Source organism: Ursus americanus, chromosome 26, assembly GCF_024610735.1.
Source record: "Ursus americanus isolate L20-20 chromosome 26, mUrsAme1.1.p, whole genome shotgun sequence".
Classification (NCBI taxonomy): domain Eukaryota; kingdom Metazoa; phylum Chordata; class Mammalia; order Carnivora; family Ursidae; genus Ursus; species Ursus americanus.
In genome coordinates, this window is record NC_142152.1 from 26,916,704 (window position 1) to 26,988,792 (window position 72,089).

Sequence of the window (72,089 nt, forward strand, 5' to 3'; positions counted from 1 at the left end):
ACCAAGGGAAAGGATCTGACGGCATCATGGTTCTTCTGTCTGCTGGATAAACATTATAACCAAGGCTTATCCAGTCCCCCCTTCCTCTAGACTGGCCCAGTGGGCAATGGTGAGTAGGGAGGAAGAACCCCAGGAGATAGAGTTTCGGCCAAGCTGGACCAGTGTTTGAGGCAGTGGCTCTCTCCAGGGGTCAGAGAAGGGAAATTCAAGGACTAGAGCTTTGGAGGGCTTCCATCCATCATCAGGCACAGCCTGGGCAAGAACCGCAGAGGAAACTATGAAACTAAAAGTTATTTTTCTACACTGTCAAAAATAAAAGACAGATTTTATGTAAGCTGGCTTCCACAAAAGAACAAGTTTTGATTTTTTCAAGGAGAGAATTACCTTTCTATTCTCTCTACTATAAAAGTATTTATATGAAGAGATGTTCAAAAAATGCTTTTACAATGTAGGGAAAAAGTAACATAGAAGTATATCATGCAGCTAATAATAATTATTATTATTTATATATTCTAAGACTTCTATGATACCTGTGTTGTCAGCTTTTTAACCCTGGTAATATCTTTACCTTTTCTAAATAAATATTTACTTCCATACCAGACTTTATAGCAATAATTTTGTATTTTTTTTAGAGGGCCCCACAAAACCCATATCTATTCCTGTGCATTGCTTTCACCTTATTCCAGGTGTCCACCGATCTGTAACGTGGATTAACTCAGGAACCTCCAGGCCTCCCTGATTTGCCCTGGCCCCTTTCCACTTAATTCACAAAAGAGCAATCAGAGTGATCATTTTAAACTTAATCCAGACCATGCTCTCCTTCTGCTTGAAACCTGCCAATCCGTTCCTGCCTCACTCGGAGTCAGGGCCAAAGTCCTTACACTGGCCTAACCCCTAGCCCACTTTAACTCTTTGACCTTATCAGCTCTATCTCTGTCTCTTACTCAGCTCCAGTCAGATTGCTCTCTTCCCTGCTCTGGGAGTGTGACAGGCAGGTTCCATGAGATCTTTTTCCTGGAGGATGCTTACCCTAAGATATGCATACAGCCTTTCTCCTGACCTCCTTAGACTGCTTGTAAACAGCAGTGAGAACTCCCTCATCATCCTGTTTAGAACTGACTCCTCACCCCCGACAGGGACATCTTCTTCTCTGCTTTGTTTTTCTATACTTTATCATGTTCTAAGATACTATAATGTCAGCTTGCTTGTTTGTTCATTGCTTTTCTCCCTTCATTGCTCCATAAAGGCAGGGATTTTTATCTGGTATATTCACTTACTGTTTTCTTTTCCAATATATAACCAATGCCTGGCACATAGTTGGCCCTCGATAAATGTTTTATGCATTCATAAATGAATAAATGATTGAGTGAATAATTTATGCTTCCTGCATTCTTGCAGCTCAAAGTTTAGAGACAAAAATATCAGTCCTCAATTATTGTTTTGGTCCTAAGGATAATAAAAAGTTCTTAAAGATTTGTGACTGGTTAAGTAACATCATGAGATCTTTGTTTATGGAAGGTGGTTATTGAAACATTTATGGAAGATGGCATGTTTGGGGTAAGACTAGAGTCAAGAAGACCAATTATTTAGGAGTAATGTGGAAATTGTCTGCCATAAGATAATAGAAAAAGTATTACAGTGTTTGGCATATTAATCCTGAAACTTTCATGGATGATTTTCTAGGGTGTTTTTTATTCTTTTGTTTGTTTTTTATCCAAATATTTGACCTTGTGTAGGCAAATCCCATATTAAAATTGAATGACCAAAGGGTATCCAATGATACCGAAAGAATTCAAGTCTAGCATTGGTGGAGCAACATGGGAAATACCACCTTAGCATTCCTCATAAAAGCACATCCATCCACCTATAAAACAGCAGAGCGTCCTATTGTAGCGGGTAGGAAAGAGTGGCGGTAGGAACAGGAGATGTTTCTTCATTCTTGATTCCCAATGTTTGTGGGCATCTCCTCCTCATAAACTGAAGATGGCAAATTGTTCTTCACAGATCAAAACACACAGGAGAGGCTGGAGAAAAGAAAAAAAAAAAAAGCAGGTGGAAAGGGAGGAGGAGGGGGTAAAAAGAAATGGAAGGGAAGCAAGCTGACACCTGTTTTCCAGCACAATGATCATTAAAGTTATCACATGTTATGCCAGAAGCTTTATTTTAAATACCCTGTCTGCTACCTTCTGGGTTAAGTAAATAGTTTTGAATATGCATTTCATTCAAATTGCTTTCCATCACAGTCAGTGACTGCAGTTAAAATGATTGAGTAGCTTTGAGTCCTTCCAGAAAACAACAAAGTATAGGGAATGCTATCCCCCCATCTTGTTCATTCAGGAACATTTCCTTGTTTCTTAATATAAAGTATATGTATTTAATACCTCCCATTAGTATGGCCACCCATTAGTATTCTAATAATACTAAAAACAACAACAATGATTACAGAAGGAAGTGAAGAAAAAATTAGGGTAGGCAATAATTTAAAGGATTAATACTGGCCCTAAGAGAATTTCTGACTGTGAGGCTAGGGTTTAGTCTTCAAATGGAAATTTCTGAATATATAAGCCATATTTACATCAACTTAGTTTCTTATAAACATAAAGTTTAGTGTGTTGTGCTGACTCAACTATCTCTGGAAATATGTAACAGTTCTAATAATTACAAGGTCCATCTATGATATAGCAGGTATTATTTTGAAATTAGCCTTTATTGATTGGTAGCTACTCATATGCTTCAGTGTTATTACAACTATTATATGAATGTAGTAATTGTTGCTGAGCACAACAGTTAAATTCTATTTTCTCTTGATATTTATATGTTTGTTGAAATGAACATATTGATGATCTGGAAACGTTAAGTTCTTACTATGTGAACACTTGTATTTCTAAACTAAATATAATCAGTAACTATAGAATTTATTACAGGCTCTTAGCGTAACTGCTTATTTTTGGGATATCGATAAGTATACATTTAATTTAAATTGTGTATTCTCAGATGAAAATGAGCAACGCTGTAAGAATATATTACCATGATATTAAGAGCCAGAATCAGCTCCATTGCTATTTCTTACTAACTATACAAATTTACTTAATTGACTTGATACCAGTGTCCTCACATACAAAATAGGAATAACGTTTTTGTAATTACATAAGTAGTTGTTATCTGACCACCCCTTTCCCACTAAAGGAAACAATAAAATCTGGACATAATACCAAAAACAGCTATACTGGACAGTGATCAGCTGCAGACAGACTCTGATGGAAGGGAAAATATATAAACAGGATTCTCAATCCTGTGATTTTAACCTGGGGCTAAGGATAATTATCATGGTATTAGCAGAATGCATGCTGCTGGTGGTAGAACAGCTGTAATATTTTGACCTAGGAAATCAGAAAAATGAAGCTACCAGGGATCTATGGCTACTGAAGAGAGCAGGGAGTCCCTAGAAGGGACAGAACCAGAGAGATGATCCCATATTCTATCATGGAGCCCTGGACTATGCATACATGGCATAGACTCAAAACAGCTGAGCCAGAGACAAAAGACTTGAGATGGACTTCCACCTAAGGAACAGAGTTTACATTTCCAGTCTATCTTAAGACAATTGCCTGCTGAAGTAGAGGAAGCAACACTAATCAGAGAAAATGACAGGTTCTGCAGAGTGCAATTAAAAATTACCCCATATATGAAAGGAGTCGGGAAAATGGAGCACATTTTCAGGAGAAAGGAAAACAGACTCTGGAATGGCCTAACTGTTGGAACTAGCCAACCACAGTTTTGAAATGGCTATCACAGTTTTCCTCAAAGAAGAAAAGCAAAATATTCTCACATGAATGAAAATATAGGAAATGACTGCAGAGAAATATTGACCATATGATATAAAGAACTAAGGGGAAATTCCAGAACTAAAATTAAGATTTTACTGGATGGATTTAACAGCTGAATGGAAATGATAAGTGAAAGATTCAGTGAACTTGAAGATAAAATAAGAGAATTTGTCTAATATGAAGAACACAGAAGAATAAAGATTATAAAAAGACTAACAAAGCCTCCAGACCTTTTAGATAACATCAAATAGTCGAACATGTATGTCTTTAGTGTCCTAGAAGGAAAGGAGAGATAGAATGAACCAAAGGAAAAATAAACAAATAATGGTTGAGGGTTTCCTCAATTAAAGACAGAAATTCCACATATATTCTCAAAACCAAGGCAGAAAAACACAAAAAATGCTATGCCTCAGCACATCCATACAACAAATTGTTGAAACTTTCTACTGCCCCACAAAAAAAGGCCAAATCTTGAAATCAGCAAGAGAAAAATGAGTCATTACATAAAGTATGTAAATGAAATCAATGATTTGATGAGTAATTGACTTCTCATTAGAAATACATATAACCACTGCGAAAATGGCAACCTACATGTTTTTTTCAAGTGCATGTGATGTTTTTAAGGATTAGCCATACATTATTATATAACAAATTCTTAAAAATTTAAAAATATTGAAATCATGGAAAGAATGTTTTCCAACCCGAATTAATTTAATTAGAAATCAATAATAAAATGATACTAGAAAGACCTAAGTATTTGGAAAATAAATAACAAACTTCTAGGTATTCTATATGTCAAAGAGGAAATCACTAAGAAACTTTGAATTATATGACAATGAAAAATTCAACAGATAAAATTTAGTAGGTGACTGTACTGTAATCTAAATCAAAATCATAGCAGGCTTTTTCCCCCAAGAAATTCATAAGTTGACTCTAAAATTTCTATCTAAAGGCATAAACAATTTTAAAACAATTTAAGAAAAGGAAAGATTGAAAAACACACTACCTGATTTCAAGGTTTACTATGAATCCACAGTAATTAAGATAGTGGGGTATTAGTATAAAGACAAACATACAGTCCCATTGGAGTATATAGTTTTATGTCTTCTCATAGAAAGACAATGGATTTTCAATTCAATGCCAGAGTAATTCAGTGAGACGACAGTCTTTTCAACAAATGGTGCTAGAGCAATTGACAATCTCTAAGAATAAGATAAAAGAATAAGGCAAAGAAGCTGTACCCTTTACCTAACACCATGCATAATTCCACACTGCAGAAGTATAATTACTAACGTATGTCAGTAGTTGCCTGAGACTAGGAGTCATAGGAGAAGACTGACTACAAAGGGACTCAAGGAAAGTTTTTAGGATGATGAAAATATTCTATATTTTGATAATGGTGGTATTACTCAACTGCATAAAACTACCCAATTACATCCGATTCTACACTTAAAATGGGTAAATATTATATGTGAATGCTATCTCAATAAAGGTGGATAAAAATAATCATGTCTTACAATACTAAAATTTACAAATTAATGCACGTACAAGTGCTTAAGTTGCAAATTATTTTACAAATTCAAGGTGCTATTATCATATAATCAAAGTATCGACTCCTTAGGAAGAATATATCATTCACATAATTGAGTGCATAATGTGTCATGTAATTTACATACATTTTCACGTTTACTTCAAATGTTTGTTATACCATTTTTAACAAACAAACGAATAGAGTGTAAATGAAATGAAAAATCACATGGGCAGTAAAGTGCAGAACTAGGATTGTAACAAGTCTTCACTCTGAAGCTAAGTCTTTCTTTGTCATCATGCCTTTTGTATTGAAAGTTTATCAGTTAGGCTTGAATGCTAGGCATGTACAGAAGTACAAATTTTCATAGAAGTCTATCCATAAAGGTTTTTTTATGCTTAAGTTTATGCCATAATAATTTAAAGATAATCGGATGAAGAGTGATTTCCATATCTTGTGCAAATTTTTTGGGTCATAGTAGAATTTATTCAATAGTACTCCTGTAACATGGTACAAAACAAATTCCTCTTTGAATTTAGTACTGAAATAGACTTGACGGTCAGAAAAATAGGTATGTTTAATTTTAATTTAGGAAATAAATAATGTTTATGGGGAATATTTTGCCATTTAAAAGCATTTATGTGGATATGTGCCTTTAATATTTTTTAAATGGTGTAACTATCATTTTATCCTATGTGGGTTTTTTTTTAATTTTTAACTTGGCTGCCACGAAGTTTAAAACAGATACTAGCATTCAGTTTTAATAACTATTTAGTCCTAATTTAATGGCACACTAATCCTTCACATTGCCTAATTTTATAGACATTTCGTATTTGTCTTAAGTGTGACTTAGTATTTTATGCTAATGATACTTTTGAGGCAAGCAAACTCCAAACAGTAGTAAAAAAAAAAAATAGAGTAGTTTGTATAAAAGGTTTATTTTTAATTATTAAGTTTTGCTCTTAAAAATTAGTATTCATTTTTATAGGTCAGTATCCTGAATCAGGCATCTGGAAGCACTGCTTTTCATAAGGTCTACTATATATTATAAAAGCGATTAGAAATAACATTGGGAGGCTGTAATGATATCTCATACCAATATGCAACACATTATGTGTCTACACACACATACAATCTTCTCCACACACACTTGTGCAAACATGTGATTTTAACCAATGGAATCTTTGAAAGTGGAAACATATTTTAAATTTGGATAACATACACATATTAGAGTACTTACTTCAATTACTTAACATACATATGTTATATAACTAACACATAAGCCAAATCTCTCTCGTGAATTGTAAAAGGAAAAGGAAAACAACTACTTGCTATGGTCATGCTGTATCTTAGTGACATTAGTTTCTGTGTAAATATTCAGAGAAATGCATGAGATTCTTCTCTATTTGATAAAGTCTGGAAATAAAGGTATATACATCAAGTATTGTGATATAGAAAAATTTCCTGGAGCAGAGAATTAATATGCATATCATATACGTATGAAGATGTTCATGGAGATTGTTCAAATTTAGTTCATGTGCATGGGTCATTTTCCCAAAGAATTAATCAGTATACATTCATTTGCGTGTCATTGGTAAATTCATAGAATAGATACACTGATTAAGAGAGAACACATAAAAAAATAAAAAATAAAAGAGAACACATACACAGATGGTTTAGAGTATGTATTTACTATCAAAAAGGGTAGAGTGAACTAATTCTTGACTGTCCTTTATATGTTATATGCATTGTTATTTAAATATTTTCATATTCTACTCATGGATGAGCTAAAATTTCAATCATAATTTTTCAAATTTCGAAGCAAACACTTTAAGGACAAATGAAATACTTTTTTCTCTAAAATTACACTGAATTGAAGATATTTTACTGATTATACAGAATTATAAGCATGAGGCATAGACATTAACATTTGTCATTTCACTGATGAGCACTGCAGTAGTGAAAAATAGAATGTTCCCAATGAAAAAGGGCCAACCATTCCTTCTCCTACTGATCTTCCTATTTCTTATGTTCCATAAATGAGTGAAACCATATGGTAATTGTCTTTCTCTACTTGACTTATTTCACTTAGCATGAAGGAGGGGTAAATAGAAGGGGAATGAACCATGAGAGACTGTGGACCCTGGGAAACAAACTGAGGGCTTCAGAGGAGAGGGGGGTGGGGGATTGGGATAGGCTGGTGATGGGTATTAAGGAGGGCACATATTGCATGGTGCACTGGGTGTTATACGCAAATAATGAATCATGGAACATTGCATCAAAAACTGGGGATGTACTGTATGATGACTAATATAACAAAATAAAAATTAAAAAAAAAAAAAAGAAAAAGGACCAACCAAATCCTTTCTTACCTCCACTATAACAAAAAGTATTTATTGGCACTAACTATCATTTATTCTTCAGGTCAAGCTCATAGATTTCTTGAGTGTCTGGTACCATGAAATTGTGGCAGGTGCACTCTGTGTGGGTGCTTTCATGATGTCCACAAACCTATCTGGAGAGATTACACGGTGCTGAGATATTTGATCTCCTCTTGTGTGGCTTGTCGTAGTATATTCCTGATCTGATCAAGGAAATCTGGTCACTATAGAAACTAATAATTCTTCTATCACATATATCCTGTTGTTTAGAAAATACTACTTGATATTAAGATGACTTGCTTGATAGAGTTTCCAGGTTGGTCATTTGGTTGCTGAATCTTTACTGTCTGAGTTCCCTTATCAGATACACAGCTTCGAATTTGGAATGTTGTTGGCTGTGGTCTGAATGTATCCCTGTAAAATTCATATGCTGAATTCCAACCCCCAAAAGTGATGGTATTAGGAGTTGGGTCCTTTGAAGGTGTTTAAGTCGTGAGGGGAGAACCGTCATGAATGGGATTAGTACCTTTATAAAAGGGACCCCAGAGAAATCCCTGCCCCTTCCACCCTGTGAAGACCAGAACAACCAGAAGTCTGTGATCTGGAAGAGGGCCCTCACCCAACCATGCTGGCACCTTGATCTTGGGCTTCCAGCCTCCAGAACTGTGGGAAGTAGACTTCTGTTGTTGATAATCTACCCAGTCTGTGCTGTTTTGCTAGAGCAGCCCCAAAGAACCAAGACTGTTATCTTGACCCATTTGAATAGATGTGAGTGGAAAGATGAAACTAGCTCTCTGTGCTGGAATCTTGGTAGCACATGAATATTTGAATATCTTAAAAATGACCCTGCTATCTCTGGAGTCAGGGCCTAAGAGTCAACAGGAGAATAAAAATGTCTTCTCTAAAACTCATGAACAAATTTGCTTCTTTTCCAAATCAGAAGGTGTGAGACTGAGAAAAGCCAGGTCTCTTGGACAAATATCCTAATTCTACCCCCGCGCTGGAGTCATTACAAGAGGTCTGTTGTTAGAGTTCAAGTGAGGCTGGGGAGGAGAGCTGTTGCCAGGCACTGCTCTCTAGGAAGCCCGTCTAAGACCATGGGAAAACAAAACCATTTCCAAAGATCACAGGCTTTGAATTAAGGGAACCCAGAGCAAAACACAGAGTGGTGTGAAAGTTAGGAACTGAGGTGGCTCTGCAGGCCTCACGTGGGTGGTGTGGCGGGTCTGACCGGTGCCTTCTGCACATGCAGGCCAAACGCTTCATCCCCTCTAACAAGTACCATCCTTCGAGTTCCCAACACAGTTGGCTCTTTCAGTTATGTGTTAGCCACTGTTTGACTAGCAGAGTAGGAGGGCGGAGCGAAGCTCTGAGGGTAAGAAAGTCTCAGAAGATGTTAACTTTTAAAACACAATTAATGACACTAATTTTAAGTCAAACTGGTTTTTAATTATTGATGTTGCTATGGTCCTGACCCTACAGATTTCAGTCGTTCTGTTAACACATTCCTCTAGATTTGGCCTCAGAATCCCTGTGGACTCGAAACTGCTAGATGGAATTTCTAATTAAAAAAAATAGAAAGGGCTCCCGGCAATTTAACCCCACATTCCCTCGTCAAACATTTACCCCCACACTCCCTCTTATAAGTGCCCCTAAAGTCTCTTATTCATATTGACAACTTATACTTGACAGCACCCATGAAAGACCTGACGGCTTTCCTCCAAAAGCAACACCCTCCATACTGACGTTGCTTCAACACCTTGAAATTTACCTTTCAGACTGAAAGGTTTCATACATGGTGATTAATACAATTCACAAAGGATCTATTTTTAAAAGGATTGTGCACTTGGGTGATAGTCACTAAAGTAATATTCCTTTGCTTTGGGTCAAGGCTGAAGAGCATTTTGAGTTCATGGAACCCTTATGTATTTACACAGGTGTGGAGCCGATCCATAGTCTATACACATTTCTTTGCCTCTCTGTGGTTTCTCTTTGTCGCTTCTTCTCTCTTCTGGTCTGTATCCCTCTCTTATATCCTGGCTCTCTTCCCATTAAGAAAATAAGTTATTTTAACATCGGTGAAAGTTCTGGGGAGCACACACTGGAAACTACATTACAATTGTCAGTACATTTTCTGATTCCAAGTTCCTCTTGCCAAGGTGACTGACAGTAAAATGGCTCTATTATGTCTGTTGATAAGTTGGTCCATCAAGACTTTCTGACTTGTCTAGAATGTCTCTCGGGTAGCCAATAAAAGGAAGACAAAAAAAATATATCTTTTAATAAACTACGACAGTTTGGTTTTGGTCCTTGAGTAGAGCCAGAGGAATATTTGATATCTAAATCACAGCTCTCTGCATTACGGGATTCTCTTTTTTTTCTCTCTCTCTGACTTTCAGTGATAAATATATTCATTACATCCTTATGAGAATAACTGTAGGACACTTGAACTGCTTAATAAGTGAAATATTATTATTTACATTTACTTTGATTTCATCTAGGGGAGTACGTACTGATCATTTTGTTGTAGACAATCTAATGCACTTTTATTTCCATTTTTGTTAACTTATAAAGTAAAATTTACTTCAACTAACAAAACTTAAAAAAGAACAACTCCCTTTGTTCTTTACCAACATACTTCCTTCAAATATAAAGCCAAGAAAAGTATCCTTTCTGTGGCGTGCTTATTAGCTGATGAAGAAGGGATAGGGACTTAAGAAAATATGTGGTATCATAGTATGTGTAGGCTTTAAAAATAAGTTAAAAGCCCTCTAATCATTCCTGAGGGGTAGTGAAACTTTAGGAAGGGATATTACTATCATAAAATTAAGGAAGCCCTAATTTTATATGAATAGTTCACTCTTTAGATGGGTCTGATTTTTCCTTAGTTCTTTGTACTGCTGTTAAAATAATTCCTGTTACCACCTGTTCTTTCTGCTATAGGCCTTTTAGACATTGAACACATAAAGAAAACTGTGCCAATTAGGAGCTGCTGTGCACAGACTGTTTTATTAATAGAGATTCCCAATTAAAATGTGTGTTATTTATTCTGTTTAGCTCTTATTGCAAATTACATTAATGAGGATTGACCCTTTGTAAATTTCAGGTATGTTCTAGGCATTGATTTTCCTTAATAAGCTCATAAATTGGCATTCTTGACGGGACTAAAAGGAGATTCTAGAGCTTAGCCACAATTCAAAAAGTGACTTATGCTTGAATGGTGTCTCAATCATAGATAAAGCGTTCTTAAATAGGAGATTACAATTATATGGGGGTTTTTTCATTATCTTTGGATAGAGATCTAAATATTTGAGACTATTGACTAGCAACAATAAAATGACCTAAATAAAAAGAAAAATGCAACTGAATGGGCCCTAATTGTTGAATGCACAAAGCAAAGTTGAAATGTCTAATTTCCTCAGTGGATATAGCCTAATAAAATCACCAAGGCTTTAAGGGAAAGCTAATTTATAAATTAACCAGCTACATATACTCTAGAAATAGAAATCTCTTGACCTTTTATGTTTGGCATTTTGTATATTTCTGGATTAATTTGAACAGGTTTGGCTTTATGCTTCTCCCACACTAATCTTCCTTCCAAGAATAATCAAAACAGGAAAAAATCCCCTTGGTACCTTACATGACCCTAAATTTTTCCAATGGAAATTTACCTGCTGCAGCTTAGAGATGGAAAATGATAGAACACTGCTGAACTTTCATTATTCTTTGGGTATTTTGAAATGCAATTAATAAACCTAGGAAATTGTTTAAAGAGTGAGAAGGAACGGGAGAGAGATGCTGAGGTTATTTTTTTAATTGATATGTAGCAATGTATTCACCCTCCCCACCCCACCCGCGTCCCCCCCAGCTACCACAATGACTACTGCTGCATACTCTTATTGATCAGGTCCTGTGGGGGACACTCACCTTTGCAGTTATAGACCACTGTAATTTGGGGTTATTTCCATAGCATGACTTGGCATATTCTGACTGGTTCAAATAGGAATGACCAAGAAATTGGGATGGATGCTTTTCCTTTCTGGAGTTAGGCATGGTAGACGTTTTGTTGTTGTTGTTTTGTTTTGCTTTAGGGTATACATTTTTTAAAAGTATAACTAAAGAATATTAGTGCCATATGAGACCTTAGAGACAATTTAATGGAACCCCCTTAATTAAGAGATGACCAAATTAAGAAATAGGAATTAAGGGTTTTGCCGGAAGAAACATTGGCAGCAATGCCAGAAGGATCTTCAAGAGCAAGAGCACTTTGGGTATAAGTTTAGTTACTTTTTCATTAAATTACTCTCATTTTGTTCACTATGATCTGTGTTGATTGCAGTTTACACAAAAAATGCAGAGTAAGTAACACAGATAATCATCTGTACCTGCCAGTTAGTTATTTTCAACAAATACCCATCGACCACTCACCCTATGCCAGGCGTTTTACATATATTACATCTGTGGAGTTACTAAGAGTCCTGCAAGCTATGTCTGGTACTGTCTATATTATGCCTGAGGAAACTGAAGGCAGAGATTTTGAGTAGGATTCGTAAGTGTCATAGGAGATAAGACTGAAATCCGAATGATGCTTCCAGATCCTAGCACTGTTTAACTACAACAGACACACTAAACAGACAGAAGCTGTTCCTATTTCCTTATTCCTCAAAAGCATTTAATCTATGTTGGAGGGCAAGTGGGAGATCTGGAAAGTAAGAAAATAAAAATTAAAACATAAAGGTAGAATCTGTCACTTAATGGTCGTTGGTAGAAAAATGAGACAGTTGTCAATTATTTATCAACCACTATGTTCCTGGTGCTCTTTCCCAAAATGTAGATATTTATTTCCATTTCAGACAGCTAAAAGTAGAAGAGTAAGACTCAGTTCAGTATCTATGAAATCCCAGGCTTTCTGCAAATCGGCCATAAAAAAGAATGCAGTCTTGCCATTTGTGACAAGATGGACAGACCTAGAGGGTATTATGCTAAGTGAAATAAGTCAGACAGAGAAAGAAAAATAGATATGATTCACCTACATGTGAATCTAAAAGCAAAACAAACGAGCAAATAGAAAAAACAGAAACAGACTCGTAAATACAGGGAACAAACTGGTGGTTGCCAGAGGGGACAAGGGTGAGGGGATGGGCAAAATAGGTGAAGGGGATTAAAAGGTACAAACTTCCAGTTATAAAATAAGTAAGTCATGAGAATGAAAAATACAGCATAGAGAATATAATATAATAAAAACTTTGTATGGTGACAGATGGTCATTACAGTCGTGGCATAGAATTGTTGAATAACTATGTTTTACATCTGAAACTAATATTGTATGTCAACTAGACTTCAATTAAAGATTAAAATTTAAAAAGGAAAAAAGAATTGGTTGTACTTCCGAAGGCAAGAGTGGGGAAAGGCTATCTGGATTTCAGGTAGAAGGTATAAAACAGCAAAGACAGAAATGGTTAAGTTGAATCTTTGTGATGAAAAGCTTCCAGTGATAGGCTGTGGGGTTTATTCTTAAATTCATTAGGCATGAAAAAGACATGGAAGACTTTAGAACTCTGTAAAAACTAGGCATAAGGAAGATTAATCTGGCGGTGGTAGACATAGATGTTTTGGATCAAGGAGAAACTGGATATAAGAGGGATGAATCGAATAGTTATTCCAACATTTGAAGTGGTAGTAGCGGAAATACCCAAATGCAGTACTGGCCATGAAGATAGAAAGAAGCGGACACATATTTGCTATACGGGGATTAGCTCACCTGAGACATAATTTTAATACCACAGTATAGCTATCTCTGTGCTATCACTATGTGCAATTTAATATTTTTCTGTATCCAAAGGTTGCATATAATCATCCTGAAAATAGCAAGGAAAGTACTCACTTGTTTCCTGTAATCACACAGCTGCAATATGTAATGAGCTGACAAACACATGGGTGGCTAATTTATGCTTTGCCAGAACCTGCCAACCACATGGAAAAGGTTGCAAAGCACATTTGAACGTGCCTTGTGCATGCTTTTGCAACTCTGTATACTACGTTGATTACAAAGACAGAGCTGCTCCGATAGGTAAGTCATACCAACCTGTGTTTAAAAGGTTGGTCACCTTACTATGGACTTCCTTTCATGTAACATGCTTTTTCATGAAGAGCAAGCCGTGCCTCACGGTTTCTTTTCTGTGTATCTACGTAACAACTAGCATCCATTACTGCCCTGCTTTCTGGTCACTGGTGATGCCTGCACTGTTTGTGATTTAGGCAATTTGGGGGTGGTCAGGGGGTGGGTAGGGAGAGCTCAAATATTTATGACTCTCTGAAGGTGTCCAGAAACTAATTTTCTACAGTTACGCTTCAAACCTTCCTTTTCTCTCCTAACATGTGACTGCTTCTTCAATAGAGATTAAATGAATAAGTGTCTTTCCCATATATCTTTGCATTAAACTCACTCCCTTAACATTGCTTCTCTTGTCTGCTTTGGAGCCACTCTTTGCCAGAACTCTCTGTGCCACATCTAAACTCATGCTCCATCTAAACTCATGCTCCATACACATGCACCTTTGGCACCCTCTGCACTATAATTGAATTCCCTTTTAATCACAGAACTGGAAGTCAAGAGACAACAGTTGAGGTTTTATTACGCCAATTCTAGGATGTCGTAACAACAGACCACATGGAAAACAGGGGTACAGAAAGGAGGCATTGTGGAGAGGGGTGCACACATATTTCTTGACTTCAAAGCCAAGGGAAAGGATAAATAAGTCACTCTGTAGTCATCAACTACATATATTTATGACCTTTAAAAAACAGCCAGAGGTACTGAAATATAAATGGAAGGGTCTATTTGGAAGTCTGACACTTTTCCTTCCCCTCTGAACTATCTAAAAACACACTTATTCCGAGAACACAATGTACGCTTTTCTTTTAATCTTTTTGTTTTAGTTAAGAAAAACATGCTGGCTTTAACAAATTCGAATAATATGTAAGTGTATATAGTAAAAAGGGTATGCCCTCCTCTGCCTTCTTTCCCTTAATAGTTCTGTATTTATTATCCTTTGAGAATTTTTCTGCACATATAAATATGCATCTTTTATGTTCGACTACAATTTTGCTTGGGTCTTTAAACAAATTGGGATCCAATTCTTCATTTTGTTCTGAGGCTTGCTCTTTCATTTAACAATATGCAGTGGATATTTTTCTAAGTCAGAATCTAATTCAGTTATTGTAATGGCTGCACAGTTTTCCATTTGTGGATATTGTATAATTCTTCTCTCTCAATTACTTTTCTTTTCCTCTACCACTAGCAATGTTGCTCTGAGCGTACTTGTAATATTTGTATCTATGTGCTCTAGTATTTTGTAGAAAATAGATTCCTGTGTATTCTTCAACACTTCAACCATTTTGTTCCCTTCAGTATAATGAATGTTAGAGTCATTGATACACACACACACACACACACACACACACACACATTTACGCAAATACTTTGCTTGCATCTCCACAATTTCTGTAGACCAGAGAGGATAGTTTAGGCAAATATTTGAACATTTTATAACCAGAGGGCTAAACAGCATTAAGTATGATTTTCACTAATGAAACATTTCTGTACATTACGCCACCTGCATCATCTTCGCTCTGAATATTCACTAAAACACTCAAACATTCTCTTCCCATTTTGCATCTGCACCTACAGTCATCTTTGCTTTGTGGACCAGTATCTTCCTCTACTTGATACTCATCCACATGCTGGTGATGCTATTTCATTTTTCTCTTTTCTTCCAGGGGTTTTTAGTCTCAGCCTCTCTCTGCAGCGAAGAACAAAGCTACCGTGGAAATGACAGCTTCCCTAGAACCATCTAAGTACCTTCCTACGCTCCGGGTTTGTTTGTTCTTTTTAGAAGATCAGAGAGCACAAAACATGGGCTACATCTGACAAGACGCTGGGTCGAACTCATTTTTAGCTGGTGTCGAACTCATTTTTAGCTGGTGTCATGCTGTGCCTGACAGTTTTGCAGCCAGAAGAGTGATTTGGGACAATGGAAGAGAGAATGGGGCAGCAAAACAGCATTTAATTTTTTCTTTACAACTTCATTGACTTTTTAAAGGAAATATTTTGTGATACAACAGAGATTATTGTCAGAGATTTTTGGTGGAAAAAAAAGCCACAGAGTTGAGGGGACGTTACTTTTATGAAAAGATAACTAATTAATTTAGTAGTAAATGGTGGAACAAATCGGATATCTGTGCCTGTCATTATGGAAAGACCTAGAGATATAAAAATTGAAAAAATAAAGGAAAAGCATCTTTATTGAATAATTAGAAAAGAAGTTCTGAAGCCACTGTAGCTGAATAGAAAGGAACTATATTCTTAGAACTGTTAGGGGAATTAGGGAAGCCAACTTCTGTAAGACAACCTTTTTTAAAGAAACACTTCTTTCTAAAGATAATAATACTTGGGATTTATATTGAGCACTTACTTTGAGGATTTCTTTAAATAGACAAAGCCCCCACCTCCGTACCTGTAACAGCCCAGAAACTGTCATAGGTAATACTTAGGTTACGCACACAAGCCAAGGCTATTTGTTCTGTTCATCACCAAATAGAAATGGTAAGTCTATTTATACTGGATAGCAGACACAGAGAGAAAAATCACCAATTGCATCAAATCAATTGTCTCAATATGCAAGAGATGAACTATTCCAGTCTAAAAAGTGCATTCATTTTGGTTGATTGGCACCAGCTGAAAATCAGTCTGATGGGATCATTTGGTGCTCCGTGCTGTTCTGTATTATCTCTGTTAGGTTTATCCCCTGCAGCACCCCACCAAGGCAGGCCAGGAAGAGGTGGGAAGGCATGATTTCTGCAGCCTACCTAAATGCCTTTGAGGCTATAATCATTTTAAACTACTTAAGCTTCTTTATTAGTCTGGGAATTCTGAAATTCAGAAGTGAAATAGTACAGTGTGTATAGTTTGACATTTAATAGTAACAAAGAGGGTTGTAAAAAGGGCAAAATATTCTCTTTCTTTCCTCATATTTGCATAATCTCTCTATATCCCCAGAGCAGTGGGGTAAGATTGATTGTGCTCGTCTCTGATTGATGCATAGGTATTATAAACTGGACGGTTGAGTGTTGCCCTCAGTATTGAAATTACGTCCATCTAAATACGATATTGCCTTTAACTTTCAACTATTTGAATTACTCCGGAGACAATTTACCGAAAATAGCATCTGAAGAATGTCTTTTATTTAGAATTTGCCTACCAGACTAGTCATTAAGAATTTCCAGAAAACACCAGGTATGTTTTCAAGATAGGAAGTCCAAACCAAGCTGTGATTGAGAAGAGCCATTTGGCTAAAGTGAAAATTTATCTAATTAAATCCACGCTATAAATATATTGGCAAATTATTTAGACCGCTCAATAGCTTTGGGAATGTTGCCAACATAACTAAGGTAGAAGGAAATCCTGCTTTTTAAAAGTGACTGCTGCTTCCACTACAGAATTTAGACATCATGATTCTGAAATGCCTTGTTGTGCTCTAGTTCCAGGGCTATGGAACTTCTTCTTTTGTTAAGATTTTTATTTATTTTAGAGAGAGACAGAGAGAGACTGCAAGCCGGAAGGGCAGAGGGGGAGAGAGAGAGAGAGAATCTCAAGCAGACTCCGCCCTGAGCACGGAGCCAGACCCAGGGCTCAATCTCATGATCCTGAGATCAGGACCTGAGCCAAAACCAAGAGTCTGTACCTTAACCAACCGTGCCCCTCAGGTGCCCCCCCCCCCAGGGCTGATGGAACTTAAGGGATGCCTTCTTTAAATCCTTGGTTACTTTTTAACACAAAGGCACTTATTTCTCTTACATCAAGTACTCTAGGTTCACTTAAGAGTATGGGTGTTTAATAAAACCTGAACATCAGCTTCATTTTAGATCTTCTTCAGGGTCACCACTTGCCCATTTGGAACCTCTGTGCGGGTTAAAGAAAAGTGCTCCTTGGAGTGGACACAGGCTGAGGCAGCGCCTCAAGCTCCCACTTTGCCTTCTCATCTGGGCACCATTTTGCAGCCACAACCTGCTCAACTGTACATGATAGCCTTGCGTCTTCAAATGATCTCTAATAGGCTATTTGTCACATTGTTTCCTGTACATTCTTTGACGCTCCTCTTGATCTCAAGCCTTAAACTGTATCCAGACCACTCTGATCCTTTGCCAAAGATGCTGCTTCATAGTTTAGTGAAATAAATTGTTTAAAGGCATCTGAATTCTTTCTTCAACCTCCGTTTACTTCAAATATTTATCCATCCTCTTCTTGTCTCAGACAAAGAAGTCTTCCTTCTCCCGTCTGGGATTAGCCATTCATCACTGCCTCACCTACACGGATGACTGGCTACTCCGGTCTTCCCCCCTCAATTTTGCATGTTCAGGCTTTCTCTTGGGAATTAAATCCTTGATTTTGGTTTGCATGTGTTCTTAAACCTCTGCTATCTAAACCACATGCCTTTACTTTTGCAGTTCCTTCCACCAGGAGAGACCTTCAGCATTTATATATATTCCTCAATCTGTCCTTCTTTCAAAGATTAGTATAATGCCACCTGCGTCCAAGAACTTTCCATAAAACTTCATTTAAATCTTCCTTATGGTGGTCACCATTACATGCCCTGCCAAAATTGTTCTGTGTGTACATATTTCATTTGGCGAAAGACACTGTGAGCATCTTGTAGATAAAACTCACCTGTGTTTCAACTTTGAGTCCCTAACACAAAAAGCAGGATGCCATGAGTATATTTAATACTAAATATGTTGTTGTTAAGATTTTATTTATTTATTTGGGAAAGAGCACAAGCAGGGAGAGGAGCAGGAGAAGCCGACTCCCTGCTGAGTGGGGAGCCCGAAGTGAGGCTTGATCCCAGGACCCTGAGGTCACAATCTGAGCTGAAGTCAGATGCTTAACTGACTGAGCTACCCAGACGCCCAAACACTTAATGTTGTATTAAAAATCTGTAGAAGGAAATTTCTATTTATTTGTATAAAGTTTCTCTCTCTTCTTAACATTTTAATTTCTTTAATGATTTTCAATAGATTCAGTTTCTTTTAGAGCAGTTTTGGGTTCACTATAAAATTGAACATAAGTTACAGACATACCCCAAGATATCCCCTGCCTTCACACCTACACAGCCTCCCCCCCTCCCATTATCAATATCTCCTACTAGACTGATACGTTTGTTACAATTGAAGAAGGTTCATGGACACCTGTGGCAACTACTGATCTTTTTTACTTTTAGAGCAGTTTTGGGTTCACTATAAAATTGAACATAAGTTACAGACATACCCCAAGATATCCCCTGCCTTCACACCTACACAGCCTCCCCCCCTCCCATTATCAATATCTCCTACTAGACTGATACGTTTGTTACAATTGAAGAAGGTTCATGGACACCTGTGGCAACTACTGATAGCTCTTTTCCAGAATGTCATGTAATTTTTTAGCCTTTTCAGATTCATTTCCTTCATCTGGCAGTATTCATTTAAGGTTCCTCCATGTCTTTTCATGGCTTGATAGCCCATTTCATTTTAGCACTGAATAATATCCCATTGTCTGGACGTACTACAGTTTATGCATCCACTCAGATACTAGAGGACATCTTAGTTGCTTACAGGTTTTGGCAATTATGAAAAAGGCTGCATAAAATTCCATGTGAAGGTTTTTGTGTAGACATGTTTTCAACTCATTTGTGTAAACATTAAGGAGTGTGATTGCTGAGTCGTATGGTAACAGAATGTTTAGCTTTTTTAAGAACTGCCATACTGTCTTCCAAAGTGGCTGTACCATGTTGCATTCCCACCAGCAATGAATGACAGTTCTTGTTGCCCCACATCATCACCAGCATTTGGTATTGCCATTGTTTTGGGTTTCAGCCCTTCTAATAGATATATAGTGGTAATTCATTGTTGTTTTAATTTGCAATTCCCTGGTGAGATATGATGTTGAACATTTTTTCATGTGCTTATTTGCCATCTGTATATCTTTGGTGAGGTGTCTGTTCAGAATTTTGGCCTATTTTATTTTATTTTAGAGAAGGGAAGAGGGGCCAAGGGGGAAGAGAGACAGAGAGAGGGAGAGAGAGAGAATCCTAAGCAGACTCCACACCCAGCGCAGGCCCTAACACAGGGTTTGATCCCACAACCCTGAGATTATGACCTGAGCCTAAACCAAGAGTGGGACCCTGAACCAACTGAGCTATCCAGACATCCCAGGCCCATTTTAAAATCAAGTTGTTAATTTTCTTATTGTTGAGTTTTAAGTATTCTTTGTATATTTTGGATAACAATCCTTTATGAGATATTCTTTTGCAAATGTTTTTCCCTGTGATCACATATCTTCTAGTTCTCTTAAGATTGTCTTGCACAAAGCAAAAATCTTTAATTCTAATGTAGTTTGGCTTATCACTTATTTCTTTCAGGGAACAAGACATTGATGTTGTATTTAAAAAGTCAGTGCCAGACCCGAGGTCATCTAGAAATTCTCCTGTGTTATTTTTTAGAAATTTTATAACTTTGCATTTTTACATTTGGGTCTGTGATCCATTTTAATTATTTTTTCACTTTTTTTCTTTTTTTAGGGTGAGAGAGCGCATGTGTGCTGGTGGCCAGGGGAGCAGCAGAGGGAGAAGGAGAGAGAGAGACTCTTTAGTAGGCTCCACACCCAGTGCAGAGCCCAAAGTGGGACTCAATCAATCTCATGACCCTGAGATCATGATCTGAGAGTCAGGTTGCTTAACTGACTGAGCCACGCAGGTGCCCCTTCACTATATATTTTGAAAATATTATTTAGCGGATGACTAGGCTTTATCATATTTTTCTTAAGTTTGCCTTCCTTTTTGAAAGCCAACATTGCTAGCTCTAGGATTCTTGGCAGATCATTTTTTATCACTTTGAATATGTTACCTTCCCATCTGACTTATTTTTTCTTACCAAATTTTCATAGATTTTCATGAGTAGATATTTATTCATGTATTGTTTTCCCTTAGAATCATTTCCAGAGGCTTTAATTTTTGTTGCTGTTACTTTTTAAGTAATTTTCACCAGTTTTATGCAGGACCAGGTCAGCAAGACTTCTCATACTGTCTTGCTAATCAGTCTCCTCTTGTGCTTCTCTTCTTTGCATACAGGACCCTTGGCTGTTGGATGCTTTCAATTTTATATGAAGTGGTTGCTCTTAGAGTTTTTAGCATGAAATACAGTAATCACTCAGAAAGCCCAGTGGAATTCTCTGCAGACACTGGCAAATAAGAATATGCCTCTTTGAGAGTATATAATCATTATTTCATCTTTTCTCAAATATTTTAAATCCCTTCAACAGAAAGATAGTTATAAAGAAAAAGTGCTACTGAACATACCCAAATGTAAGAAAGTATATTTGTGCATTTGTGTATATAATCTATGTGAATTAATTGAAAAAATAGAGAGAGAGAGATGGGGGCAGAGAGAGAGAGAGACAGAGAGAGGTCAAAAAAGAGAGTAGAAGAATGTCTTAAGATGTCTGTCAAATTTCGGTTCTCTTTACCAAGCTGTGTATTTGGACACTAGAAATGAGCAAATCATATTTTCACAAATGGAAGTGAATTTTCAGTTATTTATCTTGGTAAGATAGAGATTTCCCTGAATTGAAAATAAGAGCAGATTAGCTTTATTGCCAGCTCTATCTGGCCCTGTTACTTTGGACAGGTCTCTTAATATTTATCTACTACCTTATGTGTAAAATTACATGAATTACATCTGAATTACGTAACATACAGAGCCATTATAGGACTAAAAGCAATAATGTAAACATACCATTTAAATGCAAACTGTCAAACAGGCCTTGTATTTAAATAGAATTCATAAAAAGAGAAATTGAATCTTCATGGATTCCATATGTATTTACTAAGCAGCCACTATTCTAGGCAGACTAGTTTCAGCCATGAAAAGTCAGTCTTGAGGACTTTATCTTCCATTGGTGGAGGCAAAGACACAAGTAAATATATAAATGCCATACAATTATACATTTACATAGAAAATATACATTTTAATTCTATCTTAAGTTTTAAGTTAAAATGAGAGTGAAAATTCAAATTAACAAAGTTCTGTAGTGATGATTTCTTCATCTTGGAGAAATGCACAGAGAAAGGGGTGCTATCTTAGAAATGTATAGTGAATATTACACTATTCTTGAGGTTCACAGTTTAATTGGGACACTTTTATTTGTGTTTTTCTGATGAAATAATGTGTTTTTTCGTACATACTTCCAGTCTATCTATAATCCACAAATATTAAGTGACAGCAGTGCTAAGACCCTGTGTGGCATGAGCGAAGTGACTTCAGAGCTTGCCTGGAGGAAGCCCTGCCCCACAATGACTGATCAGACGTTAAGCACCTCTCGGAGCAGAGACTCTGATGGAATTCTACTCAAGGAAAATGACCGGTGGCAACCCCGTAAGAAGCTTTTGATAGCAGATGGAGGGCATCTCAAAGATGGTGCACATTTACATGCAGAACCACAAGACAAATACAATTAAGGAGGCGAAACGCAGCAATGGTAATCTCTTTGGATGCTTATATTAGTATCCTAAGCGTAAATATTTATTTATTTACTAAAAATGTTGAGCTCTCAACTATGTGTCCATCATTCTACTTGGGCTCATGATTGGAGACCAGTTGGGCATGGGTTGTGCCTGCAAGTTGCCTACGGTCAGTTAGGGAGAGGCAGCCATGGAAATACATAAGTATTTCTTACTGCTCTACCGCTCAACAGTAGAGCAGTGTAGTATCTTGAGAGGGAGCAATCCCAAAGAAGAAGCTAATTCCTTACAGGAGTATAGTAAAGGCTGTAAAAAATATTCAATGTTGGGGCACCTGGCTGACTCAGTTGGTAGAACATGAGACTTGATCTCAGGGTCGTGAGTTCAAGCCCCACGTTGGGCGTAGGGCCTACTTAAAAAAATATTCAATGTTGAGCTGACTTTTAAGAGAAGAGATGTTCATCTGAGTGATATGATGAGATGGGGGGTGGTGACGGTGGTAGGGGGGTGCAGAAAGTTTTCCAGACAAACTATTAATTCCAGGATTAACACTTTGAGCGTATGTGCACAAATACTTTCATGAAGGTAAAATTTGGGAAACACTTTTACTTTTATGTTTATGAAGCTCCATGAGAATATGTTTTATGATGCTCTATAAAATGTTGCCATTATTATTCTATAATACCGGACTTTTTTTCTCAATCTACAGATATAGAAGAGAGGACTATAATCTTATATCCAGGTATGTCAAATAAGCTTTACTGAATATCTTTTAAAAATGCTTTAAAAACTCAAAGTGAAAATGTATGCACCTTTTAGCACTATTCCTATTATCCAAAGAATTATGGGAAAATAATTCAACCCTATCTAGCCAAGCTATTGGAAGTTATTTGAAATTGCAATTTTCCCTAATCTCAGGATGTTTTGTATTATGCAATGCTAAAATATTATTGAAAGCTATTCTAGCTTAGCATTGGAGGAAAGATGCACAGAATATAAATTCTAACACAAGAGATCTGCCTTGTGTTCCACTAGCTGGAAGAACACAAAAGAAGATATAAAAAGTTATACAACATCTGGAGAATATTTTATTGATATTCTCTGGGTCACCATCAAGCAAACTCCAACACACACTCCAGAAAATCTCAGCTCTGTATATTTCTGAAATACATATAAACTTTAGCAGGACTTGATTCTCACTATTAAAAATAGAGAAACTACACTTGCCCACTTAACCTAAACCTGCTCTTTTTATAGCCAGTTTGTTCAGCAAAGATTGAAGAGTCCTACGTGCACCATGGATCTTGCCATTAGTAAACAGTTCGGAATTAGCCAAATAAAGCTTGCCAAGCTTGCAAAATAACCTGCTATGAAAGTATGAGGGAATAGTTGTAAAACTTTGGGCTATTTCTTTCCCTAAATATATTTTTTAAGAAGTAATCTTCCATATGTAAGAAATTGGATCGAAATAAAATTCTCCATTCACAATTTGCTCAGCTACTAGAAAGGCATGCCTTTCTCCATTCAGAAAAATTCAGCCACACAAATTAAGTGCAGTCCACTTTCCAGTTCCAAAGTATGATGTGCGATAGGAGTAGGGCAGGAAGGAACCATGGAAAATAAAAGGAACTCTGGAGGCTCATGCCCAAAGAAGTTTTCAATCACACTTTAAATTTAAGTGTCTCAAATCAGGATTTAATTTACAGTTTAAGATTTAATAACACAGTCATTGCATGTTAATTAAACAGCAATGGATCATTTACCAACCTGTTTAATGAGGTGTAACAACTATTGCATATAAAACATACCGACATTATTATTACATTGCCATTAAACTTCAATAAATCTGTTTGAATAATTATTGGTATTTAAGTACTATAAAATCTCTAGCATAACTAGGCATACCTATTTATATTCAATAAAACAGGAATTCTGTTGTAGGAATAATTAAATTCCCAGGACCACATTCCTACCTTTGTATGGCAAAAATTCCTATTGGCAACAGTGAGAGTGGGAGCTCCAGTAAATGAAGAATTCAAGAGAAAAGATTTCATCCCACACTGAAGGAACTATCCTCATCATGAGTTTTAGAATCTCGCGTTTCTGTAGGGGCAAAGCTCACCTTTAATTTAATTAATAAATGTAATTGGAAGAGCAGTCCCTCCATTATTCTTTCGCCTAGAGGATCATAAATCCTGACATTACCTCCCTTTTGCTCGCACAGGATAAATTGGAGAGGCCCTGTCTAAGAATGTGACCTGACCTAAGGTGCAGCAAAGCAGTAATTTTCATGTTGGGAGGATTTGGTGAGCTAGCAGGGGGCAGAGGGCTCTGCTGGCTGAAATAAATACAGGTGACAGAGCTTGTTATGTTGCTGGGCTGCCCGCAAGATGAGGAGGGTGTGACGCCAGCAAGAACCGATGTACTCTGAAGAATAAGGTACAAGGCTTACAAGGCTGTGCTGCCAGATGCTATTTCAAAAGGCCTGTGGGTGGAGAGAGCCAAAAAGGGATTTAATAAGATGGTGGGAATGTGGAACTCCAAGTGGGATAATCTTTAGTAGCAATGACCTGAAAAATTTGTGTTACTAGTATCTAAATTGGGGATGATAATTTATAAAAGTAATATCTTCCCCATTTATCCAGAATTAAAAACAAAACAACACGAGGGCACCTGGGTGCCTCAGTCAGTTAGGCATCTGCCTTTGGCTTGGGTCATGATCCCAGGGTCCTGGGATCGAGGCCTGCATCAGGCTCCCTGCTCAGTGGGGAGGCTGCTTCTCCCTCTCCCTCTGCTTCTCCCCCTGCTTGTGCTCTCTTGCTCTCTGTCAAATAAATACAAATCTTAAAAAAAAAAAACCACCCACACACACACAACCCATAACAACAACAGCAAAAACTTGCTGTCATAGTCTAGAAAATAAATAGATTAGTGTGGTATCCAGTTTGAGGGTGACATTTATGGAAAGCAGACAGTCCATACTAAAGATAGAGACAGGATTAGTAATTCGGTTGAAACTGGATATTGGAGCTAAATGCCATAAGGGTAAATATAAACACCTAAATTATACCATCAGTTGTGGATTGGGAGTTCTGACCCTTTTATGTACATTTTAAGGGCAAGATGGCTTTGTGAAGCCTGAAGGCTTCTGGAACCCTTAATCTGACAGTCGAGTAACACACATAGTTATTAATATGAGCAAAGATCAACAAGGGTAAGGCATAAATTCTCGTATCAAGTTATATATATATATATATATATAAATTTTTTTTAAAGATTTTAATTATTTGAGAGAGAGAGAGACAGAGAGCACAGTTGCGGAGGAGAGGGAGAAGCAGGCCCCCCTCTGAGCGGGGAGCCCTACTGAGCCACCCAGATGCCCCAGAGAGGCATATATTACACAAATAAAATAACAAAGAAAGAAAAGAAAAGGGCAGAGTCAGTAGAAAGATAAGTGATTGGGAGGAGTTGGGGGGAGGATGGGATGGATAAGGAGAGCACAGAAGATTTTCAGGGCAGTGAAATTATTCTGTATGATACATGGTAGATAGATGGCATTATACGTTTGTCCAGACCCTACACAATGTACAGCACTAAAGTGAATCCTAATGTAAACTCTAACTTTGGGTAATAATGACATGTCTGTGTAGATATATCAGTTGTGAATGTACCTACCCTTCCGGCTGATGGTGAGGGAGTCTGTGCATGTGTGGGGGAGGTGATATGTGGGCTCTATCTGTACCTGCTGTTCAGTTTTGCTGAGAATCTAAAAGTGCTCTAAAAATAAAATCTTTTAGAAAAAGATCAGAATCTATTTAAGTGCTAATTATGTCCAATAGAAATTTCATGGAGAGAAATTTTGAAAAATGGCAAAACCAGTGAAGGCTGGAAAGGCTTCAGAGTGTAGAAATTTGAATTCTGCCATAAGGAGCAGAAGTTGAGTAAGAAGAGGTGAGCAGACTAGGTACTTTAAGACAGAGAAAGCTGGAGAGGCTGTAAGATGATGTGGGGAAACAGGTCTTCATGGAACAGAAAATTATACCAATTAGAAAATGGGGTATTGTTTTAAACAGATAAAAAATTCTAAATGTTCTGATTTGAATAAATACAATGGGTTTATTATTAAATATCTTGGGGTTTTTTTTAACAAAAAAGAGTTTAGAATTGCTATTAAAAGAAACATTAGGCCACTAATGGATTTTGAGACAAGAAACTTCATGCCAATAAATGGCGTCGCATTTTCATCATTGTTCTTTATCAAAGTGTGGGTTATGATTCATGGAGGCTCCAACAACAATGTGAGTAAATTATTTTATCATCCTCACTTCCTTTGTATGGCTCGTTAGTTTCTGCAAACAGGTCAATATATGTCTTACCTCCGACTTGCTTATGTCGATTCCCTGTCATAGAATGTCCTTGCTACTTTGCAAAATTCACAATGACTTACTTGTCATTCAAAAACAGTTGTGTGCGGTCTTCTTTGGGGATCTCTTGATGCTTTACCAGTTCCTTGGTAGAATGGACAACTCCTCTTTTAAGCTTCCTAGAATCCGGCACTTAGTACTCTCATGGCACCTGCAAGTGCTATTACATGCCACTGTTTACACTCTCGTTCTCTGTTTTGGCTACAGACCTTTGGTGATACATCCATATTTTACTAATCTACTATTATTTTTTTTAATTCTTTCCAGCTTTATTGAGATGTAATTGACATATAATGTTATATAAGTTTAAGTTATGCAACTGAGTTGATTTGATATATATTGCAAAATAATCACCACCATAGCATTAGCTAACAGCTGTATCATGTTACATAATCATCATTTCTTTTTTGTGTTGAGAACATTTAAAATCTACCCTCTTAACAACCTTCAAGTATATAATACATATTACTATGCTGTACATTAGAACCTTAGAACTTATTTATCTTATAACTGGAAGTTTGTACTCTTTGATTAACATCTCCCTATTTCCCCAGCACCCCAGCTCCTGGTAACCACCATTCTAGTCTCTGTTTCTATGAGTTTGACTTTTTTTATATTCTACCTATAAGTGATATCATGCAATACTTGTCTTTCTGTCTGTCGATTTTACTTAGCATAAGGCTCTCAAGGTCCATCCACATTGTTGCAAATGACAGAGTGTCCTTTCATATGACTAAATAATATTCCCTTTTATACACATATCAAATCTTCTATGCCCATTCATCCATTGATGGACACTTAGGTTGTTCCATATCTTGGCTATTGTGAATAATGCTGCAATGAATATAATGAGTATAAGGGCACAGCTATCATCTCAGACCTTACACCTGTTAGGATGACTATCATCAAAAAAGCAAGAGATAATTAATGAGTGTTAGTATCAATGTGGAGAAAAGGGACCCTTTTGCATTGTTGGAGGGAGTATAAGTTGGTGTAGCCACCACGGAAAACAGTACGGAGTTTCCTCAAAAACTTAAAAACAAATCTACCCCCTTGGGGCGCCTGGGTGGCACAGCGGTTAAGCGTCTGCCTTCGGCTCAGGGCGTGATCCCGGCGTTACGGGATCAAGTCCCACATCAGGCTCTGCTATGAGCCTGCTTCTTCCTCTCCCACTCCCCCTACTTGTGTTCCCTCTCTCGCTGGCTGTCTCTATCTCTGTCGAATAAATAAATAAAATCTTTAAAAAAAAAAAAAAAACAAAAAAAACAAATCTACCCTATGATCCACCAATCCCAGTTTGGGTTATATATCCAAAGAAAATGAAAACAGGATCTACTATTATATTTTTAATCCTTTTTTGGGGGGGAGGGGAAGAGGGAGAGAGAGAATCTAAAGCGTGCTCCACGCCCAGCATGAAGCCCCATGTGGGGCTTGATCTCACGACCCTGAGATCATGACCTAAACTGAAATCAAGAGTCAGATGCCCAGCTGACTGAGCCACCTAGGTGCCCCAATTTTTAATTTTTTAATTCAATCTTTAGATGCACAGAAGTTGGTTAATCATAATCCTTGGTTTGTGATACACTTTCATCATCTCATTCATCTTCCAGTCCTGAGTCTTTAACATGAGAACCAGAATATAATACATAGAGAGTATATTCAATGAATTTACGCTTTCAGAAAGAATGCATACTGTGTCAGGTAGAATTTTAAGATGGCTTTTATGACCTTTGCTCACTAGTGTTACTCCCATGAAGATTTATTTTTTTTACTCCAAAGGGAATTATCTTGGTCGTGCTAATCTAATCACCTGGTCCATTTAGAGGTAGAACGTCCTCCTGCTGGTGGCAGGAGAGGAAGTCAGGAAGATTCCAAGAGTGAAAAGGACTGGGATGCTCTGTTTCTGGTTTGAAGATGAAGGAAAGCACATAAGAAGGAATATAAATGGTCTCTGGGAGAAGAGAGAGGTCCACAGTTGGCAGCCAGCAAGGCAATGGGGACCTCAGATGTATACTATGTATACTATGAGGATGTCTGTCAAAAACCTGAATGAGCTTGGACATGAATTATTCTCCAGAGCCTAGTATCAGAGCCCAACTTGGAAGACATCTCAATTTCAGCCATGTAAGAACCTCAGCAGAGAAGCCAGCCAATCTCACGCAGCTTTCTGAGCTGTCAAACTCTGAGAGAGTGACTGGGTATTTTTTTAAAGCTGCTATGTTTGTGGTAATTTGTTATACAGCAATAGAAAATTAATATGCACAATCACCTTTTCCTTTTATTTTTGTAACAATGTCATAAGTAATGTATTATGAGCCTACTACTAATAAATTTGATATAAATAAACAGGACAGCTATTAATCTAGCCTATGAAGAGCTGGCTTTTCCATGACTGTAGGAATTAATTTCTAATTTGTGGAAAGTGCCAAATGTCAAATTAGTTATATTCTTGCTCCAAGTGTGGTATTAGCAGAGAGCATTTTTATCCTGGTTCACGCTGGACTATTTCTGTCCTTCTGAAATAGGAGACACTTCTTTCCTAACAGGGAATGGAATTATCAGTACTGACACGTGCCAAGCTAGAGGAACAAGTCAGGACAGAGGGTCTTCCGTAGCACGCATCGGAAGTCAGATCAGATGTGGGTCACCAAAATAAGGTTTTTAAGAAAATGCTTTGATCTGTCTTTCCCAGATATCCCCAAAAGGCAATTGTATTAAGCTCAATGTTTGCATTAAGCCTAGTTAGAACAGGCAATTGAAATAATATCTGTTAAGAGTTTGGGAATATAGGAATCACAGCAGTGTCTAACTAAATGAATAGAGAAGAAGAAAACAGGAATTTTAAAGATGGGACTTATTACAGGGCAGAACAATGGGAGAGATGGATAGTCACATTGTGCACAGTTTTCTTATCTGTTTTGAAGAGATATGGCCCACCATGCACAGGGGGCAGTAGGCATTGAGCCATCAAGTATCTTAAGTACTAGAAAGGTTGTTGGGGAGCATGCCATCTGCCTCAGAGAGGTCAGCCCAAGACACTCTTAGATGATATAGGGCCCGGGCATGAAAGCAAACCCTGAAGTAGGGAAACACTCCCTCAGCCACAATAATGCCGATATTATTTTTACACACACACACACAACACACGCTCTGCAGAGTGGCATAAGGGAAGAGAGAGAGAGAAACTAGGAATGCTAATTAGAGTCAGTGACTTTCCTCATGTAAGAAATTAGTGTTTTCAAAAATACATACATACATAATAAAAAAAGAAGTGTGTGTTTTCTTTGGAAGAAAATGCGTACTTATACTGCGTAGAGGTGTTGGTCTAGTGAACTTAGGAAGAAAGGAGTCCTGGTTATGCTTGGTGGATCAAAATAACTGGATAAAATTACCTGGATTTTGAGCCGTCATTCCCTATTTCACAAGACCAGAATCCAGCCCTTTCCCAGGCAGAACTAGTAGTCATCTTGGTTTAGAAAAAGCCCTATTAAAATCTGGCTAAAGCAAAGACAGCTAAATGTACAAAATAAAAAGTACAAGAATGTCAAGACTCCTCTCTCATGTGGGGTGAACTGATGTTTCACAAAGGAGGAGGGTGAGGACAGGGAATCAGAGAAGGTGGGAGTATTACCTTCAGGAGGAATTATGAGATAATTCAAATGTCGTTCATGATGATTGTAGCAAGTATGTGCTTTGAAGAGCTACTCTGCTCTAAACACATCTGAATGGCAGGTAGCATTCACAAAGAGAAAACTTAACAACCAAAGCCAGGCTTAAAAAGATTTATATTTCCAAGGACAAGAAACCCAAAGAGATGAATGGAGCTGCAGAGAGTGGCAGCTGGGAGTCAAGCTCTTGAGTAACAGGAATGAAAATTGCTAAATGGTGATGGAAACTAGTTTCCACTAAACTATACAGGTACTCTGTGCAAATTAGAAAAAGTTTCTCTCCTTAGATGTAAGTTTGGTTAGGGTTGGGGGTGGGGGGTTGGTAGGATATTTTACAAGTGAAAAAAAGTGATGAGTCCTGAGTAGTTACAAAGCTTGTGGTGTTTGTTCCAAATGCAAAATACGGGATCATGTAGCATGTTCGCAGGGGCCCCGGCTGGGAAATGCACACAGCACCCGTCTTGGGGTGGAGGTTCATGTGGGAACACAGGCTTAATGAGTGAGAGGACAAAGACACAGCATGTTTATCAGGACCTGAGCAAAGCTGCCTGCTGCCTCTGGACCAGTATTTCAATATTCCTAATATCAGCATGGAGGCAGGAACCACAACCTGTTATTATCAGACTTAGTTTCACATGGGAGACCCAGAGGCAACATCCAAACAGCCGCAAAATCCTAGACAAGGAGCAGTAAACCAAAGGGAGAAAGTAATCAAAAGTGAAAACAATAGATCTTCTATACAAATTAATAAACTATATTGGTAAACTTAATAAATTATTGACAGTAAAAATATATATATACATAAAGACTATTGTGTGTGGTTTAAAATAAAGGTAAAGTTAAAAATCGAGCCAGGAATACCACAATTAGGGAGGAGTGCAGTAGTTACTTAATGCTTGCTAAGTTTCCTGTGGGCCGAAAACTTAAGGACAACCATTGGAAAAGTTGTAATCTGAAGCTTCCCAACTAGCAGAGGAAAAGAAAAGGAAAATAGAAGACCTTGTCTGTTTAAGCATTGACGAAGTGAAGGATGGAAAGGATGGGAGGATAGTGAATGATAGGATCATATTTCAATCAATTTCAATCAGTGTCTAAGAGGTTATGCAGTGCTAGAATATGACCCTCAGATCTCAATAGCTTATACATTAAAGGTGTGCTTTTTTGCTCCCACTAAATGTGTACTGTAGGTCCCCTTAGCTTGGCTGCACACAGACTTCACTCTGTGAGTCAGGCTGGTGGACGAGCTTCCATCTGGGCATCTCTAGTCTTGGGGAAGGATAGGGAAAGATGAGGGAAGGATGGGAAAGAATAGGGAAGGATGAGCTCAGAGCAAATCACAATCTGGCCCACGGTGCTTTTGCTCAGAGTTGACAGGAGTTACTTTCACTCACATTTCACTGGGCAAATCAAGTCATTTGGTAAAAGTGACATTAGTAGAACTAGAAAGTATAATCTTGCAGGGAGGGGTGCCTTGGTGAAGGGCATGCAGGAAAAGGCAGCAGTGATTTAAAAATGATTATACTGGTCAAGCAAAAGCGAACAATAGGACATTGTAAATGAGATAAAATATATTGATAAACACAATGAAACCAAACAGCTGAAAATAATCTATTGAAAGACAGGGTTTAAAACTTTTGTTAAACTAGTGAAATAATAGGCTGCTTTAAACATTCCTAAGACAAAAGCAGATAGAAAGTCTAAAAATAAGTTAATCGAAAAATATATGCCAAGAAATTACCAAATGAAAGCTGCTCTGGTAGAATAATGATAGATAAAAAAATTGAAGTCAACAAAGCTTTAGTAGAAATAGGGTCACGAAAGAAACTATTCACCAACTTTTTGCATCTAAGAGACAGCTTCAAAAATATAAATTAAAAAAAAAGCAATAAGTAGGAACCAACAAAATCTGCAAACATAGGAGATTTCAATTTATCTCTCTAGGAAGCTGAAGACTGCAACAAAATTTGGTAAAAGTAGTAAATTTAAGAGTAAAATTTAAAAAGTTTTCCTACACACACAAAGATAGATACATGATGAGAGAGATAGACGGTTCTAACAAGGTTTATGTAATCCTCCATCTAACCAATTAGATTATATGTTCAATTAAAGGATACATTACATTTGCAGACACCACCCTCAAACTAAATCAAAGAGTAAATTCAAATAAATTTCAAAGAATATTATAACAATATATTATGGTCTGATCTCAATGCAATTAAATTTAGAGAAATAAATGTTAAAAGATTATAAATCTATCTATACCAATAAATAAGTAGATAAATTATATATATTTAGAATTTGGTGTAAGTAAAATAATTACATAGCAGAAGGAGAAAGGTGAGTAAAGTTATCCTTTAGGGCCAGATATCTAAAGAGAAAATTTATAAAAAAGGACAAAGTTTTCAAAAACGAGATCTCTTTTCACATGTATTAGTTTGCCAAAGAGCCTACAGAACCAAATGTTAGAGAGTCATTACCCGTTGGAAAAGGGAGCCCTCATACACAGATAATGGGACTGTAATGCAGTACCACCACTTTGGAGAACAAATGGAACCATCCCCAGTAAAGCTGAAGGTGTACACACCGGGAGATCTGGATAGATAGCCCTCAGAAGGTCTCTACACAAGTGCCCAGGACATGTCTTAAAGAATGTTCTTTTTAGTATTTAAAATAGTAAAAAAAAAAAAAAAAAAAAAATCGCAAAAGCCAAGATGTCTCCTAAGGAATTCATAGGTACTATAAAATGCTCATGAAATGCAACTCTAATCAGTAGTTGAAATTAATGAAATAGAGCTGCATGAATCAACTGTGGAAACTATGAAACAATGTGCAATGAAAATAAGTTGTGGAATGATAACCACTACAGTATGGAAACATTTATAAAAAATGTTTAAAACATGCAAGCAGTCTTGTTGAGTGTACATAAGCATTCGTGGATTACAGCACAACAAATAAGAATAGCAGTTACATTTTTCAGGACTAGGCTGGGGAATGTGCTTAGGAAATTATACTCGGAGGGTTGGAACTGTATTTCTTAGACCTTATTTCTCAAAAAACAACAAAAACAACACAAACAAAGACCAAACAAACATAAAATGAAAATATTGAAGCAAATATAGCAACATTATTATTATATATATTATATAATTTTATTATTAACCTGAAAATTATTAACCTGAAAAAAAAAAGGATTTATTAACCTGGATGGAGGGTATATAGTTGTCATCTTAGTCTCTTGGATTTTCTATAGGAATGAAATGTTTTATGATTAAGGTGAAAAGAAATCTAAAGCAGCTGATTCTGGATCACCTGCTAGACCGTGCAGCCATATTAGCATATATATATATGCTATACCAGAAACTATCAGTAAACATACCAGATAAGAATTACCAGTAAGCTATCAATTAAACATACCAGAAACTATCAATAAACATGTCAGATAAGAACTTAAACACTGTGCAAAGATATAATGTATCATGCTGTTTGCTAAGATTATATCTTCACCTTAAGTTCTGTAACTCATTTATGTATTCATTATAAAGAATAATAATTTAATGGGATTCTCTGACCATGTTAAAAATGTGTATTTGAATACGTGAAAATATTTCTTAGCATCAAAAGTGTTTTGAAATATATATATTTTAGTTTTAGCCTACATCTTTCAACTGGAAACTCAGTTTGTTTTATCTATTTCCATAATAAAAGTAATATTTAAGTGAAATCATAAGAAATATTGAACATATATACTGTCTCTCATGATAATATGCTCATAAATGCAAATAAACGGCAGAAAACTTGAGTTTAGTTTTAAAAAAGTATTTTTGTAGAAAATCTTAACACTTGCACTTTGAATTTAAATAAAGAGCCTTCTTTTAAGACGGTTTCACTTTGTGGACTGTCTGGAAAAAATGATTTCCAACAATATACAGTTGGGTACGGAGGACAATAAAGATAGTGGAGACAGATGCACATATTCTGTGTGAAAATGTGTGGGACGGTAAGCATTTTCAGTCTCCTCATTATAAGTAACTGCTTGAAACGTGTGTTTGGACAGTGCTTTAGAGTGTTGTGAACGGAGGGCAGATGGAAGTAAGTGGCTGAAATTCTTTAATATTCCCATCTTGCAGAGCGTCGACCCTTGGAAAGCTAGTACTTCCTGCATTTTCTTCCGGCTCTGCTATTACCCAGGTGGACGTTAGTATTCAACACTTGCTCTTCTGCTGCTGCAATGCTTACCCTTAGAAATTCCTGGGTTTATCATCATTTATTAATTGCTTAATCAATAAACTCTGTAAATGGTAACCATAATTATCCCAGAAGGTCACTGAAATAAAGGAGAGTAAGGTCCCAGGGCGATGAGGCCCAGGCTCAAATCCATTTATCTGAAGCTACATGACAAGATGCTATTTTTTATTTCTGCCTTGAATTTCAAATTAACAGTCCGCTGAAAAGATTCTGTTGAAGAATGAATCCATAATAAAGGGATTTACTTCTTTTCCCTTGGAGTTGTTTCTTTGCTGCCATTGTTATTGATTAATGGGATATGTATACCTTAAGGGAACACTGCTACTCTTTGACTATCTTCTCTCCAGAGTATGTTAGGATCATGTTAATGTCTTGCATTTCTCAATGCTGGAGAGTCAATCAAGTGTTTTAGAAACTCTGTGTTTTATACGGAGAAAGTCAAGAAAGCAGAGTAAAAAACAATGATACAGAGTGTTCTCATTTTTGGAAAAAGAACTCTATGTATTCTGTTTTTTTGCCCTGATTCTGGCTTTCTGACTATAAAAAATATAGTTTCTGATACAATTTGTTTCTGAATGCTGAAAAATGCGACATATAAATAGATAAATAGATTAATAGATGATAGAGATAGACATCCAAATATATTGCTTATATTCTAACAGTATACAAAGTCATTCTGCATTTTCATCATACTTCGTTTGTGCTGTTTTATTTTGTTCATTTTTAGTTAGCTTTTTTGATGTCATTTACATACAATATATGAATTTCAGTGTACATTTCTATGAGTTTTGTCATCTCTTGTAATCTGAGTTACCATGTTATAGAGCTACGCTATTCAATACAGTAGCAACCAGACACATGTGGTGTTTGAGCACTGGAAACCAGAGAGCAACATAGAGAATAACATTCTGGATCAATCAGGTTATATAGAATATATGTTGTAATCAAGTTTAATTATACTTTTTTCTTACTAACTTTTTAAATATGGCTCCTGGAATTTTAAAAATTACATACGTGGCTTGTATTTTATTTCCATAATATAGGATAGGTACAGAACATTTTAATCAACATAAAAAATTTCCTCACCTCCCCTTTCATTGAACCCTCCCACCCCATTCTCACTCCCTGACAACCACAACTCTATGTCTGTTTCTAGTTTTGAGTTTTCTGCAATTTTATGTAAGCAGGTGTGTATGTATGTAGTCTTGTAAGTATATGTAAGCAGCTCTGTGTAGATGTGGTCCTTATAAGCATGTTATGTAGTCTGTGTTTGACTCTTTTACTTTGTAGAATGCTTGGATGATAGATTCATATTGCTGTATCAGTAATTCATTCTTTTTTAATACTGACTAGTACTCCTTGCTAGTATTCATTTTTATTGCTTAGTAGTACTTAGTAGTATGGACACATCTCCATCTGTTTATCCATTCACAAGTTAAGATCTTTGACTTTGGGCCATGGTGAACAAAGCTGCTATGGACATTTGAGTAAAAGTCTGTGTGGCTATATATCTTCATTTAGTTTGAATGAATACGTAGGAATGAAGCAGATAAGTCATACTTTCAAAGATTAAGAAATAGTCAAATAATTTTCCTATGTTTCTGTACCGTTGTACCTTCCAACAACAACGTATGAGAGTTCTAGTGGCTCCCCACCATTGTCTACATATGCTGTCGTCAGTCTTTTCAGTTTTATAAGTTCTAGTGAATGTGTAAGAATATCTCAGTGTGAAATTAATTTTCATTTCCCAAATGAGAAATAAGCTTCTTCTCATGTGATCATTTGAAATTTATGTATCTTGTTCCTGGAATCAATATTTTTTGTTCATTTTTTAAGAGCTAGAAAACATTTAGGGGCACCTGTGGCTCAGTTGGTTAAGCATTCAACTCTGATTTCACCTCAGATCATGATCTCAGGGTCCAGAGATCAAGCCCCACGTAGGGCTCTGCGCTCAGCGGGGGTCTGCTTTCCTTCCTGCCTGCCCCCCACCCCCCTGCTGTCACACACTCTCTCTGTTTCTCTAAAATAAATAAATAGATCTTAAAAAAAAGAATTAGAAATTTTTTTATCGAGAAAAAGTCCTTTATCAGCCATATTTTGTAAATATTTTCTATCATCTGACTTGCCTGTTTGTTTTCCTAACATTAAAGTTTTGATTTTCGTGAATTTCAGTCTATCTTTTTTAAAAGTTTGTGGCTTATAATTTTATTTTTTTAAGAAAACAAATATTTTCTCCTATGACTTCATCAATAACTTTTACGTTTGGACATAATATACTTCTGAAAAACCCATCAATTGTGTATATGTGGGTCAATTTCTAAATCATCTTTGATTGTAGTTTCAATCACTTTTTTCTAAATGAAGTGACTGAGATTTACTTAATAGTTATGAAACTCTCAGGCCCTAAGAATATTAGCTGTATTATTTACCCCCAAAACCTCAAGTTGATTTTATGTCTTACTTTCAAAAACTATGTGACATTTTTTTTTTCCTGTGGGGAAGGCAATGGAGCAAAAAGTGGACCAGGAATGAGGGTTAGGTTAGCCAAGGAAATGTGGATGCTAAATGTCTTGAAAGCTATGATGACATTGCCAAAAAGAGCTCATGAACCAGAAATAGAAGTCTGGCTGATCATTCAGGAGAACAAATGTACAAGGCTGAATGAGGGTACTTAAGCAGAAGTTCAGGAAAAATAAATAAAGGATTAACAGGGGTAAATAACCTAGTCCAAGAAATCGGTTTAAAATTACTGCTTTTAAAAATTATAGAAACGTCAATAGCTAAAACTTTTGAAATATATCCATTTAAGAAGAGAAAGATGACATGTAACCCTGAAAAAATGCAAATGGCTAGTTGAAGTAGTTTTTAGATGCCATCTTGATGGAGATGTGTTTATCCGGACTGAACCTTTAACTATGAACCAGTCAATGCAAATTGGAGACTAGTGTTACTATAAATATTTAAATGGTATCTGCTTTCCAAGACAGAATGAACAATTTACATCGCGGCATTATGGTCATTTTTTACTTAGGAAGCGCATGAAATGAAAGGGCACATTTTAGGAGGAAAGCAAAATCACATCCCAGTGCAATGTCTGCTGCTGTCCTGCGATGCGTTTTACACGGACATTTCCTGCGGTTACTTGTACCCCCCCGTGCTGAAGTACGAGCACATTTTATTGCTTTCCCCTTCCCGTGGTGCACTTCATCTCCAGATTTTCACTCTGCTTTAATTACTTCTTGGAAAAGATTCAATACCATAGAAGCTTATTTCATAATTTTAGGATTATAGAGTACTACAGGAAAGCTATTCTGTACAGCAGGACATTTGAGGTTCTCGAATTTATGTTTCTTCCAAAATTGCACCATTAAATGCAGAAAAATAGCTAAGGTATAAGGCTTAATGCTGTTCATTCAAGAGGTGCTTAACAAATACTTGTGGAGTTGAATATTCTACTGAAGGCAATACTCAGGGTTAGGAGAAGAGAGTTGGATTTCAATTGCAGTTCTAAATGGATGGGGGACTTGAAAAAAGTTAGTCTGCACCATCATTTTCTTGCCTCCAATATGAAGAAGCTGACCTTCTTTAAAGTCTTTGAGATTTTTTTTAACCACTGTAGGGATCCAAGAGTCTGCGCTCTACATGTCTAAACAGTGTTATGTGTCTGGAGGTGTCCCTTTAAGTAGACAGGACAGGTTGCTCATCCCAATCATACCCACAAGGACTATTCTCCCTTAGATATTTTCAGAAGTCGTTGAAGGTCACTTCTTTGCAGTCCGCGGTCTTCCCCCTTGCCTGTTCTGTCTCTCGGAATTATAGATGTCCATGTTGAGGTACTAGGGCCATTGTGTGTTTGACCTAAAAGATACTGGTGACATTTCTGATAGTTGACTGAGCTCCCACTTTTGGGTCTCCTGAGCTCACTACTCCCAATGGTCTGTGGAGATTTTTGCGAAGCAGTTATTTTAGCATTTCTCACTTTGCTAATTTCTTTTAATATTTTTCAGATATAAGTTTCTTCTTCATGGGATTCAGTAAATCTTTGTGAAGGTGATCAGAAGGCATCCTGAGTGACAAACCCATTCTCAGAATCCTCTTCTACGGCACCAGAAGAATCCGACTCTCAGACCTAAACAACCGCGAAGGGTCCGCACCTCTAGTTTCCCAGATGTCCACGTGTGTCTCTATCCTAGGGTGAGCAGAGCTTACACTCGAGTTAGGTGCTCAGCTAAATAAAGAGAAGCTCAGAGCAAATAGGGCCTTTTTATTTTGTGAAATGTACCTCCCAGATAATTTTCAAAGTGCATCTCGGTTTGACAGGATGGGTGATAATTAGCAACAACCAAACTATTTTCATTCTTTGAGTCACATCAGGTATGACCTTTCAGTTTATGGCTTCTCACTGGCCTTTTCAACTGCAGAAACTTATATATAATGTGATCTTTGCAGCTTCAAAGACAGGCGCTCTCCCAGGAATGAGAATAGGTGGTAGCAGCTGCTTTGTCATTCATGGTGGTAGCCTTGCTACAAATCAAGGGTAACTGGCATGGAATGAAAATGTGAGCGGCCAAAACCTGTCCCAGTCTTGAAAATATATGCAAATCCACATGATAAGCGCTAACGTCTTACAAGTGGTTGTTTTAAAAATGATAATAATTGTTTTCTATTGCTGAATAATGGCTCTTAATCAAAAGTGCCAGATGTACGATGAACCCTTCAAAGGTGAGCTTTTGATTGACATAAAGAGGTTTTCTTGTGTGTTCTAACTGAAGTGTGCTGAATTGGATATTTAAAAATTTTTTATCATAATAATTACCCATTAATAAGTTTATTGATTTCTTTTTTTTTTAAGACTTTATTTATTTGTCAGAGAGAGGGAGAGAGAAAGAGAGAGGGAGCACAAGCAGGGGAAGAGGCAGGCAGAGGGAGAAGCAGGCTCCCGGCTGAGCAAGAAGCCTGATGCAGGACTCGATTCCAGGACCCTGGAATCATGACCTGAGCCTAAGGCAGACGCTTAACTTCCTGAGCCATCCAGTCATCCCAGTTTCTTTCACCTAATTGCCACACCTTATTTCTGTATTTATTATATGATTTTGAGTATTTGGCCTGGTGAAATTTTCACATTAATATATTAGCCCCAGTGAAAAGAACTCAAATTTGTTTATCTTCACCTTCTGGAAAACTAATTAATATTCAAAAAATATAATTACTGTACTTCATGTTGCAAGGAGATATATTGAGAAAAGCAGAAACGTGGAGATTCTAGTTAGTAAATTTAACTCTACAAGACTATAAAAGACATTATGTTCTTTATAAGGCAAACCTAAAATAATTATATTCTGGCTCATTAATAAATATCTACAAAAGTGAATTTTAAGAAGGCTGTTTGGGGGGGACGTGGGTGTTTCAGATGGTTAAGCGACTGCCTTCAGCTCAGGTCATGATCCCAGGGTCCTGGGATCGAGCCCTGTATCAGGCTCCCTGATTCTTCCTCTTGCTCTGCTTCTCCTTCTGCCTCTGCTCTTGCACTCTCTCTCTCAAATAAATAAATAAAATCTTTAAAAAAATAAAAAATAAAAAGGCTTTTTGGAAATTTATATACGCCTAAATAAATGTGGATAAACAATTAGTACAAAAGCCTTCCCTTATACAGTGTTTATTTTTCCCTTCAAAAATGGGGAATTCATCTTTCTGTGGAGTGAAAAACTTCTGGTTATTGAACACGTAATACCACCAGTACCTCCAAATTCTTTGTAGAAAAGGAGCATGGCAACAAGGCTCCTCTGTGGTGCTGAGCAAACGACACATACATTGGAATGCTATATGGAGAAAACATATTAGGATGACTTGACTTTATGATTTTTGGATATAGGTTTCCAGATAAACTTTCTGTTGTGGAAACACTAATAGGACAAATGCATTTTTGTTAAATAAGTCATTCTAGAAAAAGAAGAAAAACTCAAGAGTTGCTGCACTTAAAATATATATATATATATATATATATATATAGTTACATAATAAAGAAAAATTGTATATTATATGTATATACATATATACATACACACTAGCTAAATAATTTAGAATAAGCAATAAAAATAATACATGCTGTTATAGGATAAGTGGCCCTAAATTATCCATTTTGCCAGTCCATGTTGATTACATTACCTTAAAAATAAAAAATAAAAAAAAGGAGGTTGTGTGTTTGGTTCTCCGTGTCTCCATATGTTAGTTGAGGTTCAAAGAAGGTAGAATGATGATATTTTCAAATCCAATTCCAAATAGATTAAAATTGGTCAAATCTTGCTGAATCGAGGTTCAGAATTGTTGGAGTTATTAAAAAACAAAATAAAACAAAAACCACCAAACAAACAAAAAACAAAACACATTGTGTCTTTTAAAACCCAAAACATATTTATCCCTTGAGCACTTTTGCTTTTAATTTACAAAAGCTTATTTTTGAAGGAAATTTAATCCTCTAATTTCTCATTTATTTACACTGAAATCATGAAGATGTTATTTTCTAAGATCTATTTGAATTTTAGGAATCCTTTTAAGGATTCTATTTTGAGATTCTATGAAGAATCTTTTGTTGTTTTTTAAGTCACTTTTCTAAGAGCACGGTATTGTGTTTTTGGTAAACACAAGTAAACTTGAACATAAAGAATTCCACATTTAGTTGGAAGAATTACTAAAAGTAATTTTTAAGTCAGTTCTAAAGTTGGTAAAATATGTTTTTCAGCCTGAAAACACTGGTGTTGGTGGTAAGGAAATATAGAAGATTTTCAGGCACGTACAGTCTCCAGTCCATGGTGTTCCTACTTGTTGAAAAGAGCCAAGGCAATGCTCTGTATCTGATGATATGGAACATTTCTGCATTTACCATCTCATAGTTTAAGATGCTGTTCTTCAAGCTCAAAATAATGCATGTGATTTTCTTTTCTATTGTAGATCCACTCTATCTTCAAGGCCTATTTCAAGAATTGCATTTAACATGTAACCTTCCCTGTCTTATTCAACATTCTCTTCAATGAAATCCTATCATACTAGCATTGAGTAAAATTCAGTTTAACAACAGAATTTATTTCTCTCTCTTTCTTTCTCGATATCATTTTTGTCTCCTATAAATAGTGTTAAGTTCTTAAGGGAAAGGGATTTTTATCTTCCACTATGTCTAGTAGCCAGGCTGCTTTAATTATCCATATGTTGGGATTTTACAATGATTAGAAATTGCTATTAAATCAGTATATAAGACTGAAAGAGCTAAAATGCTTTAGGAAGTTTTGGTGATGTAAAGAAGGTTCAGAGTTTCCACCTGGCCCTTAAGAAATGTGAATTAATTATACTGGATAAATAGTTTGCACAAAGCTACCGAGGGACATGATTATATGCCTCTGGTTGTCTCCTTAGAAGGTAAGTGTTCTGTTCCTGGTTCAGCCTCTATACACGCGACCTTGACCAAGTCACTAATCTTTATTGGACCTAAGTTTCTCCAACTGTAAAACAAGGAAGTTGGTCTAGATTTGTAGTTTTCAAGCTTTCTTGCTAAGTTCCCCAGGAAAGAGTCTAAGGTCACCTTGGAGGTGGATGGGGAAGCTGAACAGGTAGAATACTGGCTCTTCATTTCCATTTCAACAAGAACAATTCCATCTTTCACTTGAAACATTGCATTTTCCCATATGGGTTCCTTTAGAGGGGAAAGTGTACTTCAAAGCTAAAAAAAAGTTTACAAATGATTGGAACATTATCTACAAAAGTCCTTCCTACTTCAAGATCAGTGAATCTGTTTTTTGTCTTTAACCCCCAGGGACTTTGCTTCTAGAAATGTCTCCATAGTTTTAGTCTCTGCTGTTCTTCCAAGTCTCCATCATTGTCTATAAATAACCCTCTGATCTTGCACATCAGAACCAGGAGAAAGGAAGCTCACATAAGACCCATAACGAAATGTGCCTCTTTATTCTGTTAAAAAAAAAAAAAAATAGAGTAGGGGCGCCTGGGTGGCACAGCGGTTAAGCACCTGCCTTCGGCTCAGGGCGTGATCCCGGCGTTCTGGGATCGAGCCCCACATCAGGCTCCTCCGCTATGAGCCTGCTTCTTCCTCTCCCACTCCCCCTGCTTGTGTTCCCTCTCTCTCTGGCTGTCTCTGTCTCTGTCGAATAAAAAAAAAAAAAATAGAGTAGATTCAATTGCATATTCCTTAACATTTTTTTTCAAATCTATTTTTAAACTTTTTATTGCTTTACTGACAAACTCTTTTAACTAGATCTATTTCTGCCCAATAGGAAATTTTCCAATTTCTCTTCACTCCGTAGAACTATTTTCCTTTCCATTAGGGTACTTAGGGATCAAGTCGTAAATTTCCAGTTAAAAGGGGGTCATTTTCCATAGCTGTTTCTCTATTATGAACTCCCATTGCCTTTAATGATGTGGGTCTAAACTTGAGACACAAAAGAACATTTGTGCATCTCACTCTTTAAGGGAACTTTAAATTTTTTAACAAAAAAACTAAGAAAGTTCTAAATTAGTCCATACTTTATAACTTACATTCCACAACCAAAAGAAACAAGAGTGAATCCTTGGAACATCGATGTAGTTAAATGTCCATTTTGCAACTTACAGGCTTTTCTCTGTACTGGAAAATGCATAGAACATTTTCTAGGGTTTTCATTGTACACGTTCATCAACATTGTATTCACTGACGAAGACAAATTTTACTGAGGTAGTGTAGAAATCCTTCTATATCTCTTATCTTCATTTCAGCAGAACTTGCCACATATGGTGATATATTGATACAGATGGCAAAATATTACACACACACACACACACACACACACACGGACAGGCACATACTCAGATCTCTGTCAGCATTATTCTTTTCATTGCAAACTAAGTTTTTTGTTTTTAGATTTTATTTATTTGACAGAGAGAGAGTGAGCACAAGTAGGCAGAGCAGCAGAGAGAGAGGGAGAAGCAGGCTCCTCACTGATCAGGGAGCCCAACACAGGGCTCCATCCAGGACCCGGAGATCATGACCTGAGCCGAAGGCAGACGCTTAACCGACTGAGCCACCCAGGCGCCCTGCAAAGTAAGTTTGTAACAGTAAATTCAGTGACATTAAGCATGGAAAATATTAAAAGCACTGATAATTATACCATAATAAATTAAGTTTATAGCCTTGAAAATAGTTTTTATATTAAACTTGATGACATTAATATAACTATATGTTTGAGAGGATACTTAAATCCAGTCAAGGGTGTTAGGATGGGGAGGGAGTAAGAGAAAGAAGATTTAACTGAAATTACTTTGACTTAAAAAAAATGTGGAAAATAAGATAATTAGGAGGATTTGGGGGTCTCTAATGAGTGGAGTGAAGCTGGTAATGAATTACCCACAGATTTTGACAATCCATGAAAACTATAAAATCCTGCTGTTAATGGCACTACTGGAGGTCGAGCGGAAACGCAGTGGCTCTGACTCACTGGAGAACACCGACTTGCAGCAACATCTTTGTCTGAGGGAGCGTCGTGTAATAGGGCGTCCTCTAGACCATTGCTCAGGAAAACAGTTTTTAGGACAGTGTCTCTTACTAATTACTTCTCCAAATGTAGATAAGCCTAGAGGAGTTCTTGTGAATAAAAAAGAATGAAACTTGGTTCTAGAATGTAATAAAGATCAGCAAGAAGACATTTAAAGAATGTTAAAAGGACATTCAGGATTGTGTAAGGGAATTTCTTTTAATGCCATTATATAAAAATGAAATTTCATTTTTAAAGTGAAGTTCCCCCCAAAGCAATCCCAAACAAGCAAAATGGCCTTTCATTGGAGATTTTGTAGTGTCTGAGAAATTTGGACGTAAAGCGTTTTATCTCTAGGGTTCTTTCCGAAACAGAGCCGATCCTAGTCCTTGTTTTTAATCTCTGTGAGGTTCAGTTTCCTGATTTGTAAAAATTGAATCCAATCCTCACAGGACCTCTAGGACCCTTTCCAGCTTCAGCGTTATGTGATTGTGATGCTATTTGTCATTCGTTGTTGCCTTTATTTCTCCAAATAAATAAAGAGTTGTTGCCTAATCAGTATAAGACTGACGGTAAGTACTGTGGATTCAAACTGAGAGCAGTATTGTATGGTATATGGTATAGATTTTCCTTTTCAGGTATGGTATGTGCAGTCAGAGTTTTCTGAAGTCAAAGATAGGGTGAGATGTAATAACTACTACCGAGAAATAACTTGGTGCATAAACTATTCTGTACCACACAGACACACAGACACACACAGACACACACAGACACACACACACACACACACACACACACACACACACACACACATCTAGTTTGGTTACAGATACCAAGTAGCTCTGTAACATATCTTGTCATCCAGGTACAAACTATGAGTTGAGGCTGAGGGAAATCTCCCAAATAACAATAATGGCAATAATAGTAATTATTGTGAATCACAGTAATAGCATTGCCACTAAGATATTAATAATTATATTATTCTTATAAGAAAAACTCCTCACATAGCATTTACTATGTGCTGGGCACTATTCTATACACTTTACATTTGTAAATGCATTTTGATACTCGTGATAAATCTATGTGATGGGCATTGACATTTAGTTATAACCTTTTCAAAAAGAATCACACATAAATGTAGACAGAATACCACTTATTGCAATTTACAATATGATAGGCCTTGTTACAACATTTTAAATATTCCATTTTTTTTTTCAATCTTGACACCAATCCTGTTTGGTCGATAATGCTTTTTCTACTTTACAGATGAGGAAATTGAGACTTGAAAAACTTAAAAAACTTGCTCAAGTACAATGGCCAGATAATAACAAAAGAAGGTGTGTGCACAAGATCTCTGACTCCATCGTCAGAGTTCTTCACCACTATACCTGTGACTTTCCAAGGTTGTTCCTTGTTAATATTGGTAAAGTAATGCAACATGTGGCTATGGGAGAAGGTAAAGTGGTTAGGGAGAATATTTTATAGCATTAATAACAATTCAATCTTCACCAGATGCCAGGGAAACCACCTCACTTTCTATGTATAGGTTTACATTTGATGCAACACTGATGGCCCATAGTTAAACTGAGGTATTAGGTTGAACCAAGTGAAATTGCTGATACGTGATCATTTCTGACCCGTAAAAACAGCAATTTCATAATTTATCTTAATACATGGTCCCTCTAGCAAACTTTGAGGGATCATTTGCCAACTCAGTTAAATATTAGTTGTTGATTGATTGACAAAGAGGAAGCCCACCGGCAGCTAATTTGTAATAGACACTTTGATTATATTAGAATTTTAGATCTCTTCGGCATTATTACATTTAATGATTCATAATTTTAAAGCCAGACTTTGTCTATTCATTTACCATTCTTTACATGAATGGTTCCAAATACAAAATGCTGGGGGGCTTTAGAATTTAATTTCTCCTCCTTATATTACCAGACTCTACATACTTAATATTCCTGTTTTCACTCAAACAAGGAAGGAAGCCCCGCGTCTCAACAAGCAGAAGAAGTGGGGAAACCACCTAGTTCAGTACCCATCAGTTACTTATTCTATGAGTTCCAACGAGGGAAGCCCTAATAATGCATTGACTCACTCCTTCTTGGTGTTTATGAAACTGTTTTCAGCTACAAACCCTACTTCTATACTCAGCTCTGTGGTGCTGGGGCTGGGATTCTTCCAGTTACATTTCTTTCTTATAGACTGGCTCCTTCTTAGCTTTTACCAGTAGGGCCACTCGGTGGGACTGGAAAGCGGTGGGATGAAGTAATGTGGACCCTCCTGGTTTATTTGCTGATGCTCTAAGGGTCACCGAAGCAAGAGTTTTCTACCTAGCAGTAGAAATTGGTCCAGTTTCCAGTTTTTTCCATCCAACCCAGAAACAGTTGCATGGAGCCCCCTCAGAGGAACTGGCACCAGTTGTGCCCCCCCTTCCTCAGAGAGCTAAGCCCAGCTTCATGGAATCCTTCCTACCTTTCAAGTTCTAAGAGCTCCAAACGCTCCCCTTTTACCCTCAGTGCCAGAGAGTTTGCTATCATTACTGTCTCTCCCAAGTTCTCTTGGCTTTTCAATGTCTGTTAAATCAATGTGCTATATGGTGTTCTGTCTGTTGAAATAACCAGCGTGTTTGCTGTTCCACTGCCTGATGCCTCCCTAGTGTTCTAACTGATGTTGTTAATAAGTTGTTTCTTTAGCATGGAGTACTTTGTCCAAATCCTGATATGAAATGGGGGAATGGTACCTAGGAATTGAATGCATGTTTACTAGACAGAAATCTAATTGGTAAATGGTTGGTAAACATTTGACAGTTCCAATATTTAGTATTAGTTTTTGAATCATAAATTAGAAAAGATAAGAAATGAATAATTTTGATTAAAAATACTAAATGAAAGGTTTCTCTGCAATCAGTTGTGAAAAACTTCTTACATTTAGGAAGAACTTCAAGGCTGATTGAATAGATTATTTTATGGCTAGAAGATACTCTTTTGTTTGTGTGAGAGCATATGTTCTGTATACCCACATTTGCATTTGGTTTGTTTCATTACTTTTTATTTTTAAGGAGTACCATCACAAAGTATTCTGGCTGGTGAACTAGGTTCTCATTTCAATTGTTCATTGAAGTCTGAGTCCTTATATGTACTTTAAAACTGTAAGAACTTGGAGCTCTGTTTGAGTCAATGCCTTGCTGCCCCCTTTCCCATTAATCTTTCATGTACTGGGTCACATGGGGAGACCCTTTCCTTCCAAAATGCTGAGCTTACTTTTTGAGAGGCAGTGATAGCCTAACTGATCCCATGGCTGCTGTACTTAAGTAATTGGGTTGCCGCCCATTGACCTAGAAGCTACTCTCTCCTTAGATCCTTCATACTAAGCCGAGGTCAGCAGCAGCTTGTTCAGCTCGCAAACAGGAATTTTATATGATCAGAATGCTATTGTTTCACATTCATGCACCATTTTTAGTCATATCACTTCAGTTATGGGACCTTTCAGTCTGCTGCTTTCTTCCCTTCTTGATGTTGAAAGAGCTTTATTTCGGGATTATATATTTCAGTCTTGAACTTTGTCTGGATTCATGTGTGAATTTATTGCTGCCATTCCCTTGCTTATATTTGTTAAATGAATCTCTCTCGATGGGAAGTAAAAGTGTGGTAAGGGAATCCCTTTATGATATGGCCCCTGCTACCTCTCCTCCCTCCGTTCTCCCAACGCTCACCTCGCACTCTCTACCACACATGATCTCTTCACACTTCCTGGCACAGTCTTTGTTTCCTTTCCCGCCACTTCTGTGCAAATGTTGCTGCTTCTTCCTGGAATATCAGCAGAGCTCATCTCCCCTTCTTCCGTCAAACAACCACTCTCCCAGTGGTGGAGAATCAGCTCAAGTATCTACCCTTCTAATAAACATTTTATGATTCCGATGGGTCTCTGCTTGGAGTTGTTACCATAGTACTTTGAGTTTTCCTCTCTCATAAATCTTAGTTCAATCTGTTGCGAATGATTTTTATGGCATTCTTCAATTTAATAATTGAGGCTTACAAAGGAGTAGATATATAGTTTATAAACATATTTTTTAAAAGAGCCACCCAAGCCAAGAAACAAAAAATATTATCAAAATCTTGCATTTAGTTATGTGTTTTACCTGTCACATTTTCCTGGAGATAGTCACTAACTTAAATTTTGTTTTGTATTTTTTGCTTTATTTTTTAAATGATTTAATCACACATGCATATGTCCTAAACATTTTCAGTCTTCCTTGAAAATGATACCAGAAAAATATACCCACTTACATATATATCATATACATAGCCATATAGTATATAGTGTGTGCATTTATATATTCTTCTGAAACTTGCTTTATTTAACATTTCTATAGTTGTAGAATATTAACTTTTACTATTAAATGTGATGCCATTGTGTAAATATACCAACATTTATGTAGCCATTCCTCTGCTTTCCTTCTAGAAAATGCCATTAGTGTATATTTCCTGGAGTTCTAATTATCATGTTCACAAAGAGATGATACTAGGTTACTTGGAAGCATTCCTCTAGGAATTGGGAGAGGAGTGAATTATAGGCCATTTGCATTACCTTTGTCATCTCAAGCCTTTGAAATGCTCAATAGGCATTTTCTAGTATCATCATCATCATCATTATCATCATGATCATAGACTATAAAGTCTTTTGATAAACAAAGGGACCCCCTTTCTCCCAGACTGAAGCCTAGATCTTGAGAGAGCAGAGGTAGCCTTTTAACTTTACCTATTAAAAAAGGAATGAGAGCTTTTGTGGAATCCTTTGACAGTAGTAGCTATGAATAATTTCAGGTAGGTAGGGAAAATGCCATATTCTTTCATTTAATTAAAATTAAATTTGATTCTTTGTCTCTATTCTGACTGGATGGCAATACTTTTTAATCTTAGGCATTATTGGGTTTCCCTTCCCTTCATGGACTCTGCAAATGTGCTAGGCAATTGATCCAGAAGGAGACATTGGTGGGGGGGGAGCGTCCTCTGATCTTCAGTCCACATAGTTACTGTTGAGATGCTCATTGTCTAATCCTGCATGAGTTCTGGAAATTTGTGTGGACCGTAGAAATCTATTGGCCCTGGCCCCATGTAATGGATATCTGTGAGGAGGCAAAAAATTAGGGTGTTTTGAGTAGAAAGGGTGACAACTTTTTTTCCTTCTAAAACATATGGATAGCATTAAGGTGTCACTCTTTCTGATTCTTGTATAACACGGAACATGAAACATGAATTTATATCTCAATAAATTGTCCTGCCATGCACCTAGAGTTCTTAATGACCTGACCCTGCATTTTGACATCTCACAGATTGTATTTGACTTACAAGCATTAAGCTTGATTGAATAAAATGACAGTGCACAGCCTTACAAGGGATTCTCTTACTCTCCTAAACATACCATATAGCTCCCACATCAAATTTTTGAAGACCAACCATTCTTGAGCTGGGTGTAAAATATATCCGTGACCCCAGTGCCCAACCTTCAGACTTTTTACTCTGTTCTCATGCTTCCTCTTCCTTCCTGTGTAACTTCTTTCCTCCACAGGACTCCTCTCTTTATTTTTTTTCCCCACTAATGTTTCTCTTTTTGTCTCTGTTTCTGCAAATGATGAATGCCTTCATTGTATAAAGCTGGTTTCTGATACGGACGGCTTTCTCCCCTCCCCAGGAAAAGTTGACTACTTACTTCTTTAGAGCTTTACTTTTTTATTTATTTACTTTAATGGCCAGAAACCTCCAACAAGATTTTTTTCTCCTCTTTATAATTTGATCAATGTAAGATTTTCATTTTGTGGTAACTTTAACCTGCCTGGAGAGTGAGTCATGATCTTTGCTATCAGCAATCTGATTTAGGCAGTATAGACAAGTCGATTACTGTCATTCTTGGAGCATCTCCAAGGACTCCTCTCCCCAAAAACTGCTTCCCCCTTTTTAAGCTGGACTCTTTTTGACTATGGTATTGTTACCTGAATGCATTAGCTATACTTAGAATCAGGCCAGGGCAGTGAGCAAAACTGTACATTAAAGGGCCTTTTTATTCAGACCTCCATTTTCCCCGTATTTTTAAGACTCCTATTTGGTATTCACTGGTCTCTTTTTATTCAACAATTCTGAAAAAGTCACAAAAAGGAGATAAGATTAGTCTGTTACTCTTTTCAGTACTTTTTTTCATAATTGTTTACAATTTACAAGATAATTACTATGAAGATGTAACAGTGATTAACAACAAAAATGTTGTTATTATCCATGTAGGGAAACTCTTTAGCTGGGAAATATTTTGGCATCTACCAGATAGGATCATATATGGGACCATTTCTACTGCTGAACCAAAACTGATTTCCAGGAGTAAGAGCTGTTAATCATAGTGATTTTACCAATGAAGGTGAGGATCTAGGACATCCTATGGTAATTAGATGCTAGGTAGTAGAAATAAGGTAGAATTCAAACATGTATCCAAAATTTATTCACTTCCACATAATCATGTTGCATTTTTTAACAACTGGTTTTGACTGGGAGTGTATGCAATTTACACAAAACAAACCACTGTTCAGGAGGGATGTTCGGTGTTGGATTTCGCTGACTCAGTAAGCATTGCTTTTTTTTTTTTTTTTTAACTGAGATACAGTAAATCCCTTGAACATATTTAAATGAATATCATTGTCTAATGCTAATGTTTGGATGAAAAAATACTCAAGGGATTATTTTCTATTTTTCTATTATTTCTATTTTCTATTATTTCTATTTTCTATTATTTTCTATTTTTAGATTCAGTTTCCTTTATTCCTCAGATGTCGCCAAAATTTGACATATTTCATGTACCTTTCTTTCCACGTTGGAGGTTTCTCATACGTATATTTTATTTAAAATATCTAGATTCTGTGACTGAGAAGCAGTATTTTAGCATTGCTGGACTAAATCCCATGAGACAGTGATTGTGCCTTTGTGTTCGTGCTGTATCCCTAGAGCTTAGAATGGTTTCTGGAACAAAATAGATTGTGATATGTGTTTTGGGCAGTCAAAATCCAGTTTTGTCAACTTTAAGTCACCTTAATATTCTTTCCTACACATCTCACCTAAAACATAGCTGTAATCTTAAAGCAAATGCAGATGCTCTTGATTCATGAACTAGCTCCACCCATGGTAGGTTTCAATTCTGAACTGTTTAGTATCTGTGACAATATCCAAAAAGTGGGAGTAATAATGGATACCATGGTGTTCTTAATACTGTTAGCGAAATATTTTCCACTTTCCAACTTCTAGGCTCATGATGGGATTATACTCCTATCTGGCTCCCTTGTGATTTCGTGAAGCTTTCATACTAGTTCTGGCCAATGAATTTTGAAAGAAATGATAGTTGTAATTTCACAACAAAGCCTATAATTCTCGGTGCAGAATTATCTTTTTCCTTCTTGCATGGCCACTGGTCACTATCAAGATGGTTGGCTGCATCATCAGTCTAAAATCCTGAATACTATAATCAGAACAGAACCTAACAGACCAGCAATACATACGAGTGAGAAATAATCCTTTGCTGTATTAAGTCACTGAGTTTTGGAGATTATTACAGCAGCATATCTTCACATATCCTAACTGATGCAGATAGTTTACTGAAGTGTTAAAGTTTTAAAAAGAGTGATTTGAAACTTCCATCCACTGTGCAGAATGCCAGTTTTTATTATCTGTGCTTTCGTAATGGCCATTTGAAATCCTGCCTCAAATCCCGCTTTTTCCTCGACCCATTTACAACTGTCTGTTTACATACCTTTCACAAGACAAGTATATGCTTGTTAAAACTAAGACCCTTTCAAAACTGTTTCAGATTTCCTCCACCTGAAATATGTTTGTCCCTCACTGAGTGTCAGCCTCTGTTACTGGAGTTAGAGCTACGTCTCTGCTTTGAGGATGATGCAACTTCTCTTTCAGCTAACTGCAAATCTACCAACAAATGCTCATATAAATCTATAGAGACATATAATTTCATCAAATTCATGCAGATAAACACCAGTGTACCCGCCACTAATTTATTTTTAAAAGATTTATTTATTCGAGAGAGGGAGAGAGAAGAGACAACACACATGGAGGCAAGGGGCAGAAGCAGAGGGAGAGAGAAATTTAAGCAGACACCGTGTTGAGCACGGAGCTCGATGTGGGGCTCAATCTCACAACTCTGATATCATGACCTGAGCCAAAACCAAGAGTCAGTCACTTAACTAACTATGCCACACAGGCACCTTTCTCAGCCACTAATTTTAAAAGATGAACAAGGGGATTCCTATGAGACATGATAGCAAAACCATGTATTTTTTTTTTTTGTACTGTAGAATTCGAGTTCTGATTAACACACTATTCTTCTCCAGACAACCTTTAAATTGTTTTAGATAAATGTATATTGGACCTTAAATTCCTCAGTGCAAAGCACATGTGGCCTGAGAGCCACTGAATCTGCTTTGGAGATCATCCCTCTGTGCCTTTCTGAATTTTATGACCATTTTTTTTTTCAGAGTTATCTTTGATCTTTTTAAACCACAGAGGAATTCTGACAGATCCACTTTAAACAGGCTTTTGAGTCTCTTCATATTTTTTCAATCAACAAATTAGACAATGGAAGATAGGCATTGTCCTACTTTTCACTAAGAAAACATATGTACCAGATTTGTAAAATGCATCTATAATGAGAAGAAGATGGTAAGTATGGGAGAAAGATTTCAAGACACACCAACCTACTTCAATGGTCAGTATTCCTTAAAATGTTTCGTGTGTTTGTATTTCTTATCTTTTTAAAACTATTATTATAAATTCTTGGAAGAAACAGAAAATCTGTTCTGTGATGCTCTGTGTCCCCTTATTCTACATAATAGTAGGGTTGCCAGATAAAATAGAGGACTCCCAGTTAAATTTAAATTTCAGAAAAATAGTGAAAATATATTTTTAGTATAAGTGTGTTCCACAAAATATTTGGGACTTTTTTTTACTAAAACATACTTCATTGTTCATTTGAAATTCAAATTTAACTGGATTTTGTATATTTTTACTTGCTAAATCCAACAGCCCTATAGAGGAGGCACTTGACAGACTCAAAACCTAACTCTTCTTGCCACTAATAGAAGATCTAGAGCTGGAATTAGAGTTTTCTAATTCTCTGCCCAGAGATCTTTTCTCCATATCAGACCTGGTTTTCATGACCGTTTATAGAGGTTCACTGCATTAGCCCTGGGGAAGAAACTGCCTGGCTCCGCTCTTGGGTCTACCACTTACTTGCTGTTGGATTTTGGACGATTCACTTTTCTGTTCTTCAATTTTCTCATCCATGCAATGGGACTTAAAATAACATTATAAAGTTATGCAAGACAAAGTACTTAAGATGGCAGTAATTATTATTTCACAGAAATAGAAATTATAAGCAAGTACTTATTTTATTTTATTTTGTGTGTGTGTGTTCCAGGTCCCTTCAGAGGGTCTGATGAAATCTTAAGAACCCTCAAAAGAAAATTATATATTCACAAATCATTTTCTAAACAATTTCATAAGGTCATGGACTCTCTGAAGTCCAAGTTCCACGAAAATGGAATGAACCTGGGATCAGTTTTACGTACATTTTAGAACCCTTGATACTCAAAAGATACTTTGTTAAATGAGGTAGCTTCATAAACCCAGTAGATCTGCTCTTTTACCAAAGTAGAGCTATCATTTCTTAACCTTGGGATCTTCAATAATTCTTTCTTGTAAAGGGCTGAGGTGGTAAACTTGAGCCGAGTTGGTGGCATATTGCTGACTGATGTGTTCTCTAGAGGGCTTCAGATTCACTTACAGCATTTTGCTAGTTGGGCACACATTTAATTTTCTTAGCACTATATTCAATGATCTGTAGCCTTGAACTTAAATAGTGAATTTTTCAGGGCACTTCATCATGTACTTTACACAGCAGAACACAAACTACAAAAGGGAAACTCTTCAGAAAGTGCTCTTAGAATTTAATTACACAATCCAGTATGACTTTATAATTTATATTATCCAAGTATACTCTGCTTTATCAAATAATTGTAATTTATTCTCTAAATTAAAAACAATTCATATTTTATCATTCTATCCATCCTACCACTACCACTGGGTATAAAATAAAATGAAGGGTAGAGAAGCAAATATAAATTGTACGTGTATTTGCAACCAGTGCTACATACTTGAATTTCCCACTAACTTGCACAAATTAAAATACAGTCTTTGTCCTTAAGATAGAGTCATTAACCAAAGGCTGGATCTATTCTGTAAGGATTGTCAAGTCTAGCAATATTCTACATGATGGAGGGCCTTCCAGATAGATACCCTACATAAGAGAAACTTTCTCCAGTTAGCAATAAAACAGCTAAGGAATACAACTGCTTTATCCAGGCACAGGTTTTACTTAAATTACAGGAGAGGGCTTTCATCCTCAGATACTATTATGAGATAACATTATTGAGCACAGTGAGGTTAAGCAATTTGTCTGAGGTCACAAGCGGGTAAGTTGCTGAGCAGAATTGGAACACAGGCAGACAAGGTCTGGGAGCAGAGTACTTGCTGCTGCTGCTGCTGCTCAAAGCTGGTATTTTACTGAGCACATATTCAAACTGAGCTAGCAGTTTGCCATCTGCTTTTTTTTTTTTTCAGCTATTGAGGTATAATGGACAAAGTTACAATATATTTAAAGTGCACAATGTGATGAGTTGATATTCACAATGTATCCATTGTGAAAGGATTCCTACCATTAAATTATTAACAGATCTATCACTTCTTCACATAGTTCCCCCCCTTTTTTGGGGGGGAGAATACTTAAGTTCTCACCAATTTCAAGTATATAATATAGTGTTGTCAACTATAGTCACCATGTTATACATTAGCTCCTCAGACGTTATTCATCTTATAAATGAAATATTGTATTCTTTCACCAGCCCCCAGCCCATGGCAACAACATTTTACTCTGTTTCTGTGAGTTCTACTTTTTGAAAAAATTTCATATATAATTGATACCGTGCAGTATTTATCTTTTTCTGTCTGGATATTTTACTTAGGAGAATGCCCTCCGGTTTCATCTGTGTTGTCACTAGTGGCATATTTTCCTTCTTTATTATGGCTGAATACACACACACACTCACACACTCACACACACATAGTCTTCTTCCATTCAGCCACTAAGGGACATTTAAGTTGTTTCCATACCTTGGCTATTGTGAAAAATGCTGGAATGAACATGGATGTACCAATGTTTCTTCCAGATATTGATTTTGTTTCTTTTTGATATCAATACCCAGAAGTGAGATTGCTGGATCATATGGTAGATCTATTTTTAATTTTTTGAAACCACTGTACTGTTTTCCACTATGGCTATAGCACTTTCCATCCTCATCAACAGTGTACAAGGGTTCCCTTTTCTTTGCATCCTGGCCATGATTCATTATGGCTTGTCTTTTTGATAACAGACATCCTAACAGATGCAAGGCGATATCTCACTATGGATTTGATTTGCATTTCCCTGATGATTAGTGAAGTTCATCACCTTTTCATGTACCTGTTCGGCATTTGTATGTCTTCTTTGGAAAATTTTCTATAGAGGTCCTTTGTCCATTTTTTAATTGGGTTATTTGTTTTTTGACATTGAGTTGTATGAGTACCTTGTGTATTTTGGCTTTTAACCCGTATTGAATATATGATTGCAAATATGTTCTCCCATAGTATAGGCTGACTTTTCATTTCAGTGGTGTTTTTTGTTTGTTTCTTTGTTTTTGGTTTTTGGTTTTTTTCTGTGCAGAAAGTTTTTTAGTTTGAAGTAGTCCCAATTTTTTGTTGTTGCTTTTGTGCCTTTGCTTTCGGTGTCAAATAAAAAAAAATTATTGCCAAGATCAATGTCAAGAAAATTCCCTCTTAGGAGTTTAATAGTTTCGGGACCTATATTCAAGTGTTTCATCCATGGAGTTGATTTTTGTGTATGGTGTAAAATCGTGGTCAAGTTTCATTCTTTTGCATGTAGCTGTCCAGTTCTCCCTGCACTGTTTATTGAAGAGGCTGTCCTTTCCCCATTGTATATTCTTGGCTCCATTGTCAAGAATTAATTGACTATATATGTGTAGGTTATCGCGGCTTCAGTCTATTTCATTCCATGAGTCTATGCGTTTGTCTTTATACCATCTATTTTAATTACTATAGCTTTGTAATGTATTTCAAAATCAGGAAGTGTGATGTTTCCAGCTTGATTATTAATTTTTAGTATTGCTTTGGCTATTCATACACAACTTAGGATTTTTTTTTGTGAAAATGCCATTGGAATTTTTATTGGGATTTCATTGATCTGTAGATCGCTTTGGATTGTGTGGACATTTTAATATTAATTCTTCTAATACATGAACATGGAATATCTTTCCATTTATTTGTGTCCTCTTCAATTTCTTTCATAGCTTTTCATGTCTTACAGCTTTCTGTGTGTAGATCTTTCACCCCTTGGTTAAATATATTTTTAAGTATTTTATTTTTGGTGCTGTTTTAAATAGGATTGTTCTCTTAATTTCTCTTTCCAGTAGTTTGTTAATATTGCATAAAAATGCAATGGATTTTTTTTTTAAGATTTTATTTATTTATTCGACAGAGATAGAGACAGCCAGCGAGAGAGGGAACATAAGCAGGGGGAGTGGGAGAGAAAGAAGCAGGCTCACAGCGGAAGAGCCCGATGTGGGGCTCCAGCCCATAACGCCGGGATCACGCCCTGAGCCAAAGGCAGACGCTTAACCGCTGTGCCACCCAGGCGCCCCGCAATGGATTTTTTTTATATTGATTTTGTATCCTGTAACTTCACTGAACTCATTTATTAGTTCCAAAGTTTTTGGGTAGAGTCTTCAGGGTTTTCTATATATAATATCATGCCACTTGCAAAGAGACAATTTTATTTCTTTCTTTTCATTTTGGATGATTTTTATTTCTCCCTCTTGACTAATTGCTCTGATAGGACTTCCAGTATTATGTTGAATATAAGTGGTGAGAGTGGGCATCTTTATCTTGTTTGTGATCTCAGGCGAAAAGATTTTAGGTTTTCACCATTGAGTATGATGTTAGCTGTGGGTTTATCATATTTGACTTATTATATTGAAATATGTTCCTTTTATATACAGTTTGTTGAGAGTTTTTATCATGAAAGGATGTAAAATTTTGTTGAATGCTTTTTCTGCATCTATCGGGATAATCATATGATTTTTATCCTTCATTCTGTTAATGTAGTGTATCCCATTGATTTGCATATGTTGAACCATCCTTGCATCCTAGGAATAAATCCCACTTGATCATGGTGTACATTCCTTTTAATGTAATGTTAATGTCGTTTCAGTCACTTTCAAGGGATTCCCAGGAGGTTTCCTCTTCATAGGCGCCTTGTTGCTTCTCAAACCTTTGTGACTGTCCTACTTGCCATCTTTATCCTTAAGAGCTCCTGTTAGTTGAGGGTGTATGAAGACTGGTATCCCAAAGAGGAGGATTGCAGTCAGTAGCTAGATGCAGGCTGATCAGAAGCAGGACTGTCAGGTGGCAGCTGGGAAAGTATGCATTCAAACGCACTCCAGGGAGAAACTGGGATATAGGCATTTTTGCCTGCTCCCTCCACAGTGAGCCTGCTTCTTCTGCAATATGGCCATGGAGGTGCTTCGGTGCTTATTTAAAAACTGCTTAGTACAACTCATAAATGTAAGCCTCATTGGCTATCAGAGCGAGATGATTTGGGGACCCATACCTCAACTGGCAGCTGTAAAATTGGGGTGCTGGATGTGTCTACAAGCTCCTCCAGGGAGATAGTGGCAATTTGGTTTTATTTTTGGAGCGAGCCAGTGGGAGAAGGTTGTGTAAGTATCCACCAGTTCCAGGCTCCAGGGAGAAGAGCAGTCAGCATCTAGATATATGCTAATTAGAAGCTGGACCCTCAGCAGACACTAATAAGGGATGCAAACTTCTTCCAGGGAAAAAGTAGGAGATGGGGTCTTTTCCTGTTTCTTGTGTACTGAACCCTGGGGCAATAGCCACAGCAAGTCTTGTGCCCTTGTTAAGAACTGCCCATATTTTCTATAGTACTGTGGGACGCACTGCAAGACCCGTGCATTTTCAGAGTTAAGTGTTTTGGGGACCCATCCTTTGGATGGAGTAAAGTTGGACCGTGGATGTGCTCTCTAAGCCCTTTGCTCCTCAGTGAGAAGCTGGGAATTGGAGGTTCTCTCCTGATTGTACAATGCAATGCTAGAGGTGAGGCTTATGGCAAGTGTTTGTCTGTCTTTCCTACCCATTTTGATGTGGGTATGTTCTCTGTCATTCAGTGTGTTGGAATTGTGCAACTGGTTTCTGGATTTTTCTCAAAGAGAATTGCTCCATATGTAGCTGTGTATTTGGTGTATGCATGGGAAGGGGGAAATTCAGGAGCCTCCTATATCACCATCATGGTTAAAAACAAAATTAAAACTTTACCATCTGCTTTTAAAGATTATTTTAACCCATATTCATAACAATGTGTGGTAGTGGGTACCCTTGTTATGTCCATTTCAAGAATATGAAATCTAAGATTTAGAAACACTAAAGTAGTTTGCTCACACAAAGGGATGAATCTGAGATTTGAAATACCACATTTCACCAATTCTAAGATGCAGGGTTTTGTTTGTTTGTTTGTTTTTGCTTTTTTTATATCTCCGAAATCAGGATTCATTTTATGAATCTGACTTTTTGTCAGGCATAAAGGGGGACATACTTGTCATTGCCTGTCGGTGATTAAACTTGGTCATAGCTATTCTCAATGTCATCTCTTCAACAGTGTTATGTACGTTGTAAAAACTACAGGTGTTGAGAGTAATTGCCATCTAAAATGTCTTCAAAGACATTGCATTATCCTACAGTGCACCCTGAAACGAAGAGTTGTGGTTTAGGCATTTTTTTTTCAATGTGGTACATAAAAAATGATGTAGTTTACAGTTGAAGCACTTAGATTTGACAAAAGTGGATAGGTGAGTTTGTACTCGGACCTCTAACATAGACATATTTACGTTATTCTAGGATTTTTTCCCTCAAGCTATATTATATACAACTGTGTACATGCCATAGAAGTATACATGTGGCTGTATTATTTAAAACAAAGATGCATAATTAAACACAAAAATACTGCATAAATTATTTGAAGTTATTGAGTATGGAGACCCCTGATAGGTGAATAAAATATTTTCTTCTTTAAGATGGTTTTTCTCCTTGACCATTTTGATTATTTTTTTAAATATATTGAAACTGAATCAACCAGTTAGTGAATTTTGGCAGTATGCAAAGACTAGGACATAATATACTTCACCTATTTTTTTGTGTGAGCATAACAAAATTCAGAAAAAAGATGATATATACTGAGCAGAGTGCATTCTTTCTCCTTCTTGTGAGCAGGGTCTACCCAGAGACATGTCCAGCTTTTTAAAAACAATTTGACGTTAAAAATTAAATAACTAGTTACAATTCCTCTCTGGTACTATTTAGGCAGATTCTCAGCAACAACAAGAATACACAAATTACAAAAAAAGATTATAGATATAGTAAATAGTCACTAATCAGAGGTTGTTTCCCTCTGCCTTTCTGCCTAGCAGATTTCATTTACAACCTCTCTCATTTTCACATTGCTCTAATGATATCTGTCCGCTATTGATAATTAATCTAGATAATGACATTCCTGAATATGATGCCACATCTCTGGACACTGAAGTGTGTCCAACATGCCATTAAAATCCCATTAAGGCTTTATTTACCAGTCTCAAATTAAAAATAAACATTGGTTGTACATAAGAGAGAATAATGATCACACTGACCTTGGAACGTTTGTTCCCTAAAACCTGAGGACTGAAGGAATGGTGAGCTGGGAGACCAATATGGTGAAGGAGCTCTAACTAGCTGTCTTGGCAAAAGACCTGGAATATATGTAATTCCTTATTTATGATTAATAAATGCAATTTGGGATGTTCTTTAAATGATACACTATCAGGAAAAAAGTTTTCTGGGTTTTTTTTTGTTTGTTTATTTGCTTTTTTGAAGGATAATAACTAAAATGACTTAGTACAAACTTTATTATATACAAAAGTGCCCTGTATGTACTTTTAGCCTCCTACCTTAGCTTAAGTCTAGATTGAGTTTAGAGTAGACAGGAGCTATCTGGTGAACGAATGAAGTATGATCCCATAGATTTCCATTTTTTGAAAGCTAAAGCAATCTTGTAACAGAGTTCCAGTTCTGTCTAATATTAGAGGTTTATCTTCACCTTAGTGTGTTTAGAGACCACTGTGGTGAGCCACTGAATGTCTGTTTACAAGAGGCCTGACTTATCTTTGTAAGAGAATTAATCCTAAGGTAAGTAGTAGCCAGCTGTCATGACTTTAATGTAGATACCAAGTCTTGATGCTCACACGGTACACAGAGTTTTTCTGAGCATAGTTCATCGTCTATGATTGAAATGCGTTCTTTTTCTATCCTTGAGGCTGTATAGACAGGTCCTTGAGAAGAAATGATTGTAAAGCAGCACGCTGAAGACTGTTTGATTAAGTTGGGAAATACACTGCAATCCAAGCTTTCCACTTCTGTGACTCATGAGGTCATATTACAACATGAAAGGAAAGATAGACTCTTCCTGTCTCTTCTTTGGAATATCATAAACCTTTGATGACTTGGAGGCTCAGTGGGTCCAGAGGAAAAGCTGGAGAAGATACTACACGGGGTAGCCAATACTGTCACTGCTGTGACTATTGAGAAACTGCTGGATACATGGAACATCAAGAGAAACCCTGGCATCCAGGAAAAGAGCACTGAGGAATAGTAGGCCAAAAAACACAAAGCCCCTCAAAGACACATCTTGGGAATTCAAAGAAATGCTTGGAAGAAAGAAGAAATTTTCTGGGGCTGGAATCACTCCCTGGTCAGCAGATGATCATTGCAAGCCAGCAAAATGATGACTCTCGCCTTAATGAGTCCTTATTTTTACACCTGGACTAGTGACATTTGGGTTGTCAAATAACTACAGGTCTTTCCTCTTCATATCCTTCAAGAGACAGTATCATGTTACTCACGGATGTTACGCTGTAGTCCAGTGAAGACCCTCTTCGTACACTCTCAAGAAAAAGGTTGGTTCAGATGTAGCATGTATTGGATCAAGCTGATGTTTGTGTCATGTAGGCACATGGTTAGGACTTGTAGTTTTGTCTTCTGGTACATGATAAATATGAACATTAGGATAAAAGTAGCACTTAATCTGTGATGTTCTTGACAAAATGCTCAGCATGTCAAGATGTGGTGAACCAATGTTGTTCCCATTCCCGTTGTTCTGGAAGCTCTGAAAGATACAAAATGCTCACAGTGTACACAGTTTTCTGCCTTGGTTGCATCTTCAAGCTGTAAAAACCAGGAGGTGGAATATAAGATGTATAGACTCTCCTCTAAAGGTAACGTTGGAGGGTGTCTGTGGTTTTTCCCACACCAACAACCAATTCTCCAATTTTCCAACACCAACAAGGTATCTAACGACTCAAAGAATTCAATTCTGACACTATCTGGAATCATCCCAGACCTCACGGATTAAAGTCCCACAAGACTGCCCCTACTTGAGACATGAGTTGCAAGTCCCAGAGGCCACCTACTTTTCATGGATCAGTTATAACTTTTGGAGTTCCCATATCTCCTCCTCAGTTTTAATAATTTGCTAGAATGACTCATAGAAAATCATTCTACTCACGAAATCACTTTACTCGAGTTAACGAGTTAATTTTAAAGGATACAACTCAGAAACAGCCAAATGGAAGAGGTGCATAGGACAAGGTATGGGGTGGGAATTGCCCAGAGCTTCCGTGTCCTGTTCTGGGCATGCCACCCTCCCAGCACGTCAGTGTGTTCACCAGCCTTGAAGCTCCTCAAGCCCCTACAAGTAGGGCTTTTATAGAAGTTTCATTTCATAGGCGTGGGTGATTACCTAACTGGCCACTGGTAACTGAACTCAATCTCCAGCCCCATTTCCCTCCCTGGAGGTGAGAAGGGGAGGTGAGAAGGTGGGTTGGAAAGTCCCAGTTCTCTAATCAAGACTTGGTTTTTCTAGTGACCCGTCCCCAGCCTGAAGGTATCTCTCCCCACTACTCCTGTTGTCTCCACAGTTATCTCATTAACATGCAAAGCACAGTAAATTCCATGAGTTTTAGGAGCTCTGTGCCAGGGATGGGGATAAAGACCAAATTTTTTTTTTTTTTTTTTTTTTTTTTTTAGTATACTACAGAAAAGAAGGAGAATTTAAAACAGAGGATCATAGGGGAAGGAAGGGAAAAATGAAACAGATGGAATCAGAGAAGAAGACAAACCGTAAGAGACTCTTAATCATAGGAAACAAATTGAGGGTTGCTGGGGGGGGGGTGGTTGGGGTAACTGGGTGATGGACATTAAGGAGGGCACGTGATGTGATGAGCACTGGGTACCATATAAGACTGATGAATCACTGAACTCTACCTCTGAAGCTAATAATACACTATATGTTAATTAATTGAATTTAAATAAAAAAATAAAATTTCAAAAAAAATTATATAGTGGGCCGGAATACATTGCAACTTCCACATACTCTCTCTGAAGGCAGTGAGGAACTATCCACTAGGACCTGATATGTAATAGTCTTAAACTTTGAAACTTTGCCAAATGTATTTTTAATTTTTATTACACAGAATAACTCCAGATTACATATGTGACACAAACAAAATCTACAGCAAACTAGAAGTAATCCCGACAAAATATAAATCTATGGATATGCACAATATTTCTTCTGTGTAACTCCTAAAATATGAGATTTGAGTAGAAGTATATACCGTTTATTTCCTTTTTGAAATATTTAAAAAAAAATGCTTCCACTTACATGATGTTTTCTAAAAACTATTTCATGAAAACAGTTGGAAATATTGACAAATCGAATCATTAGATTAAAACTGGAAATAGCAAGTCATAATTTTTTTAAAAAATTAGAAAATTAAGTTGCAAATAACTATTAAATAATCTGAAATATAATTTATCATCAAGCAATTAAAAAACTAAACTTATTAGGTTAGTATTAGGTGTTTGGAAGTTAAAAAATGGCAATAGTAAAATATGAAATATTTTATTAACTGGGTATTTAAAGGTGTTTGAAAAAATTACGTTTTACTTAAATATATGTTTACAATCCCTCACAGTCTATATATCTCAGTGATTTCTTTTTCTAGTCATCTATCCATCATTTTGCTAAAGGAAGACAGTAGACAAGTGTAAATGTTTCAATACATTCTTATAAAATGCTCCCTGCCTAATTCATTTTTTATTCTCAGAATCTGTTGGATCAATTTAAAATGCTGGAAGAAATTTCTGCATGCTTCAGTGATTCTTAGCGATACAGTTGGAGTACACAAAAGTAAAGTAATAAAAAAAGGAAACACCTACAATTAGAAAAAGCTAACTTTAAATACCCCAAATTTTGAACTCTGAATTGGGTGAAAAGGATTTGGTTTGACAATCTCCTTGTAAGCTACTTCTAAATAATGTTACTTGCTTACTAAAACACAAGATGCAACAGATAACTCTGCCATTTAGAATTTCAGAGAAACCTATCTATCTCTCTATCTCTCTATCGATTACATTCATACCATGAACATCGAAATGGAAACAAAGTAGCTAACATTTGAATTCACTGTAGCTTTGATTTCCTTGTTCAGAGTTTTACTTCTTTGCTTACTTTGTTGATATAAAACTAGGACCTTTTTCTAGCACAAACTCTTCGTCTGGATGCCATTATAGTATTATTCTGTTCTTCCCCTAGCTCAGGAGGGCTCAGGGAATTCGTAGTCCAAGAAAAATAAGTGTATAATTAGGTCACAGGCCTCCCCGATCTAAGCAGACAGAAGTAGGCTGAACAGCCAGCGCGAGTGGGTGAAGAGAGAGCTTCTGCCTTAGGATCTTCTCCCTTTATCATTGGTTTGGGGAAATAATACATAAAATGGAAATAGGAGAATTCAGGTCAGGGTGATGCTATCAGTAATAAGTCAGTCGAAGGAATTTAGAAAATGTGAGATGCACGAAAAATACTTCAATATAGCTTTGCTGCAAATTCTCAGTTTTGCAGGACTTTAGGGGATAAAGAGAATATAGAATGGTTAAAAAAAAGGAATGAAAAGTCACCGTTTAACAACAGGAAGTAAGGAGAATTATTTGGAATATATTTTATGATAAAAGAAAGAGTAAATTGAATTTAGACTTCAAGGCTGAGCTGAAGCACATAGGTAGCTTAAAAATACCTGTGTTTTTATTGTTTTCTTCTTCTGATCTAAATTAATAATACTGTCCATATGTAGAGAAAACACATATGTACAGAAGCGTTTCAGAATCATTACCTACTTTTATCTTCACAAATATGCTCTGGAATTGTGGAGATTTTAATGATTACCATTTTGCAGATGGAAAAACAGTGTAACTAAATTAGTCAAGATCTTCACACAATGAGTTGTGACAGATCTGGAACTCCAATACAGATTTCCTGAATCTCAGGCCCAGACTGTTTTTGTTGTGGCACACTAGACCTAATATATTACACGCTGTCATTATTCAAAAGGAAATCAGAGAAAAGCAAAATATCATCAAGGTCCCAAGAGACTATTTTGCTCAATGTGTTTCATAGTACAAATTAGTAGGTACGTGACTTTGGCCGAGGTCCCTTAACATGGTTCTGGAACCCCAGCCCTGAGTGCACTTTTTAAAATGTTTTTGCATGGAAGACCATGGAGTCTCTTGCTCTCATTTATTAGGAGATTATATGTACATCTGAATACACGGACACGCACACACACATATATGAAACCAAAATGAGATGATGTATATAAATTGCCCGGTGGGTGCAGGGCACATATTAGGCACTTAACTGTTTGAGTGCAATTACAATTGCAATTATTTTCCCTTCCACGGAAGAATGAATGCACTATGCTTTCTGATCACCTCTTTGCTCCCATCAAATGTAATTCACTTGAATAGCTGAAGTACTGTCTCCAAATCCGTGACACAGAGACATCTAACTTTCCTATTAGAATACTACAGTCAATCCAATGTTGGCTTTATTGGACATTATTTTTCAAGAAATGATGACATGCAAGGGAACACAGATGCAGAATTTGATGATTTGTAAATTATTTTTCTTCCTGGGTTTTGAATCTCGAGTGGAGTTCCACATGACAAAAAGGACTGGCTTCCCGCCCCCCACCCCAAACTTCCCTTGGTAAGACTTTCTTTAAATTTTAATACTTAGTGTCTCTGGAATCCCGAATTTAGTAATTCTTGCAATCTCTGGTTGTTCAATTTTATTTTGTTTCAAGCTGTGAAGTACCCTGTAAATTTCCAATACTGCTAAAAAAATTCCCCATTTTTTTCCTTCCCTTACATTGCCTAGAGTCAGTCTGTTGCTTGTCACCGCAAACATAGTGGTGGTGTTGGGATGGAATAAAATGGAAGGAAGTGTGTCTCCACATCTCTGACACAGTCTGGTGCACATATAGAAATACAACCCGAGCAATCCCTCCAGAGCTCCGAGCAGCTCTGGGAGCAAGAGTAGGCAGGAAGTTCTTCAAAGAAAACTTAGTAGCTTATTTGTGTAAACTGTTTTAAGCTGACAAAACCAACAAATGTCCTCTCTGGGAATAATTTTGCAGACCAGGATTAAGTTACAAATATTTGAAGACATTTGTCAAAAGTTACAAAACTAGATGACAAAAGACATGGGCTTCAAACCCAATCTCTGTTCTGAATTCTTTCTTCTGGGCATTCTTGCACACACCTGATCACACTTCTTAAAGGTGCCTGAGCTGGGTTTCTTAGTGGTAACGACAAGCTGATTTGTTCGGCTCATAAATCTCATGGCCCTAACAATCAAACTCAGTTATTTTCATTTTAATTTACCTGCTGTTTAGAAATCCACTTTTCTAAAAACATATGAAAGAAAATTCTGTGATCTTTTTTCTCAATGATATGCCACAAAACTTCAGTATAAATGTACTCAGGAAAGGAGTTAAGCTTTCTTAGACATTCATTAATTTATCCAACAAGTATCTATTAATCTTTCATTACTATTATTATTATTATTGTTATTTTTGGCTAGATGCTATCTTAAGAATTTGGCTAAATTTATGAACAAATCTTTGAGAATAGATTGTAGTGAGAATGTTTATCTTTCCCCTTAGTAAAGAAAGTCGTTGATCGTTCGTTTCCATTTTGTAATTTCTTCTAGAATGCTTACTGGAGATCTCCTTGAATCAGGCAAACGAGAACAAACAGTTGTCATTGGTAAACGCAACTCCTTCCCAGGTGCTTTTTCTGTGTTCGGATGCACATTCCTTATTCCTCTGCTGTCCACGGGGAGGAGTTTTTCCTAATACTTCTGGTGCCCTTCCTGAGTCAAGGGGGAGAGGCTGACCTGGTTGTGGGTGGCAGGTATTGATAGAATTGGTTGGATCCATCTAATAAAGTTCCTGAGCATGAGCAATTCTCTCTCTTTTCTCTCTTTGCCTATATCATGAGAGGCAGCAACCACAGTAAATACGAACTGTGTTTGCTCTGTGAAGTCAAACTCTCACAAGTGGCCTTTTACAAAATCTAAAAAGAAGTGAAAGATGTGGGGAACTGGGAAGCCCATTTTTGCTTTCAAATTAGCCACATCTCCTACCAACTTTCCACTAATACAAGCATTATTTTTTCTGCCTGCTGATTCCTTTATCTTATTCTCAAGTTCAGAAATTCCAATAAGGGACTAGTTATTTTTTGCACATACTAAGCACGTGTGTTTTTGATTGCAGTGGAGTTGTTGGACAAAGCTAAAAGTATGCAATACACAGTGTTGGGTCTTAGAAGCAGACGAAATTGCTGTAGTTAATTATATTAGGAGCAATGCTGAACTGTACCCTTTAGGTTTTATGTTGGCAGTGTTTGTGTTTCTGTGTTTGGAAGAATCAGTACGGAAGGCTAACTTCTAACTCACATCGTTCTGCTGATCTTTTCAGACGTACAAATCAAAATGAAAAATAGACCGAAATGCATTACACAGAAGGGGCGAGAAGAAAGCAGAGCATCAGCAATATTATCTCATAAAAAGAATGCATTGAAAGTAAATTAGTTAACTCTTTATATTATTTTTTAATTTATTTCCTCTATAATAAAGTTGAAATTGTCAATGAAGCCTTAGCATAGCTGATAAAAATGAGGGAGACAATAATTGAAGAAACAAAAGAATCTGATGACCTCTGTTCCTTAAGTCCATACAAATCAAAAATAATCCATAGCAATTTGCTCTTTGGTTGTTTCCTCTGTGATCATTAGTTCCCAGAGATTACAAGTGTGTGCAAAACACACTTTCAGATGTAAGCAGCATTTAAAATACAGGGCTAGAGTTCACATTCACAGTGAAATCTCAAAACAGATATGTTCTTATCTCATATTCATGAACTTTTTTTTAAGATCACACACAAACAATTTTCTCCTCATGGCCACAGATAATGGGACGGAAATCGAAAAGCTTTTTGATGCCAAAATTAATTTTATATTTTCAAGCCATGTTAGTATATTCATAGGCAAATATTTTTTATGTCTTTTTCTAAATAATTGTAATATTACTTTTTATTATTGTAATTATAATTAACATATCTTTACATTTTTAGAAGTTTTAAAAGACAGAAATGTATAAAATTGTCATCGTAATTTTACTGTTTGCTAAGGTATTTACATGTGTGATCTTGATTTCTGCTTATAAATAAGACCTCAGATGTTGGTATAATGATCCTGAATTTGCAAGCAAAATCCTGAGCCTCAGAGAAGTTTAATAACTTTCATAATTTCACGCATGTTGAAGAGGTCACAGCCAGGGTCAAATCAATCATCTTCTCATCAGCCAAACAAAATTGTTGTTTACATCTTAATGTGTTTCCTTCTCTGTGTGTGTGTGTTCTAAATTGAGATAAGAATATATAGGGGTATCTGGATGCCTCAGTCAGTGAAGTGTCTGACTCTTGATTTCGGCTCAAGTCATGATCTCAGGGTTGTGAGATCAAGCCCCATGTTGGGCTCCATGCTGGGCATGAAGCCTGCTTCAGATTCTCTTTCTCCCTCTCCCTCTGCCCCCCACCCCCGACCACCTCCTCACCCTCGCTCTTTCTCAAAAACAAATAAATAAATAAAATATATACATTTACATATAATATACTGCTTACCTCTATAAATAAATATCTTCATAGACTTTATTTTTAAAAGCAGATTGAAATTCCCTGGTGGTCTGAGCCATCATTTATTTGCCCACATTTTTATTATCGGTTGTTTCCTCGTTTTTTTTCTCTCTTATAAACAGTACTGTGGTGAACATCTTTGCACTTTAACTGTTGTTCAGTCCTCTCAATTGAAGTAGATGATTGGCTCAACTGGCCCCCCAAAACACAACAAAATACTTTAATGTCTACTATAAAATGGACGATTATGGAAGATACTAAATTGCCCACCTACACCCAATACAAAATACATACAATAACCAAATTGGAAAGTAAGAATTTCCAGAAGCTAAATTGCCCCTGAATCATGAAACCAGGGAGATTAATGGGAACTTATTTTAGTGATTGCCAATCCCCGGTGGCCAATGGAATAGGTTTTATGGACTGTGAACATAGAATAAGAAGAAAAGTTGAGGCCCCTTATAAGGCAGGAAGTTGTGACAAACGTCTCTAATAAAACATCAGACCACAGAGTGATACCCTCTTGCCTCACTCTGTTAAAAAGTCTGTACACAATTTTCATGCTTCTGTGTTATTCAGACAGGAGAGTGTCCTTGCTGAGAATTCCTAACTAGAAGCTGACCCTCATAAGGGTTTTTAAGGCACCATTCACATTGCTTGTGTGGCCCAAATAGCCAAGTTGATACTGAAAATTGGTTTAGGATTGTCAGTGCTCCAAGGAACGCAATGGGGTGGAAGATCACGATCTCTCTGCAGGCAGTATCACATGGCAAGGCTCAAGGAATGCTCGAAAAAAATTTTCCTAGGTCATAAGCTTGAAATTAAATAATATTACATCAGAGAAAATAAGGCACTATAGAAAGAATATTAATAATGAACAATTATACCTCTGCCCAGTCTGATACATTGGAATGATCAAATATAGAATATAAATTAACTATGTTTAGTATATTATAAAAAGGGGATCAAAATAACTAAGCTCATGAAAAAAATTGCTAAGAAATCAAATATTGTGTAAAATGGATAGGCAGACTAGAAAAAGATCCACCTTAGACGTGGCTGTAAAAGTAGAACATTTAGAAATTGTAGTAATTAAAATTAAGAATTCAATGGAGAGATTTCATAACTAATTTGAAAACAGCTGAAGAAAGAAGGAGTGGATTAGAATTGGCATAACAAAATACCTCTCAGATATAATATAAAGACACAAAGAGAAGGGAAATTTGGTCAAGATCTCAAACCACCGGCAGATAGAGTCAAAGTTAAAAACACTAATATTTAGGGTACCAGAAAGAGATAATACAGATGGAGAGGGTCATGAGAAGCTGGCGATTGGACTCAGAGATGGTCTCTGACCAGAGCGGAATGCATCAAGTACCCCCCAGATATTTGGACTTGGAAACGGATTCCAGTGTTGATCTCATGTTTCCTACAGCATGGAAAGGTACATTTGGAATGTGGTGATAGGCATTACCTACCTTGTAAACTAAACAACTCTTGTCTCAAGTGTGTTACTAACTAATCTAAACTTCAGTTTACTCAGCTATATAACCAGTGTGACAATCAACTTCATAATGCTTTAAAATAAATTAACAAGATGGTGTATGTAAGTTACTTGGCATATTAAATGACACATTTTAAGTAATCAGTACATCTCAGCTACTTCTGTGGCTGTTAATTGAGACTTATTCTTTATTAATCCTTTTATGTTAGAGAGAATAACTTAGGAGATACCAAAGCAACAGAGACGGAGGGGTGTGCCTGAGTTCCTTAGAGCAATCTAGACCTTCGGATTCTGAGGACAACGGATCTTGTCCTATTTTACTTCATTTTCTTAAATGCGCTCAAGTGAGCTTCTGTTACCTGTCATAGATATGCTCCAAATTATAGTTATAAAGTAACATTAAAATGACTATAATTTAAACCTCCCTGAAGCACATGCTGTATTAGGAAAGGAATTTGCAACATCTAAATGGAAACACTGGGTGCTCCAAATAAAGAACCTTCATCTCTGTGATTCACCCATATCAAGAGTTACTTTAAGTCTGGTGGTCCGGAGGGCTGACTCAGAGTGGCTGCACCCCTGAGCACCACCCTAACTTCACCTGGGTCACCTCCCTGTTTTGCATGCAAACCACCATTAGTCTGAGACCTAGGCCAGCTGGTGGGAGTGACCCCATACTCTTCCTATGCTTTCTTCCGTATTCCACATATAACTTGCTAAAAGGAGCTTTAAATTTAATGTAGAGCTCAACCACTTTTTTTTTAATATTTTATTTATTTATTTGACAGAGATAGAGACAGCCAGCGAGAGAGGGAACACAAGCAGGGGGAGTGGGAGAGGAAGAAGCAGGCTCTTAGTGGAGGAGCCTGATGTGGGGCTCGATCCCGTAACTCCGGGATCACACCCCGAGCGGAAGGCAGACGCCCAACCGCTGTGCCACCCAGGCGCCCCCTCAACCACTTTCTAAACAAATGATGAGGAAGCAAAAATAGATAGGATATCAACATCTTGATTTTCATGATATATGGGTATCAGAATTAACGATTAGAGGAGGATAAGTAAGTCAGAAGGAAAGTCAGTAGTCAAGTGGGTAAAAACAAGATAATGCCTCATTGGGGATTATAAGCATTACAATACACGAGAAAAACTAAACACACTTCCCATTAAAGATATTTTTCCTGCATTCACTGTGGCAAGCATTGAAGTTTACCTTTATTGACACATAAAAAAGTTATTGTAGACTGTTATGACACATTATTTCTTGCTGCCTTTTTTTTTCTTAACGACTTTCCTAAGACAATGTTATATAAATTGCTACTAGCATAAAACACATTTTTAGCAATAGATAAAAGCAGATTCTTGGCTGCAAGAAGCAGATATTTCAACACCTGCTTTGGGCAGAATACATTGAATTTTATGCCCTCTATTGTGATTTGAGTAATGTTATCCCTGTTGTTTCTTCTTGGGGAACTAAAATGCTAATATCTTAATTTTTCAGACATCAATATTAGTTTAATGAGTGAGGCATATTTGCAAAACTCACTAAAAGATCCAAGCTGAAAACATCTTTATACAACAGCAAAATCAGCAACTCAAAGCTTGAAGGATTTTTCCAACTTCACCATAACATAAATCAACTCTCTTTAAATCAAAGTCAAAAAAGAGAGGGAGATTTTTTTTTTTTCCCCACATAGGTTGCTTTGCAGTAGGCTTAAGGCCTAAGACTTCTACATGAAAAGTAATTCTAGAAGATGAAATAACATTTTATTTTAAAATTTCATTGTAGAAAGTTACATTTCATTAATTAAAAAACTATTAATAAAGAATACCAAGTACTAGCTATTAAGCTAATTTCTAGAACTATAAAGAGAAATCATTCAACATTGTAGATCTCAAAGGCAGTCTTCAAAGGAATCAGACAGTACCTTTCCTATAAGAAGAGCTCCAGGTAAGGTGGGGGTACTCAGGAGGCTATGGAGCACGGGGCGGAACGGGGTCAGAGAAGACTTCCCAGGGCAGTCAATGTCTAAACTGTCTGAATAGAAGTCATTCCTATGGTGTTACAGAGAGTCATAACTACAAAGGCTCCGGGCTGAGAGAGAACCTGGTGGACTCTGGGAGCTTCAAATACTTCTGCCTGGTTTGAATGT

General features: G+C 36.8%; 1 long non-coding RNA gene across 1 annotated transcript; it reads left to right on the forward strand.

Annotated features, from left to right (window-relative positions):
• Positions 1–22,018: 22,018 nt before the first annotated feature.
• Positions 22,019–39,236, forward strand: LOC123799073 (uncharacterized). The gene is made up of 3 exons (XR_006781493.2): positions 22,019–22,305; positions 22,998–23,030; positions 38,633–39,236. It is a non-coding gene; the product is annotated as an uncharacterized LOC123799073 (long non-coding RNA).
• The last annotated feature ends 32,853 nt before the right edge of the window (positions 39,237–72,089 follow it).